At 40.1% G+C, this 72,089-nt stretch overlaps 5 protein-coding genes across 5 annotated transcripts; all 5 read right to left on the reverse strand.

The window, feature by feature from the left end:
- Positions 1-22,090: 22,090 nt before the first annotated feature.
- LOC111756918 (speckle-type POZ protein-like) lies at positions 22,091-23,215 on the reverse strand. The gene has a single exon (XM_063233673.1). The coding sequence runs from the start codon at positions 23,213-23,215 to the stop codon at positions 22,091-22,093; it is 1,125 nt and encodes a 374-aa protein (XP_063089743.1).
- Positions 23,216-30,904: 7,689 nt separating this feature from the next.
- On the reverse strand, positions 30,905-31,435 carry LOC134472341 (speckle-type POZ protein-like; the record flags this gene model as incomplete). The annotated part of the gene is made up of 1 exon (XM_063233674.1): positions 30,905-31,435. A coding segment is annotated over one exon (531 nt), but the record flags the coding sequence as incomplete, so codon positions are not given.
- An 8,138-nt stretch (positions 31,436-39,573) lies between these two features.
- Positions 39,574-40,698, reverse strand: LOC100734904 (speckle-type POZ protein-like). Its single transcript, XM_063233675.1, has one exon. The coding sequence runs from the start codon at positions 40,696-40,698 to the stop codon at positions 39,574-39,576; it is 1,125 nt and encodes a 374-aa protein (XP_063089745.1).
- A 7,629-nt stretch (positions 40,699-48,327) lies between these two features.
- On the reverse strand, positions 48,328-49,452 carry LOC134472342 (speckle-type POZ protein-like). The gene has a single exon (XM_063233676.1). The coding sequence runs from the start codon at positions 49,450-49,452 to the stop codon at positions 48,328-48,330; it is 1,125 nt and encodes a 374-aa protein (XP_063089746.1).
- A 13,879-nt stretch (positions 49,453-63,331) lies between these two features.
- On the reverse strand, positions 63,332-69,562 carry LOC100728838 (speckle-type POZ protein-like). The gene is made up of 3 exons (XM_063233554.1): positions 69,532-69,562; positions 65,813-66,472; positions 63,332-63,375 (listed from the first exon to the last, which is right to left on the reverse strand). The coding sequence occupies exons 1-3, from the start codon at positions 69,560-69,562 to the stop codon at positions 63,332-63,334; spliced, it is 735 nt and encodes a 244-aa protein (XP_063089624.1).
- Between the last annotated feature and the right edge of the window lie 2,527 nt (positions 69,563-72,089).

Consider the following 72,089-nt stretch of genomic DNA (forward strand, 5'->3'; position numbering starts at 1 on the left):
CCACCTATTGGGGGAAACTAATGCAGAAGACTAAATGAGATTTGAAAGAGAAAAATTGAAATCCAAACAAAAGCATACCCACAGGGAAGTTAGGAATCACAGTCACCCGCAGAAATTAAGAACAAAATAAAGGAGAAATTAAAAGCAGATGAATAAAACAAGAAAATACCAAACCAAAAAGAAAAATGAATGAAAAAAAAATCGTTCTCTTCCAGGATTCTCTCTGGATTCATTATTAGATGCCCTATGGATACAGTGTTCTGAGTTCCGCCATTCTTTCCCTTCAAACCAGGCACTGCCTTATGATGGAGTAGTAGACAGCATTAGCCAGCCTGCCTCAAGAGGAGGCTCATTTGAATAAGCTCATTCCAATCGATTTCCATGTGTCTGCACCCAACTAGTGTCTTCTAAAGGAAGCCAGCAGCTGTTCTGGTTAAGGTTCATCTGACTTCACTTCAACATGGCTCCTGCCAAACATTCCCTCCTGCTGAATGACAAAATCCTTCTCCATTCTGTGCCAGACAGTAAAGACCTCGATGTCTGCTGCTTACCTACACTGCTGAGCCTCTCAGCATTGTCCACTGGCCTCACTAGCTGTCACTGTTACCAGGAACAAGAGTCCCCAGGTCCAAACATCTCCCCTCACTAGTGTTGATGATTTCCTGATTCTGCAATAACTAGCATAACCAAAATAGGTTCAATGCCCCTATAAGTACAATACACAACAATCATTATTGCTGTGCTCTCTTAGTTAATTTTAGGTTCTGAATTTTATACAAAATATGTGCACTAGTTGTAATTCAGTTCTGTAGATTTTGATACTTCTACATTAAGAAGATACTTTCTTGTACAAAATGACAAGAAAAATAGAAATCATGGGTAATTTGTAATAAATTTTCTTCTCTATAGCTACTTTTACAAATATGAGCATAACACTCACTATTAGAGATACACACACACACACACACACACACACACAAACACACACACAAAATGTAGTAAAGCTAACGAAATGCAAGTACTTCAACTGCCTTTTATATAGGGTAAAATTTTTCCAAAATTAACCCTTCTTAGAATATTGTATAAGTTTCTTCCTTGGACACACTGTGGAATTCCATTTGCATGGAAAATGTCATCAGCCTTGTAGGAACATTTTGTACATTTTTTGACGAATTCTATTTGTGTAGCAATGCCTTTTAAACCTGGCTGATGAAAGGTCGGAAAATGCTGCTTTTGTTTCTAATCCAGCCCTAGAGCTGTGTTAGAACTGAAGGGGCAAAAATTTTTCCACATTCTTGTGTACAGATACAAGAGTATTGCCTGGCATATACCTTGTGATACATAGTAAGTTGCGGTTTATTGAGATTACAAGATGACAGTAGGATGAATTACAAGTGCAAAATGGAAAGTAAAGAGGAATAGAAACTTTAAAGATTCAGGGTTACAGTACCTAAGAATTTAGACCGAGATGTCTTCCACAGAGGTGTGATAAGGCTAATCCATGTGCCTGCTTTCAAGGTCAGGTACATTTGGCTCCTGTTGCTTCCCATTTTGGTTAGAAAACTCTAAATCTGTTCCATGTTTTCCTAGGGTTGTTGATTTGCTGACTGAGAGATCACTACATGCTAACTATACACATAAATAATCAGCCATATTGTGATTAGAGTTGAATGAAGGAAACGAAATGGTTCATGCAATTTTACTATTTGTCACTAGTCTCCTACCACTTTCATCATCCGGGACTCCTGGATAGATACTTTATTTATTAGTGTGTTGTTTGCACATAAGAGTTGGAAGTGTCACAAGATGCCTTCACTAGTAGCTCGAGAATGTGTGACACACAACTTTGGATGATACAGGTCAATTGGTGCCTCCGGGGACTTTGGCAGGCCTTTCAGTGCTTGCCAAATGCAGTTGGTGATTTCCTTGCTTCAGAATGCCTGTAAAGTTATGGCAAATTCTTGTTCATCTTCTGTCATATATTTTTCTTAGAATTAAGCAGTCAAACAAGTGGTTTCTTCAAAAAAGTCTTCTGCTAGTAATGTTGGATTAGCATTAACCCCCATCGAATCCCAACATCACAGAGGGATGATTGTTTTCTGGAAACGGGAGCACATCATCCTTCAAGAGTTCACAACTGTGACACCAACTGAGGGAATGAACAGGCATTCTCAGTCCTAAATCCTAATGCTTAACAGCTGGCATGTCATTCTCACAAGAGTGTTAATATAGCGCCATATCTCACTGGTTGCCCTTCAGCCACTTAAGCTGCAATTCTTGCCTGGTTCCTCTATAGAATTGCAAGAAAAACATTCTTTTGGTCAATTTGTACATTCAATATAACTTCTGTTTCTATGAAGCACTTGACAATAAGTCACTGTAACACATATTTGTACTCAGAGAAGCAGAGAAGTCCTGTGCTTGCCCTGAAAAATCTTCTGCCCTAATCCACTTTGCTCCATTCATTTCACTATGAGGAAATTACACTTTGTAAGTTATTTTCAATGTTTTTTGTTGTTCATTTGATGCAGTGATAGAAACTCATACTTTTTAATTTCCACATTTCATGTAAAAGATAATAATTATTTACATATTTGGAAAGAAAAAAATTAACATTTGAATGTTCTCCCTTGTAGGATGAACAGCGATTCCCAAGCAACTGGGATGACTCCTACATAATCAGCAAGTCAGGTATGGACAGCTGAGGAATCTGTGTTCTGAAAGTTTTCACACAAAAAATTAATAAAAAATTTCCTTTTTTCCTCCTTTAAAGCTTTTCCTGTTTTATTCTGTTTAATGAGGAGGAGAGAATGGACGTGAAATAAAACTTGAGGGTGATAATACCAAAACACATATTCCCACAACATCTAAGAACCATAGTTCTTTTCAAGAAATATGCACACAGAGTGAATTATTTTGTCTCATTTTCAACAATCTTAGCCGGCTTGAGGTGAGAAAGGGACACTTCTAGGAGTAAGGACACAAGAATATGACATGTGTATGCCAAATATCTGCAAAAGTCAGGCAGTAAACTGAGCCAAAGAAGCACTTGCCTGGCAATGACCAGGTTGTGAGTCGTGAGTTCAAGCCATGATAAAGACTGAGAGAGATAGAGATAGATAGACAGACAGACAGACAGACAGACAGACAGATAGACAGATATATATATATATATATATATATATATATATATATATATAGAGAGAGAGAGAGAGAGAGAGAGAGAGAGAGAGAGAGACAAAACTCTTAGTGATTTTAGTGCATAATTGTTATACAGGTTGTTATCCCATATTGACATTCATGAAGATTTACACAACCAGCACATAAAGGGTTACCAGCTGTAAGCCCTGATTAAACAAATGTTTTGAAATCTGTACCTGTTCAAGACAAGGGGATCCATTTCTTTATATATTTTTAGAAGCTCTGAGCCATTACAGATTCTAGGTGATTCCAGAGTAACACCACTAATGATTTTTACAAAAGCCCAAACTTTGAGATGAAACCCACTACGTTTTCATTTTTAATTTTAATTGTATTCTTCATAATACAATAGAAACAGGTTTTCTACACTTATGAATATTAAATGTTCACAGTGAGAAGCTCTTTTTGAGATTTATAGTGTGAATTTGCCAACAGCCATTTCTCAGTGCAGTTTTAAGTAATAAATTTTGCTTCCTCAACATGAATTCCTCTGGAATACATAAAACACTTCTACTTTTAATTCTCTTTTATGCCATTTTCATAAATCTGAGCATTTTCCTCTCTTTTTTCTCCAGGACCATGATTGGACTGCTCGCTCAGAGGCCTAGATTTTGCGGGAATGTGCTGTAGTGCTTGTGCTGCCTGTCTGTGTCACTGGGACAGGACAACATGAGCAAAGACTTGCATTGTGTGATTGTCCTTTGGCTTCAGCAGCCTGAGTTCTGGGTCATTTATTTCTGCCATCTACTATGTTAATTAGTGACATTGTACATCCACTGTGTTCATCCCGTGGATGGGCCTGAAATCATCAGCACACTGAAATTTTTCTTAGCTTCTGAATCTAACATACAGAAAAAGGATGAGGAGCCAAACAACTGTACAAAGTAAGATTCAGGTTTATTTACAGAGAAAAGTGAGGGACAGCAAAAAGCCCGTGTTACAAGTGGGGTGCCCAGGGATGCATGATGGTACAGAAAGCCAGGAAGGAGTCTTGCATTTACAGAGTGAAGTTCATGGTCCCTGCCTCTAAGGGTAGCCCCACCCCAGGTCTGCCTTCAACATTGACAGGAGTTTTGGTTTCAGTTTGGCATCGACATTGTAAAAACCCACTTTGCACAATATTATAAAACACAGATTTGAAAATGCATGATACACGACTTCTAAATTCTCAATATCGCATTTCCTTTTTCTGACCTTAAGAGGGTGGACCCGTCTCTCCCCTAGAGAGGCACAATTTAATATTTCCACATAGAAGAGTGAAGTTTCCACGGATTTCCCTAGCATATTATGGTTCAGGGGCAGCAAATGTGGCCAGGGTTTTGGGAAGATAAATGGACATGTGGGATCTCAGGACAGTCTCACACGCTTGCATGGGGGTACCATGAATGCACACTGCATGGAAACCAGAGAGTGATAGGCTTCGGCCACCAAGTGAGGGTGGGACACCACCATGGCCTTCCACTCAGAGGTCTCCAGGATGTCAGAAACATGAAAATTGATGAAATCCAGTGTCCCGGTTTTCAACTGATGTGCACTGTGGAGGTCAGCCAAGATGAGGATTTCCATGGCATTCTCCACAGAGAGGTTGCTGCACAGGTGGTTCTCACACATGAGCTTCAGGTGCTCCAGACCAAACCTGGTTGCAGCCTCCAGCAGTTCAGTTGCCATTATCCCTAGGTTTGGTGCCTTTCCAGTGTACATAAAGTATATCATTTCCTTAAAAACTTCAGGATCCATGTCACTGATTTCAACACAATTCTTTTTGCTTCCTTGCTTTTCATGTTCCAACAATGCCATTAAAACTGGAGAGCAAGCTGCTAAGATGGCTTTGTGAGCTTGGAATTCCTAGCCAGCCACACACAAGCAACAGTCTGAGAGCTGGGATCGCTCCCACAGTCCTCCTAGATCCTCTGCCAAGCAGCCCTCAGGAACCTTAACCAGCTTCCTAATATTCTGGCTGGAATGATTGGTGGGATCTTGTGCTACTTTCACTTCACAGAAGAAGGAAAGCTTGTCATTGGAGAGAAGCCCATTGTTTGGATCCAAAAGAAACTCTCTAAGGATGAAATTTTTGAATCCCCAGTCCTTTCCTCGCACAAATGTATAAGCTTGTGGACTTGAGAGCACCTTGGTTTTCTCTCCTTTGGCATTCAGAATGGAAAAGGTGAATTTTGCATGAGCTACCCTCCTTGGACAGCAAATCATTCCCAGGTATAAGCACACATAATCTTTGCTTTGTTCATCAAGACCATTTGGGTAGAGTCGTAAGCACCATTTCACTTGATCATTTCCTTCAGCTGAAAAGATTGAACTTTGAATGCAGTCATCTATTTCCTTTAGGCAAAATCTAATGTTATCAATGGTCCACAAAAAGGACACGTTCACTACTTTGATGTCTGTGGTGTACCTGCTGTCCACTGTTGGCCCCCGTGACATTTCTGCTGGGCCTGCGGTACTGGAAACCCTTAACATCAGCAGAGTGAAAGTGCAGCAAGCTTGTCAAGTCACACGAATCAAATTTCTTCTTCACCAGATGGCACAAATTTCACTGCAGTCAGCAGTTCCAAGACAGGCAGGGCAGTATGGCAATCACAAGTAGAGAGCCTAGTTTATAGATTAAAAGAAATACGTATTTAGAAATAAGCTGACTGAGATTTCCTAGTATATAAGTCAATTCTGAAATGTTTCTTGATCACTCAAAGAAATAGCTCACCAAAATGCACAGACCCTAAAATACGAAGCCTTGTTGAGTCCCGTCTGAGTTCCTTTCAGGAGGCTAATTCATCTGGGCTGGAAGCAAGGATATGAATTCCAAGTTTCAAGCAGGGAACCACCTCATCATGGAAACAGAAAGGATTCTTCCTTCTTGGTGTCCCTTTTATAACTCTTAGGACAGGATCCACCCTATGGTGGTTCTTCCCACCCTATTCTAATCCAATTGCCCTAGGTGTGTCTCACTCAAAATGTGAGACTCAGTCAATTTTCATCCTACCTGTCTTTTCTATATGTTTATGAAAACAGTCTGTTTTACTAGCCCACAGTTTCTTTTGTCTCATTCATATGGGGGAGTTCTCTGGTCTATCGTCTTCCTGCCATTTCCAGAAGATGAGAGGCTAGGGTGGAGGATAGTAACTCCAGCATGCCACTGTTCTCAGTAGGCCTTCTGTGTTTATTCCTTTCTGGTGGTAAGGAGCAAAGCAGGACTGAGAGGTCAATAAGGCACCTTTTCCCTTGGGATCACATGTGGGTGAAAGCCAGTTGCAGGGAAGTAATGTGAAGGGAGCAGATTCAAGGCTCCATGAGAAATAGGTGTGCTGGGAGTGAAGAGGTGGTTCTTCTGGGTAATCTGATACAGTGTCGGGAGCAAGGGACATGGATTTGGGACAGGCACAAACAGTGAATATTGGCAGAATGTCTCTAAACCTAAAGTCTAGTGTGGGACAACTGTAAATGCTACTTCCTCAGAGCTCTTAGATCTCCTACTAACCTAGTTCACTCCTTGGACCAATGTTTGGAAATAGTAATATTACTGAGTTCCACTGGCATTTCCTGGGACATGGGTCATGCTGGGAGTGCCAGGAGTCCAGGCAAACCCTCTCCCCACCATGAGCACCTGTGAGTCTGCCAGCCTGCAGGCTGAGAAACAAACATCACATCTTCTCCCCCTGTCCCATTAGCAAGTCGGAGCCAGTAATCTGGACGTCCCTTGAGAGGTTGACCCTAGGCAATGTAGTAAGGAGGGGATTTCCTTCTATCATCTCTTTGAAGCCCAATACTTTTATCCATGTTTTGGTTTGTTCTATATAATATGGTCTTTTTTTTTTAAGCTGGTTGTGTTTAACTGAGTTTCCACATACATGAAAGTATGCACAGGCATTTTGAAGCAAACAGCAGATTCTAGCACAGCCATTAGTGACTTCCTTTTTGTCTGATTTTAAAGACCTAAAACTCCTTTCTCAGACTGTTTGGATTAATTTTATACTAGGTTGCTCAGTATGAATTCTCTGTGTGGCAAGACATGGACAACTATTTGGAAGAAAACAAGAGACATGATAGATAGGGAAGATTTCAGATTATCCAGTTTTGAAATTTATATCTCTTACATTGAGTTATTATGTCCAATTTTGCTCTGTTTTGTTCTGTTTAATTTTATCTCCTTTCACACAAAATAACAATGCTGATTTGCAGGGTGTGGGCGAACACATCGTTAACCCCAGCACTCTCAAAGCTGAGGCAGGAATATCATTGCAGGTTCACGGACATGTGGGATTAAATACTAACTTGAATTAAAAACCAAAATAATGAAAGGACAGAGGGAATGAGGGATGGAAAGAAGCAAGGAAGGAAAGAAGGAAGCAAGGAAGGAAGGAAGGAAGGAAGGAAGGAAGGAAGGAAGAAAGGAAGGAAGGAAGGTAGACAGTAAGAAGGGCTACCACTTCAGGGATAGATATCACTGGCTTTCTTCCAAAGCTTCTCTTTTTTCTGTTTTACATACTCAGAGTGTGATCCAGTTTTCCTCCAGCCTCAGAAGTGTTACATACCCTCATGTACTTGGGGACCTTATAGGAAGGAGCACAACAGTCCTCATGCCTAACAGATATTTTTGTTTTCTCTTTTTCGTTTTTATTGTTACCAGGGATAGAACTCAGGACTACTGCTTGCCAGGAAGTTGCTTATGCTACTGAGAGAAATCCCCAGCCCATCCCTAACAGATTTTAATACTCTATTTTTATTTGAATGTCTGCAAACTTGTCTATTACACATGGGCAGGTAGAATTCTTTTAATCAGTGCTAACTGGAGAAATAATTGCCTCAATTATTGGTAGGTTAAATTCCTCTTCTGTACCAGGAAAGCTTTCTGTCATGATGTCTACAAAGTGCTTTTAATGTCATTTGTTGTCTCTCCTCGTCACTAAGTGAAAGCCTGTACTCAGTATGTGAAGTCCTTTCCTCAAACTGGCCTAAAGTGCTCTGAATTTTTAAACTGGATTTTTTTTCTCTTGCATATTGGCTTGAATCTATTTAATGGGTTCATTTATTTCTTAGGTTGTGCTTCAACAGTTCTTGTAAGTTCGCCTTTTTTTTTGACTGTGTCTGAACTAACATCACTAAGAATGTTGTGTATTTTGGTAATCTCTGTAGTTAGTTGTGGTTACTTGAGAGTTTACTTCTGATTTAATATATTCCACAGCCTCATTGAATTGCCTTGTTGCCACATTGAAGTAACCTACCATTGGGTTTTCAAATTTTGCAACCTCATTTCCCCCCAGGTTTGCTTTATTGGCCTGGGTGCCAGAGGATTAGTCTGATTTGTGTGTTCTCATGTCTTTTCTGTTTCAATTGAATTCCTGGAGTGATACTTGCTAGTTTCCTAACAGTATGAACTGAAATCGGGAAGATAAAACAGAATGCAAACAATCATAAACAATATATGAATTCATGATATGTCCAATCTGTCCTCAAGGGTTAAGATTCAAAATATATTTCAGAGGAAGAAGAGTAATGGCCAAAGGGAAAGAGATTACAATACAACGGAGATGGTAGATGGATCCCACCTACTGGGGGAAACTAATGCAGAAGACTAAATGAGATTTGAAAGAGAAAAATTGAAATCCAAACAAAAGCATACCCACAGGGAAGTTAGGAATCACAGTCACCCACAGAAATTAAGAACAAAATAAAGGAGAAATAAAAAGCAGATGAATAAAACAAGAAAATACCAAACCAAAGAGAAAAATGAATGAAAAAAAAATCGTTCTCTTCCAGGATTCTCTCTGGATTCATTATTAGATGCCCTATGGATACAGTGTTCTGAGTTCCGCCATTCTTTCCCTTCAAACCAGGCACTGCCTTATGATGGAGTAGTAGACAGCATTAGCCAGCCTGCCTCAAGAGGAGGCTCATTTGAATAAGCTCATTCCAATCAATTTCCATGTGTCTGCACCCAACTAGGGTCTTGTAAAGAAGCCAGCAGCTGTTCTGGTTAAGGTTCATCTGACTTCACTTCAACATGGCTCCCGCCAAACATTCCCTCCCGCTGAATGACAAAATCCTTCTCCATTCTGTGCCAGACAGTAAAGACCTCGATGTCTGCTGCTTACCTACACTGCTGAGTCTCTCAGCATTGTCCACTGGCCTCACTAGCTATCTCTGTTGCCAGGAACAAGAGTCCCCAGGTCCAAACATCTCCCCTCACTAGTGTTGATGATTTCCTGATTCTGCAATAACTAGCATAACCAAAATAGGTTCAATGCCCCTATCAGTACAATACCCAACAATCATCATTGCTGTGCTCTCTTAGTTAATTTTAGGTTCTGAATTTGATACAAAATATGTGCACTAGTTGTAATTCAGTTGTGTAGATTTTGATATTTCTACATTAAGAAGATACTTTCTTGTACAAAATGACAAGAAAAAGAGAAATAATGGGTAATTTGTAATAAATTTTCTTCTCTATAGCTACTTTTATAAATATGAGCATAACACTCACTATTAGAGATACAGACACACACACACACACACACACAAACACACACACAAAATGTAGTAAACCTAACGACATGCAAGTTCTTCAAGTGCCTTTTAAATAGGGTAAAATTTTTCCAAAATTAACCCTTCTTAGAATATTGTATAAGTTTCTTCCTTGGATACACTGTGGAATTCCATTTGCATGGAAAATGTCATCAGCCTTGTAGGAACATTTTTTACATTTTTTCACGATTTCACTTTCTGTAGCAATGCCTTTTAAACCAGGCTGATGAAAGGTGGGAAAATGCTGCTTTTGTTTCTAATCCAGCCCTAGAGCTGTGTTAGACATGAAGGGGCAAAAATTTTTCCACATTCTTCTGTACAGATACAAGAGTATTTCCTGGCATATACCTTGTGATACATAGTAAGTTGCGGTTTATTGAGATTACAAGATGACAGTAGGATGAATTACAAGTGCAAAATGGAAAGTAAAGAGTAATAGAAACTTTAAAGATTCAGGGTTACAGTACCTAAGAATTTAGACCGAGATGTCTTCCACAGAGGGGTGATAAGGCTAATCCATGTGCCTGCTTTCAAGGTCAGGTACATTTGGCTCCTGTTGCTTCCCATTTTGGTTAGAAAACTCTAAATCTGTTCCATGTTTTCCTAGGGTTGTTGATTTTCTGACTGAGAGATCACTACATGCTAACTATACACATAAATAATCAGTCATATTGTTATTAGAGTTGAATGAAGGAAATGAAATGGTTCATGCAATTTTACTATTTGTCACTAGTCTCCTACCACTTTCATCATCCGGTACTCCTGGATAGATACTTTATTTATTAGTGTGTTGTTTGCACATAAGAGTTGGAAGTGTCACAAGATGCCTTCACTAGTAGCTCGAGAATGTGTGACACACAACTTTGGTGATACAGGTAAATTGGTGCCTCCGGGGACTTTGGCATGCCTTTCAGTGCTTGCCAAATGCAGTTGGTGATTTCCTTGCTTCAGAATGCCTGTAAAGTTATGGCAAATTCTTGTTCATCTTCTGTCATATATTTTTTTTAGAATTAAGCAGTCAAACAAGTGGTTTCTTCAAAAAAGTCTTCTGCTAGTAATGTTGGATTAGCATTAACCCCCATCGAATCCCAACATCGCAGAGGGATGATTGTTTTCTGGAAACGGGAGCACATCAGCCTTCAAGAGTTCACAACTGTGACACCAACTGAGGGAATGAACAGGCATTCTCAGTCCTAACTCCTAATGCTTAACAGCTGGCATGTCATTCTCACAAGAGTGTTAATATAGCACCATATCTCACTGGTTGCCCTTCAGCCACTTAAGCTGCAATTCTTGCCTGGTTCCTCTTTAGAATTGCAAGGAAAACATTCTTTTGGTCAATTTGTACATTCAATATAACTTGTGTTTCTATGAAGCACTTGACAATAAGTCACTGTAACACATATTTGTACTCAGAGAAGCTGAGAAGACCTGTGCTTGCCCTGAAAAATCTTCTGCCCTAATCCACTTTGCTCCATTCATTTCACTATGAGGAAATTACACTTTGTAAGTTATTTTCAATGTTTTTTGTTGTTCATTTGATGCAGTGATAGAAACTCATACTTTTTAATTTCCACATTTCATGTAAAAGATAATAATTATTTACATATTTGGAAAGAAAAAAATTAACATTTGAATGTTCTCCCTTGTAGGATGATCAGGGATTCCCAAGCAACTGGGATGACTCCTACATAATCAGCAAGTCAGGTATGGACAGCTGAGGAATCTGTGTTCTGAAAGTTTTCACACAAAAAATTAATAAAAAATTTCCTTTCTTCCTCCTTTAAAGCTTTTCCTGTTTTATTCTCTTTAATGAGGAGGAGAGAATGGACGTGAAATAAAACTTGAGGGTGATAATACCAAAACACATATTCCTATAACATCTAAGAACCATAGTTCTTTTCAAGAAATATGCACACAGAGTGAATTATTTTGTCTCATTTTCAACAATCTCAGCCGGCTTGAGGTGAGAAAGGGACACTTCTAGGAGTAAGGACACAAGAATAGGACATGTGTATGCCAAATATCTGCAAAAGTCAGGCGGTAAACTGAGCCAAAGAAGCACTTGCCTGGCAATAACCAGGTTGTGAGTCGTGAGTTCAAGCCATGATAAAGACTGAGAGAGATAGAGATAGATAGAAAGACAGACAGACAGACAGACAGACAGATATATATATATATATATATATATATATATATAGAGAGAGAGAGAGAGAGAGACAGAGAGAGAGAGAGAGAGACAGAGAGAGAGAGAGAGAGAGAGAGAGAGAGAGAGAGAGAGAGAGAGAGAGAAAACTCTTAGTGATTTTACTGCATAATTGTTATACAGGTTGTTATCCCATATTGACATTCATGAAGATTTACACAACCAGCGCATAAAGGGTTACCAGCTGTAAGCCCTGATTAAACAAATGTTTTGAAATCTGTACCTGTTCAAGACAAGGGGATCCATTTCTTTATATATTTTTAGAAGCTCTGAGCCATTACAGATTCTAGGTGATTCCAGAGTAACACCAGTAATGATTTTTACAAAAGCCCAAACTTTGAGATGAAACCCACTACGTTTTCATTTTTAATTTTAATTGTATTCTTCATAATACAATAGAAACATGTTTTCTACTCTTATGAATATTAAATGTTCACAGTGAGAAGCTCTTTTTGAGATTTATAGTGTGAATTTGCCAACAGCCATTTCTCAGTGCAGTTTTAAGTAATAAATTTTGCTTCCTCAACATGAATTCCTCTGGAATACATAAAACACTTCTACTTTTAATTCTCTTTTATGCCATTTTCATAAATCTGAGCATTTTCCTCTCTTTTTTCTCCAGGACCATGATTGGACTGCTCGCTCAGAGGCCTAGATTTTGCGGGAATGTGCTGTAGTGCTTGTGCTGCCTGTCTGTGTCACTGGGACAGGACAACAGGAGCAAAGACTTGCATTGTGTGATTGTCCTTTGGCTTCAGCAGCCTGAGTTCTGGGTCATTTATTTCTCCCATCTACTATGTTAATTAGTGACATTGTACATCCACTGTGTTCATCCCGTGGATGGGCCTGAAATCATCAGCACACTGAAATTTTTCTTAGCTTCTGAATCTAACATACAGAAAAAGGATGAGGAGCCAAACAACTGTACAAAGTAAGATTCAGGTTTATTTACAGAGAAAAGTGAGGGACAGCAAAAAGCCCGTGTTACAAGTGGGGTGCCCAGGGATGCATGATGGTACAGAAAGCCAGGAAGGAGTCTTGCATTTACAGAGTGAAGTTCATGGTCCCTGCCTCTAAGGGTAGCCCCACCCCAGGTCTGCCTTCAACATTGACAGGAGTTTTGGTTTCAGTTTGGCATCGACATTGTAAAAACCCACTTTGCACAATATTATAAAACACAGATTTGAAAATGCATGATACACGACTTCTAAATTCTCAATATCGCATTTCCTTTTTCTGACCTTAAGAGGGTGGACCCGTCTCTCCCCTAGAGAGGCACAATTTAATATTTCCACATAGAAGAGTGAAGTTTCCACGGATTTCCCTAGCATATAATGGTTCAGGGGCAGCAAATGTGGCCAGGGTTTTGGGAAGATAAATGGAGATGTGGGATCTCAGGACAGTCTCACACGCTTGCATGGGTGTACCATGAATGCACACTGCATGGAAACCAGAGAGTGATAGGCTTCGGCCACCAAGTGAGGGTGGGACACCACCATGGCCTTCCACTCAGAGGTCTCCAGGATGTCAGAAACATGAAAATTGATGAAATCCAGTGTCCCGGTTTTCAACTGATGTGCACTGTGGAGGTCAGCCAAGATGAGGATTTCCACGGCATTCTCCACAGAGAGGTTGCTGCACAGGTGGTTCTCACACATGAGCTTCAGGCGCTCCAGACCAAACCTGGTTGCAGCCTCCAGCAGTTCAGTTGCCATTATCCCTAGGTTTGGTGCCTTTCCAGTGTACATAAAGTATATCATTTCCTTAAAAACTTCAGGATCCATGTCACTGATTTCAACACAATTCTTTTTGCTTCCCTGGTTTTCATGTTCCAACAATGCCATTAAAACTGGAGAGCAAGCTGCTAAGATGGCTTTGTGAGCTTGGAATTCCTAGCCAGCCACACACAAGCAACAGTCTGAGAGCTGGGATCGCTCCCACAGTCCTCCTAGATCCTCTGCCAAGCAGCCCTCAGGAACCTTAACCAGCTTCCTAATATTCTGGCTGGAATGATTGGTGGGATCTTGTGCTACTTTCACTTCACAGAAGAAGGAAAGCTTGTCATTGGAGAGAAGCCCATTGTTTGGATCCAAAAGAAACTCTCTAAGGATGAAATTTTTGAATCCCCAGTCCTTTCCTCGCACAAATGTATAAGCTTGTGGACTTGAGAGCACCTTGATTTTCTCTCCATTGGCATTCAGAATGGAAAAGGTGAATTTTGCATGAGCTACCCTCCTTGGACAGCAAATCATTCCCAGGTATAAGCACACATAATCTTTGCTGTGCTCATCAAGACCATTTGGGTAGAGTCGTAAGCACCATTTCACTTGATCATTTCCTTCAGCTGAAAAGATTGAACTTTGAATGCAGTCATCTATTTCCTTTAGGCAAAATCTAATGTTATCAATGGTCCACAAAAAGGACACCTTCACTACTTTGATATCTGTGGTGTCCACTGTGGGCCCCTGTGACATTTCTGCTGGGCCTGCGGTACTGGAAACCATTAACATCAGCAGAGTGAAAGTGCAGCAAGCTTGTCAAGTCACACGAATCGAATTTCTTCTTCACCAGATGGCACAAATTTCACTGCAGTCAGCAGTTCCAAGACAGGCAGGGCAGTATGGCAATCACAAGTAGAGAGCCTAGTTTATAGATTAAAAGAAATACGTATTTAGAAATAAGCTGACTGAGATTTCCTAGTATATAAGTCAATTCTGAAATGTTTCTTGATCACACAAAGAAATAGCTCACCAAAATGCACAGACCCTAAAATAAGAAGCCTTGTTGAGTCCCGTCTGAGTTCCTTTCAGGAGGCTAATTCATCTGGGCTGGAAGCAAGGATATGAATTCCAAGTTTCAAGCAGGGAACCACCTCATCATGGAAACAGAAAGGATTCTTCCTTCTTGGTGTCCCTTTTATAACTCTTAGGACAGGATCCACCCTATGGTGGTTCTTCCCACCCTATTCTAATCCAATTGCCCTAGGTGTGTCTCACTCAAAATGTGAGACTCAGTCAATTTTCATCCTACCTGTCTTTTCTATATGTTTATGAAAACAGTCTGTTTTACTAGCCCACAGTTTCTTTTGTCTCATTCATATGGGGGAGTTCTCTGGTCTATCGTCTTCCTGCCATTTCCAGAAGATGAGAGGCTAGGGTGGAGGATAGTAACTCCAGCATGCCACTGTTCTCAGTAGGCCCTCTGTGTTTATTCCTTTCTGGTGGTAAGGAGCAAAGCAGGACTGAGAGGTCAATAAGGCACCTTTTCCCTTGGGATCACATGTGGGTGAAAGCCAGTTGCAGGGAAGTAATGTGAAGGGAGCAGATTCAAGGCTCCATGAGAAATAGGTGTGCTGGGAGTGAAGAGGTGGTTCTTCTGGGTAATCTGATACAGTGTCGGGAGCAAGGGACATGGATTTGGGACAGGCACAAACAGTGAATATTGGCAGAATGTCTCTAAACCTAAAGTCTAGTGTGGGACAACTGTAAATGCTACTTCCTCAGAGCTCTTAGATCACCTACTAACCTAGTTCACTCCTTGGACCCAATGTTTGGAAATAGAAATATTACTGAGTTCCACTGGCATTTCCTGGGACATGGGTCATGCTGGGAGTGCCAGGAGTCCAGGCAAACCCTCTCCCCACCATGAGCAGCTGTGAGTCTGCCAGCCTGCAGGCTGAGAAACAAACATCACATCTTCTCCCCCTGTCCCATTAGCAAGTCGGAGCCAGTAATCTGGACGTCCCTTGAGAGGTTGACCCTAGGCAATGTAGTAAGGAGGGGATTTCCTTCTATCATCTCTTTGAAGCCCAATACTTTTATCCATGTTTTGGTTTGTTCTATATAATATGGTCTTTTTTTTTTAAGCTGGTTGTGTTTAACTGAGTTTCCACATACATGAAAGTATGCACAGGCATTTTGAAGCAAACAGCAGATTCTAGCACAGCCATTAGTGACTTCCTTTTTGTCTGATTTTAAAGACCTAAAACTCCTTTCTCAGACTGTTTGGATTAATTTTATACTAGGTTGCTCAGTATGAATTCTCTGTGTGGCAAGACATGGACAACTATTTGGAAGAAAACAAGAGACAATATGATAGATAGGGAAAATTTCAGATTATCTAGTTTTGAAATTTATAACTCTTACATTGAGTTATTATGTCCAATTTTGCTCTGTTTTGTTCTGTTTAATTTTATCTCCTTTCACACAAAATAACAATGCTGATTTGCAGGGTGTGGGCGAACACATCGTTAACCCCAGCACTCTCAAAGCTGAGGCAGGAATATCATTGCAGGTTCACGGACATGTGGGATTAAATACTAACTTGAATTAAAAACCAAAAGAATGAAAGGACAGAGGGAATGAGGGATGGAAAGAAGCAAGGAAGGAAAGAAGGAAGCAAGGAAGGAAGGAAGGAAGGAAGGAAGGAAGGAAGGAAGGAAGGAAGGTAGACAGTAAGAAGGGCTACCACTTCAGGGATAGATATCACTGGCTTTCTTCCAAAGTTTCTCTTTTTTCTGTTTTACATACTCAGAGTGTGATCCAGTTTTCCTCCAGCCTCACAAGTGTTACATACCCTCATGTACTTGGGGACCTTATAGGAAGGAGCACAACAGTTCTCATGCCTAACAGATATTTTTTTTCTCTTTTTCGTTTTTATTGTTACCAGGGATAGAACTCAGTACTACTGCTTGCCAGCAAGTAGCTTATGCTACTGAGAGAAATCCCCAGCCCATCCCTAACAGATTTTAATACTCTATTTTTATTTGAATGTCTGCAAACTTGTCTATTACACATGGGCAGGTAGAATTCTTTTAATCAGTGCTAACTGGAGAAATAATTGCCTCAATTATTGGTAGGTTAAATTCCTCTTCTGTACCAGGAAAGCTTTCTGTCATGATATCTACAAAGTGCTTTTAATGTCATTTGTTGTCTCTCCTCTTCACTAAGTGCCAGCCTGTACTCAGTATGTGAAGTCCTTTCCTCAAACTGGCCTAAAGTGCTCTGAATTTTTAAAATGGATTTTTTTTCTCTTGCATATCGGCTTGAATCTATTTAATGGGTTCATTTATTTCTTAGGTTGTGCTTCAACAGTTCTTGTAAGCTCGCCTTTTTTTTTGGGCTGTGTCTTAACTAACATCACTAAGAAGGTTGTGTATTTTGGTAATCTCTGTAGTTAGTTGTGGTTACTTGAGAGATTACTTGTGTTTTAATATATTCCACAGCCTCATTCAATTGCCTTGTTGCCACATTGAAGTAACCTACTATTGGGTTTATTGGGTTTTCAAATTTTGCAACCTCATTTCCCCCCAGGTTTCCTTTATTGGCCTGGGTGCCAGAGGATTAGTCTGATTTGTGTGTTCTCATGTCTTTTCTGTTTCAGTTGAATTCTTGGAGTGATACTTGCTAGTTTCCTAACAGTATGAACTGAATTCGGGAAGATAAAACAGAATGCAAACAATCATAAACAATATATGAATTCATGATATGTCCAATCTGTCCTCAAGGGTTAAGATTCAAAATATATTTCAGAGGAAGAAGAGTAATGGCCAAAGGGAAAGAGATTACAATACAACGGAGATGGTAGATGGATCCCACCTACTGGGGGAAACTAATGCAGAAGACTAAATGAGATTTGAAAGAGAAAAATTGAAATCCAAACAAAAGCATACCCACAGGGAAGTTAGGAATCACAGTCACCCGCAGAAATTAAGAACAAAATAAAGGAGAAATTAAAAGCAGATGAATAAAACAAGAAAATACCAAACCAAAAAGAAAAATGAATGAAAAAAAAATCGTTCTCTTCCAGGATTCTCTCTGGATTCATTATTAGATGCCCTATGGATACAGTGTTCTGAGTTCCGCCATTCTTTCCCTTCAAACCAGGCACTGCCTTATGATGGAGTAGTAGACAGCATTAGCCAGCCTGCCTCAAGAGGAGGCTCATTTGAATAAGCTCATTCCAATCAATTTCCATGTGTCTGCACCCAACTAGGGTCTTCTAAAGGAAGCCAGCAGCTGTTCTGGTTAAGGTTCATCTGACTTCACTTCAACATGGGTCCCGCCAAACATTCCCTCCCGCTGAATGACAAAATCCTTCTCCATTCTGTGCCAGACAGTAAAGACCTCGATGTCTGCTGCTTACCTACACTGCTGAGCCTCTCAGCATTGTCCACTGGCCTCACTAGCTGTCACTGTTACCAGGAACAAGAGTCCCCAGGTCCAAACATCTCCCCTCACTAGTGTTGATGATTTCCTGATTCTGCAATAACTAGCATAACCAAAATAGGTTCAATGCCCCTATCAGTGCAATACCCAACAATCATCATTGCTGTGCTCTCTTAGTTAATTTTAGGTTCTGAATTTTATACAAAATATGTGCACTAGTTGTAATTCAGTTGTGTAGATTTTGATACTTCTACATTAAGAAGATACTTTCTTGTACAAAATGACAAGAAAAATAGAAATCATGGGTAATTTGTAATAAATTTTCTTCTCTATAGCTACTTTTACAAATATGAGCATAACACTCACTATTAGAGATACACACACAAACACACACACGCACACAAACACACACACAAAATGTAGTAAAGCTAATGAAATGCAAGCTCTTGAATTTCCTTTTAAATAGGGTAAAATTTTTCCAAAGTTAACCCTTCTTAGAATATTGTATAAGTTTCTTCCTTGGATACACTGTGGAATTCCATTTGCATGGAAAATGTCATCAGCCTTGTAGGAACATTTTGTACATTTTTTCATGAATTCTCTTTGTGTAGCAATGCCTTTTAAACCAGGCTAATGAAAGGTGGGAAAATGCTGCTTTTGTTTCTAATCCAGCCCTAGAGCTATGTTAGAACTGAAGGGGCAAAAATTTTTCCACATTCTTGTGTACAGATACAAGAGTATTGCCTGGCATATACCTTGTGATACATAGTAAGTTGCGGTTTATTGAGATTACAAGATGACAGTAGGATGAATTACAAGTGCAAAATGGAAAGTAAAGAGGAATAGAAACTTTAAAGATTCAGGGTTACAGTACCTAAGAATTTAGACCGAGATGTCTTCCACAGAGGTGTGATAAGGCTAATCCATGTGCCTGCTTTCAAGGTCAGGTACATTTGGCTCCTGTTGCTTCCCATTTTGGTTAGAAAACTCTAAATCTGTTCCATGTTTTCCTAGGGTTGTTGATTTTCTGAGTGAGAGATCACTACATGCTAACTATACACATAAATAATCAGTCATATTGTGATTAGACTTGAATGAAGGAAACGAAATGGTTCATGCAAGTTTACTATTTGTCACTAGTCTCCTACCACTTTCATCATCCGGGACTCCTGGATAGATACTTTATTTATTAGTGTGTTGTTTGCACATAAGAGTTGGAAGTGTCACAAGATGCCTTCACTAGTAGCTCGAGAATGTGTGACACACAACTTTGGATGATACAGGTAAATTGGTGCCTCCGGGGACTTTGGCAGGCCTTTCAGTGCTTGCCAAATGCAGTTGGTGATTTCCTTGCTTCAGAATACCTGTAAAGTTATGGCAAATTCTTGTTCATCTTCTGTCATATATTTTTCTTAGAATTAAGCAGTCAAACAAGTGGTTTCTTCAAAAAAGTCTTCTGCTAGTAATGTTGGATTAGCATTAACCCCCATGGAATCCCAACATGGCAGAGGGATGATTGTTTTCTGGAAACGGGAGCCCTTCAGCCTTCAAGAGTTCCCAACTGTGACACCAACTGAGGGAATGAACAGGCATTCGCAGTCCTAACACCTAATGCTTAACAGCTGGCATGTCATTCTCACAAGAGTGTTAATATAGCGCCATATCTCACTGGTTGCCCTTCAGCCACTTAAGCTGCAATTCTTGCCTGGTTCCTCTGTAGAATTGCAAGGAAAACATTCTTTTGGTCAATTTGTACATTCAATATAACTTCTGTTTCTATGAAGCACTTGACAATAAGTCACTGTAACACATATTTGTACTCAGAGAAGCTGAGAAGACCTGTGCTTGCCCTGAAAAATCTTCTGCCCTAATCCACTTTGCTCCATTCATTTCACTATGAGGAAATTACACTTTGTAAGTTATTTTCAATGTTTTTTGTTGTTCATTTGATGCAGTGATAGAAACTCATACTTTTTAATTTCCACATTTCATGTAAAAGATAATAATTATTTACATATTTTGAAAGAAAAAAATTAACATTTGAATGTTCTCCCTTGTAGGATGAACAGCGATTCCCAAGCAACTGGGATGACTCCTACATAATCAGCAAGTCAGGTATGGACAGCTGAGGAATCTGTGTTCTGAAAGTTTTCACACAAAAAATTAATAAAAATTTTCCTTTTTTCCTCCTTTAAAGCTTTTCCTGTTTTATTCTCTTTAATGAGGAGGAGAGAATGGACGTGAAATAAAACTTGAGGGTGATAATACCAAAACACATATTCCCACAACATCTAAGAACCATAGTTCTTTTCAAGAAATATGCACACAGAGTGAATTATTTTGTCTCATTTTCAACAATCTCAGCCGGCTTGAGGTGAGAAAGGGACACTTCTAGGAGTAAGGACACAAGAATAGGACATATGTATGCCAAATATCTGCAAAAGTCAGGCAGTAAACTGAGCCAAAGAAGCACTTGCCTGGCAATAACCAGGTTGTGAGTTGTGAGTTCAAGCCATGATAAAGACTGAGAGAGATAGAGATAGATAGACAGACAGACATACAGACAGATAGACAGGTATATATATATATATATATATATATATATATATATATATAGAGAGAGAGAGAGAGAGAGAGAGAGAGATAGAGAGAGAGACATAAAGAGAGAGAGAGACAAAACTCTTAGTGATTTTACTGCATAATTGTTATACAGGTTGTTTCCCCATATTGACATTCATGAAGATTTACACAACCAGCACATAAAGGGTTACCAGCTGTAAGCCCTGATTAAACAAATGTTTTGAAATCTGTACCTGTTCAAGACAAGGGGATCCATTTCTTTATATATTTTTAGAAGCTCTGAGCCATTACAGATTCTAGGTGATTCCAGAGTAACACCACTAATGATTTTTACAAAAGCCCAAACTTTGAGATGAAACCCACTACGTTTTCATTTTTAATTTTAATTCTATTCTTCATAATACCATAGAAACATGTATTCTATTCTTATGAATATTAAATGTTCACAGTGAGAAAGCTCTTTTTGAGATTTATAGTGTGAATTTGCCAACAGCCATTTCTCAGTGCAGTTGTAAGTAATAAATTTTGCTTCCTCAACATGAATTCCTCTGAAATACATAAAACACTTCTACTTTTAATTCTCTTTCATGCCATTTTCGTAAATCTGAGCATTTTCCTCTCTTTTTTCTCCAGGACCATGATTGGACTGCTCGCTCAGAGGCCTAGATTTTGCGGGAATGTGCTGTAGTGCTTGTGCTGCCTGTCTGTGTCACTGGGACAGGACAACATGAGCAAAGACTTGCATTGTGTGATTGTCCTTTGGCTTCAGCAGCCTGAGTTCTGGGTCATTTATTTCTGCCATCTACTATGTTAATTAGTGACATTGTACATCCACTGTGTTCATCCCGTGGATGGGCCTGAAATCATCAGCACACTGAAATTTTTCTTAGCTTCTGAATCTAACATACAGAAAAAGGATGAGGAGCCAAACAACTGTACAAAGTAAGATTCAGGTTTATTTACAGAGAAAAGTGAGGGACAGCAAAAAGCCCGTGTTACAAGTGGGGTGCCCAGGGATGCATGATGGTGCAGAAAGCCAGGAAGGAGTCTTGCATTTACAGAGTTAAGTTCATGGTCCCTGCCTCTAAGGGTAGCCCCACCCCAGGTCTGCCTTCAACATTGACAGGAGTTTTGGTTTCCGTTTGGCATCGACACTGTAAAAACCCACTTTGCTCAATATTATAAAACACAGATTTGAAAATGCATGATACACGACTTCTAAATTCTCAGTATCGCATTTCCTTTTTCTGACCTTAAGACGGTGGTCCCTTCTCTCCCCTAGAGAGGCACAATTTAATATTTCCACATAGAAGAGTGAAGTTTCCACGGATTTCCCTAGCATATTATGGTTCAGGGGCAGCAAATGTGGCCAGGGTTTTGGGAAGATAAATGGAGATGTGGGATCTCAGGACAGTCTCACACGCTTGCATGGGGGTACCATGAATACACACTGCATGGAAACCAGAGAGTGATAGGCTTCGGCCACCAAGTGAGGGTGGGACACCACCATGGCCTTCCACTCAGAGGTCTCCAGGATGTCAGAAACATGAAAATTGATGAAATCCAGTGTCCGGGTTTTCAACTGAGGTGCACTGTGGAGGTCAGCCAAGATGAGGATTTCCATGGCATTCTCCACAGAGAGGTTGCTGCACAGGTGGTTCTCACACATGAGCTTCAGGCGCTCCAGACCAAACCTGCTTGCAGCCTCCAGCAGTTCAGTTGCCATGATCCCTAGGTTTGGTGCCTTTCCAGTGTACATAAAGTATATCATTTCCTTAAAAACTTCAGGATCCATGTCACTGATTTCAACACGATTCTTTTTGCTTCCTTGCTTTTCATGTTCCAACAACGCCATGAAAACTGGAGAGCGAGCTGCTAAGATGGCTTTGTGAGCCTGGAATTCCTGGCCAGCCACACACAAGCAACAGACTGAGAGCTGGGATCGCTCCCACAGTCCTCCTACATCCTCTGCCAAGCAGCCCTCAGGAACCTTAACCAGCTTCCTAATATTCTGGCTGGAATGATTGGTGGGATCTTGTGCTACTTTCACTTCACAGAAGAAGGAAAGCTTGTCATTGGAGAGAAGCCCATTGTTTGGATCCAAAAGAAACTCTCTAAGGATGAAATGTTTGAATCCCCAGTCCTTTCCTCGCACAAATGTATAAGCTTGTGGACTTGAGAGCACCTTGGTTTTCTCTCCTTTGGCATTCAGAATGGAAAAGGTGAATTTTGCATGAGCTACCCTCCTTGGACAGCAGATCATTCCCAGGTATAAGCACACATAATCTTTGCTTTGTTCATCAAGACCATTTGGGTAGAGTCGTAAGCACCATTTCACTTGATCATTTCCTTCAGCTGAAAAGATTGAACTTTGAATGCAGTCATCTATTTCCTTTAGGCAAAATCTAATGTTATCAATGGTCCACAAAAAGGACACGTTCACTACTTTGATGTCTGTGGTGTACCTGCTGTCCACTGTGGGCCCGTGTGACATTTCTGCTGGGCCTGCGGTACTGGAAACCCTTAACATCAGCAGAGTGAAAGTGCAGCAAGCTTGTCAAGTCACAGGAATCAAATTTCTTCTTCACCAGATGGCACAAATTTCACTGCAGTCAGCACTTCCAAGACAGGCAGGGCAGTATGGCAATCACAAGTAGAGAGCCTAGTTTATAGATTAAAAGAAATACTTATTTAGAAATAAGCTGACTGAAATTTCCTAGTATATAAGTCAATTCTGAAAAGTTTCTTGATCACTCAAAGAAATAGCTCACCAAAATGCACAGACCTTAAAATACGAAGCCTTGTTGAGTCCCGTCTGAGTTCCTTTCAGGAGGCTAATTCATCTGGGCTGGAAGCAAGGATATGAATTCCAAGTTTCAAGCAGGGAACCACCTCATCATGGAAACAGAAAGGATTCTTCCTTCTTGGTGTCCCTTTTATAACTCTTAGGACAGGATCCACCCTATGGTGGTTCTTCCCACCCTATTCTAATCCAATTGCCCTAGGTGTGTCTCACTCAAAATGTGAGAGTCAGTCAATTTTCATCCTACCTGTCTTTTCTATATGTTTATGAAAACAGTCTGTTTGACTAGCCCACAATTTCTTTTGTCTCATTCATATGGGGGAGTTCTCTGGTCTATTGTCTTCCTGCCATTTCCAGAAGATGAGAGGCTAGGGTGGAGGATAGTAACTCCAGCATGCCACTGTTCTCAGTAGGCCCTCTGTGTTTATTCCTTTCTGGTGGTAAGGAGCAAAGCAGGACAGATCGGTCAATAAGGCACCTTTTCCCTTGGGATCACATGTGGGTGAAAGCCAGTTGCAGGGAAGTAATGTGAAGGGAGCAGATTCAAGGCTCCATGAGAAATAGGTGTGCTGGGAGTGAAGAGGTGGTTCTTCTGGGTAATCTGATACAGTGTCGGGAGCAAGGGACATGGATTTGGGACAGGCACAAACAGTGAATATTGGCAGAATGTCTCTAAACCTAAAGTCTAGTGTGGGACAACTGTAAATGCTACTTCCTCAGAGCTTTTAGATCTCCTACTAACCTAGTTCACTCCTTGGACCCAATGTTTGGAAACAGTGATATTACTGAGTTCCACTGGCATTTCCTGGGACATGGGTCATGCTGGGAGTGCCAGGAGTCCAGGCAAACCCTCTCCCCACCATGAGCAGCTGTGAGTCTGCCAGCCTGCAGGCTGAGAAACAAACATCACATCTTCTCCCCCTATCCCATTAGCATGTCGGAGCCAGTAATCTGGACGTCCCTTGAGAGGTTGACCCTAGGCAATGTAGTAAGGAGGGGATTTCCTTCTATCATCTCTTTGAAGCCCAATACTTTTATCCATGTTTTGGTTTGTTCTATAAAATATGGTCTTTTTTTTTAAAGCTGGTTGTGTTTAACTGAGTTTCCACATACATGAAAGTATGCATAGGCATTTTGAAGCAAACAACCGATTCTAGCACAGCCATTAGTGACTTCCTTTTTGTCTGATTTTAAAGACCTAAAACTCCTTTCTCAGACTGTTTGGATTAATTTTATACTAGGTTGCTCAGTATGAATTCTCTGTGTGGCAAGACATGGACAACTATTTGGAAGAAAACAAGAGACAACATGATAGATAGGGAAGATTTCAGATTATCTAGTTTTGAAATTTATATCTCTTACATTGAGTTATTATGTCCAATTTTGCTCTGTTTTGTTGTGTTTAATTTTATCTCCTTTCACAAAAAATAACAATGCTGATTTGCAGGGTGTGGGCGAACACATCATTAATCCCAGCACTCTCAAAGCTGAGGCAGGAATATCATTGCAGTTTCATGGACATGTGGGATTAAATACTAACTTGAATTAAAAACCAAAAGAATGAAAGGACAGAGGGAATGAGGGATGGAAGGAAGCAAGGAACGAAAGAAGGAAGCAAGGAAGGAAGGAAGAAAGGAAGGAAGGAAGGAAGAAAACAAGGAAGGAAGGAAGGAAGGAAGGTAGACAGTAAGAAGGGCTACCACTTCAGGGATAGATATCACTGGCTTTCTTCCAAAGCTTCTCTTTTTTCTGTTTTACATACTCAGAGTGTGATCCAGTTTTCCTCCAGCCTCACAAGTGTTACATACCCTCATGTACTTGGGGACCTTATTGGAAGGAGCACAACAGTCCTCATCCCTAACAGATATTTTTTTTTTCTCTTTTTCATTTTTATTGTTACCAGGGATAGAACTCAGGACTACAGCTTGCCAGGAAATTGCTTATGCTACTGAGAGAAATCCCCAGCCCATCCCTAACAGATTTTAATACTCTATTTTTATTTGAATGTCTGCAAACTTGTCTATTACACATGGGCAGGTAGAATTCTTTTAATCAGTGCTAACTGGAGAAATAATTGCCTCAATTATTGGTAGGCTAAATTCCTCTTCTGTACCAGGAAAGCTTTCTGCCATGATGTCTACAAAGTGCTTTTAATGTCATTTGTTGTCTCTCCTCATCACTAAGTGCCAGCCTGTACTCAGTATGTGAAGTCCTTTCCTCAAACTGGCCTAAAGTGCTCTGAATTTTTAAAATGGATTTTTTTCTCTTGCATATCGGCTTGAATCTATTTAATGGGTTCATTTATTTCTTAGGTTGTGCTTCAACAGTTCTTGAAAGCTCGCCTTTTTTTTGGGCTGTGTCTTAACTAACATCACTAAGAAGGTTGTGTATTTTGGTAATCTCTGTAGTTAGTTGTGGTTACTTGAGAGATTACTTGTGTTTTAATATATTCCACAGCCTCATTGAATTGCCTTGTTGCCACATTGAAGTAACCTACCATTGGGTTTTCAAATTTTGCAACCTCATTTCCCCCCAGGTTTGCTTTATTGGCCTGGGTGCCAGAGGATTAGTCTGATTTGTGTGTTCTCATGTCTTTTCTGTTTCAGTTGAATTCTTGGAGTGATACTTGCTAGTTTCCTAACAGTATGAACTGAATTCGGGAAGATAAAACAGAATGCAAACAATCATAAACAATATATGAATTCATGATATGTCCAATCTGTCCTCAAGTGTTAGATTCAAAATATATTTCAGAGGAAGAAGAGTAATGGCCAAAGGGAAAGAGATTACAATACAATGGAGATGGTAGATGGATCCCACCTACTGGGGGAAACTAATGCAGAAGACTAAATGAGATTTGAAAGAGAAAAATTGAAATCCAAACAAAAGCATACCCACAGGGAAGTTAGGAATCACAGTCACCCGCAGAAATTAAGAACAAAATAAAGGAGAAATTAAAAGCAGATGAATAAAACAAGAAAATACCAAACCAAAAAGAAAAATGAATGAAAAAAAAATCGTTCTCTTCCAGGATTCTCTCTGGATTCATTATTAGATGCCCTATGGATACAGTGTTCTGAGTTCCGCCATTCTTTCCCTTCAAACCAGGCACTGCCTTATGATGGAGTAGTAGACAGCATTAGCCAGCCTGCCTCAAGAGGAGGCTCATTTGAATAAGCTCATTCCAATCAATTTCCATGTGTCTGCACCCAACTAGGGTCTTCTAAAGGAAGCCAGCAGCTGTTCTGGTTAAGGTTCATCTGACTTCACTTCAACATGGGTCCCGCCAAACATTCCCTCCCGCTGAATGACAAAATCCTTCTCCATTCTGTGCCAGACAGTAAAGACCTCGATGTCTGCTGCTTACCTACACTGCTGAGCCTCTCAGCATTGTCCACTGGCCTCACTAGCTGTCACTGTTACCAGGAACAAGAGTCCTCAGGTCCAAACATCTCCCCTCACTAGTGTTGATGATTTCCTGATTCTGCAATAACTAGCATAACCAAAATAGGTTCAATGCCCCTATCAGTGCAATACCCAACAATCATCATTGCTGTGCTCTCTTAGTTAATTTTAGGTTCTGAATTTTATACAAAATATGTGCACTAGTTGTAATTCAGTTGTGTAGATTTTGATACTTCTACATTAAGAAGATACTTTCTTGTACAAAATGACAAGAAAAATAGAAATCATGGGTAATTTGTAATAAATTTTCTTCTCTATAGCTACTTTTACAAATATGAGCATAACACTCACTATTAGAGATACACACACAAACACACACACGCACACAAACACACACACAAAATGTAGTAAAGCTAATGAAATGCAAGCTCTTGAATTTCCTTTTAAATAGGGTAAAATTTTTCCAAAGTTAACCCTTCTTAGAATATTGTATAAGTTTCTTCCTTGGATACACTGTGGAATTCCATTTGCATGGAAAATGTCATCAGCCTTGTAGGAACATTTTGTACATTTTTTCATGAATTCTCTTTGTGTAGCAATGCCTTTTAAACCAGGCTAATGAAAGGTGGGAAAATGCTGCTTTTGTTTCTAATCCAGCCCTAGAGCTATGTTAGAACTGAAGGGGCAAAAATTTTTCCACATTCTTGTGTACAGATACAAGAGTATTGCCTGGCATATACCTTGTGATACATAGTAAGTTGCGGTTTATTGAGATTACAAGATGACAGTAGGATGAATTACAAGTGCAAAATGGAAAGTAAAGAGGAATAGAAACTTTAAAGATTCAGGGTTACAGTACCTAAGAATTTAGACCGAGATGTCTTCCACAGAGGTGTGATAAGGCTAATCCATGTGCCTGCTTTCAAGGTCAGGTACATTTGGCTCCTGTTGCTTCCCATTTTGGTTAGAAAACTCTAAATCTGTTCCATGTTTTCCTAGGGTTGTTGATTTTCTGAGTGAGAGATCACTACATGCTAACTATACACATAAATAATCAGTCATATTGTGATTAGACTTGAATGAAGGAAACGAAATGGTTCATGCAAGTTTACTATTTGTCACTAGTCTCCTACCACTTTCATCATCCGGGACTCCTGGATAGATACTTTATTTATTAGTGTGTTGTTTGCACATAAGAGTTGGAAGTGTCACAAGATGCCTTCACTAGTAGCTCGAGAATGTGTGACACACAACTTTGGATGATACAGGTAAATTGGTGCCTCCGGGGACTTTGGCAGGCCTTTCAGTGCTTGCCAAATGCAGTTGGTGATTTCCTTGCTTCAGAATACCTGTAAAGTTATGGCAAATTCTTGTTCATCTTCTGTCATATATTTTTCTTAGAATTAAGCAGTCAAACAAGTGGTTTCTTCAAAAAAGTCTTCTGCTAGTAATGTTGGATTAGCATTAACCCCCATGGAATCCCAACATGGCAGAGGGATGATTGTTTTCTGGAAACGGGAGCACTTCAGCCTTCAAGAGTTCCCAACTGTGACACCAACTGAGGGAATGAACAGGCATTCGCAGTCCTAACACCTAATGCTTAACAGCTGGCATGTCATTCTCACAAGAGTGTTAATATAGCGCCATATCTCACTGGTTGCCCTTCAGCCACTTAAGCTGCAATTCTTGCCTGGTTCCTCTGTAGAATTGCAAGGAAAACATTCTTTTGGTCAATTTGTACATTCAATATAACTTCTGTTTCTATGAAGCACTTGACAATAAGTCACTGTAACACATATTTGTACTCAGAGAAGCTGAGAAGACCTGTGCTTGCCCTGAAAAATCTTCTGCCCTAATCCACTTTGCTCCATTCATTTCACTATGAGGAAATTACACTTTGTAAGTTATTTTCAATGTTTTTTGTTGTTCATTTGATGCAGTGATAGAAACTCATACTTTTTAATTTCCACATTTCATGTAAAAGATAATAATTATTTACATATTTTGAAAGAAAAAAATTAACATTTGAATGTTCTCCCTTGTAGGATGAACAGCGATTCCCAAGCAACTGGGATGACTCCTACATAATCAGCAAGTCAGGTATGGACAGCTGAGGAATCTGTGTTCTGAAAGTTTTCACACAAAAAATTAATAAAAATTTTCCTTTTTCCTCCTTTAAAGCTTTTCCTGTTTTATTCTCTTTAATGAGGAGGAGAGAATGGACGTGAAATAAAACTTGAGGGTGATAATACCAAAACACATATTCCCACAACATCTAAGAACCATAGTTCTTTTCAAGAAATATGCACACAGAGTGAATTATTTTGTCTCATTTTCAACAATCTCAGCCGGCTTGAGGTGAGAAAGGGACACTTCTAGGAGTAAGGACACAAGAATAGGACATATGTATGCCAAATATCTGCAAAAGTCAGGCAGTAAACTGAGCCAAAGAAGCACTTGCCTGGCAATAACCAGGTTGTGAGTTGTGAGTTCAAGCCATGATAAAGACTGAGAGAGATAGAGATAGATAGACAGAGATACAGACAGACAGATAGACATATATATATATATATATATATATATATATATATATATATATAGAGAGAGAGAGAGAGAGAGAGAGAGAGAGAGAGAGAGAGAAAGAGAGAGAGACCAAACTCTTAGTGATTTTACTGCATAGTTGTTATACAGGTTGTCATCCCATATTGACATTCATGAAGATTTAAACAACCAGCACATAAAGGGTTACCAGCTGTAAGCCCTGATTAAACAAATGTTTTGAAATCTGTACCTGTTCAAGACAAGGGGATCCATTTCTTTATATATTTTTAGAAGCTCTGAGCCATTACAGATTCTAGGTGATTCCAGAGTAACACCACTAATGATTTTTACAAAAGCCCAAACTTTGAGATGAAACCCACTACGTTTTCATTTTTAATTTTAATTCTATTCTTCATAATACCATAGAAACATGTATTCTATTCTTATGAATATTAAATGTTCACAGTGAGAAAGCTCTTTTTGAGATTTATAGTGTGAATTTGCCAACAGCCATTTCTCAGTGCAGTTGTAAGTAATAAATTTTGCTTCCTCAACATGAATTCCTCTGAAATACATAAAACACTTCTACTTTTAATTCTCTTTCATGCCATTTTCGTAAATCTGAGCATTTTCCTCTCTTTTTTCTCCAGGACCATGATTGGACTGCTCGCTCAGAGGCCTAGATTTTGCGGGAATGTGCTGTAGTGCTTGTGCTGCCTGTCTGTGTCACTGGGACAGGACAACATGAGCAAAGACTTGCATTGTGTGATTGTCCTTTGGCTTCAGCAGCCTGAGTTCTGGGTCATTTATTTCTGCCATCTACTATGTTAATTAGTGACATTGTACATCCACTGTGTTCATCCCATGGATGGGCCTGAAATCATCAGCACACTGAAATTTTTCTTAGCTTCTGAATCTAACATACAGAAAAAGGATGAGGAGCCAAACAACTGTACAAAGTAAGATTCAGGTTTATTTACAGAGAAAAGTGAGGGACAGCAAAAAGCCCGTGTTACAAGTGGGGTGCCCAGGGATGCATGATGGTGCAGAAAGCCAGGAAGGAGTCTTGCATTTACAGAGTGAAGTTCATGGACCCTGCCTCTAAGGGTAGCCCCACCCCAGGTCTGCCTTCAACATTGACAGGAGTTTTGGTTTCCGTTTGGCATCGACACTGTAAAAACCCACTTTGCTCAATATTATAAAACACAGATTTGAAAATGCATGATACACGACTTCTAAATTCTCAGTATCGCATTTCCTTTTTCTGACCTTAAGACGGTGGTCCCTTCTCTCCTCTAGAGAGGCACAATTTAATATTTCCACATAGAAGAGTGAAGTTTCCACGGATTTCCCTAGCATATTATGGTTCAGGGGCAGCAAATGTGGCCAGGGTTTTGGGAAGATAAATGGAGATGTGGGATCTCAGGACAGTCTCACACGCTTGCATGGGGGTACCATGAATGCACACTGCATGGAAACCAGAGAGTGATAGGCTTCGGCCACCAAGTGAGGGTGGGACACCACCATGGCCTTCCACTCAGAGGTCTCCAGGATGTCAGAAACATGAAAATTGATGAAATCCAGTGTCCGGGTTTTCAACTGAGGTGCACTGTGGAGGTCAGCCAAGATGAGGATTTCCACGGCATTCTCCACAGAGAGGTTGCTGCACAGGTGGTTCTCACACATGAGCTTCAGGCGCTCCAGACCAAACCTGCTTGCAGCCTCCAGCAGTTCAGTTGCCATGATCCCTAGGTTTGGTGCCTTTCCAGTGTACATAAAGTATATCATTTCCTTAAAAACTTCAGGATCCATGTCACTGATTTCAACACGATTCTTTTTGCTTCCTTGCTTTTCATGTTCCAACAACGCCATGAAAACTGGAGAGCGAGCTGCTAAGATGGCTTTGTGAGCCTGGAATTCCTGGCCAGCCACACACAAGCAACAGTCTGAGAGCTGGGATCGCTCCCACAGTCCTCCTAGATCCTCTGCCAAGCAGCCCTCAGGAACATTAACCAGCTTCCTAATATTCTGGCTGGAATGATTGGTGGGATCTTGTGCTACTTTCACTTCACAGAAGAAGGAAAGCTTGTCATTGGAGAGAAGCCCATTGTTTGGATCCAAAAGAAACTCTCTAAGGATGAAATGTTTGAATCCCCAGTCCTTTCCTCGCACAAATGTATAAGCTTGTGGACTTGAGAGCACCTTGGTTTTCTCTCCTTTGGCATTCAGAATGGAAAAGGTGAATTTTGCATGAGCTACCCTCCTTGGACAGCAGATCATTCCCAGGTATAAGCACACATAATCTTTGCTTTGTTCATCAAGACCATTTGGGTAGAGTCGTAAGCACCATTTCACTTGATCATTTCCTTCAGCTGAAAAGATTGAACTTTGAATGCAGTCATCTATTTCCTTTAGGCAAAATCTAATGTTATCAATGGTCCACAAAAAGGACACGTTCACTACTTTGATGTCTGTGGTATACCTGCTGTCCACTGTGGGCCCCTGTGACATTTCTGCTGGGCCTGCGGTACTGGAAACCCTTAACATCAGCAGAGTGAAAGTGCAGCAAGCTTGTCAAGTCACAGGAATCAAATTTCTTCTTCACCAGATGGCACAAATTTCACTGCAGTCAGCACTTCCAAGACAGGCAGGGCAGTATGGCAATCACAAGTAGAGAGCCTAGTTTATAGATTAAAAGAAATACGTATTTAGAAATAAGCTGACTGAGATTTCCTAGTATATAAGTCAATTCTGAAAAGTTTCTTGATCACTCAAAGAAATAGCTCACCAAAATGCACAGACCTTAAAATACGAAGCCTTGTTGAGTCCCGTCTGAGTTCCTTTCAGGAGGCTAATTCATCTGGGCTGGAAGCAAGGATATGAATTCCAAGTTTCAAGCAGGGAACCACCTCATCATGGAAACAGAAAGGATTCTTCCTTCTTGGTGTCCCTTTTATAACTCTTAGGACAGGATCCACCCTATGGTGGTTCTTCCCACCCTATTCTAATCCAATTGCCCTAGGTGTGTCTCACTCAAAATGTGAGAGTCAGTCAATTTTCATCCTACCTGTCTTTTCTATATGTTTATGAAAACAGTCTGTTTGACTAGCCCACAATTTCTTTTGTCTCATTCATATGGGGGAGTTCTCTGGTCTATCGTCTTCCTGCCATTTCCAGAAGATGAGAGGCTAGGGTGGAGGATAGTAACTCCAGCATGCCACTGTTCTCAGTAGGCCCTCTGTGTTTATTCCTTTCTGGTGGTAAGGAGCAAAGCAGGACAGATCGGTCAATAAGGCACCTTTTCCCTTGGGATCACATGTGGGTGAAAGCCAGTTGCAGGGAAGAAATGTGAAGGGAGCAGATTCAAGGCTCCATGAGAAATAGGTGTGCTGGGAGTGAAGAGGTGGTTCTTCTGGGTAATCTGATACAGTGTCGGGAGCAAGGGACATGGATTTGGGACAGGCACAAACAGTGAATATTGGCAGAATGTCTCTAAACCTAAAGTCTAGTGTGGGACAACTGTAAATGCTACTTCCTCAGAGCTTTTAGATCTCCTACTAACCTAGTTCACTCCTTGGACCCAATGTTTGGAAACAGTGATATTACTGAGTTCCACTGGCATTTCCTGGGACATGGGTCATGCTGGGAGTGCCAGGAGTCCAGGCAAACCCTCTCCCCACCATGAGCAGCTGTGAGTCTGCCAGCCTGCAGGCTGAGAAACAAACATCACATCTTGTCCCCCTATCCCATTAGCATGTCGGAGCCAGTAATCTGGACGTCCCTTGAGAGGTTGACCCTAGGCAATGTAGTAAGGAGGGGATTTCCTTCTATCATCTCTTTGAAGTCCAATACTTTTATCCATGTTTTGGTTTGTTCTATAAAATATGGTCTTTTTTTTTAAAAGCTGGTTGTGTTTAACTGAGTTTCCACATACATGAAAGTATGCATAGGCATTTTGAAGCAAACAACCGATTCTAGCACAGCCATTAGTGACTTCTTTTTGTCTGATTTTAAAGACCTAAAACTCCTTTCTCAGACTGTTTGGATTAATTTTATACTAGGTTTCTCAGTATGAATTCTGTGTGGCAAGACATGGACAACTATTTGGAAGAAAAAAATAGACAACATGATAGATAGGGAAGATTTCAGATTATCTAGTTTTGAAATTTATATCTCTTACATTGAGTTATTATGTCCAATTTTGCTCTGTTTTGTTGTGTTTAATTTTATCTCCTTTCACAAAAAATAACAATGCTGATTTGCAGGGTGTGGGCGAACACATCATTAATCCCAGCACTCTCAAAGCTGAGGCAGGAATATCATTGCAGTTTCAAGGACATGTGGGATTAAATACTAACTTGAATTAAAAACCAAAAGAATGAAAGGGCAGAGGGAATGAGGGATGGAAGGAAGCAAGGAACGAAAGAAGAAAGCAAGAAAGGAAGGAAGAAAGGAAGGAAGAAAAGAAGGAAGGAAGGAAGGAAGGTAGGTAGACAGTAAGAAGGGCTACCACTTCAGGGATAGATATCACTGGCTTTCTTCCAAAGCTTCTCTTTTTTCTGTTTTACATACTCAGAGTGTGCTCCAGTTTTCCTCCAGCCTCACAAGTGTTACATACCCTCATGTACTTGGGGACCTTATTGGAAGGAGCACAACAGTCCTCATCCCTAACAGATATTTTTTTTTCTCTTTTTCATTTTTATTGTTACCAGGGATAGAACTCAGGACTACAGCTTGCCAGGAAATTGCTTATGCTACTGAGAGAAATCCCCAGCCCATCCCTAACAGATTTTAATACTCTATTTTTATTTGAATGTCTGCAAACTTGTCTATTACACATGGGCAGGTAGAATTCTTTTAATCAGTGCTAACTGGAGAAATAATTGCCTCAATTATTGGTAGGCTAAATTCCTCTTCTGTACTAGGAAAGCTTTCTGCCATGATGTCTACAAAGTGCTTTTAATGTCATTTGTTGTCTCTCCTCATCACTAAGTGCCAGCCTGTACTCAGTATGTGAAGTCCTTTCCTCAAACTGGCCTAAAGTGCTCTGAATTTTTAAAATGGATTTTTTTCTCTTGCATATCGGCTTGAATCTATTTAATGGGTTCATTTATTTCTTAGGTTGTGCTTCAACAGTTCTTGAAAGCTCGCCTTTTTTTTGGGCTGTGTCTTAACTAACATCACTAAGAAGGTTGTGTATTTTGGTAATCTCTGTAGTTAGTTGTGGTTACTTGAGAGATTACTTGTGTTTTAATATATTCCACAGCCTCATTCAATTGCCTTGTTGCCACATTGAAGTAACCTACCATTGGGTTTTCAAATTTTGCAACCTCATTTCCCCCCAGGTTTGCTTTATTGGCCTGGGTGCCAGAGGATTAGTCTGATTTGTGTGTTCTCATGTCTTTTCTGTTTCAGTTGAATTCTTGGAGTGATACTTGCTAGTTTCCTAACAGTATGAACTGAATTCGGGAAGATAAAACAGAATGCAAACAATCATAAACAATATATGAATTCATGATATGTCCAATCTGTCCTCAAGGGTTAAGATTCAAAATATATTTCAGAGGAAGAAGAGTAATGGCCAAAGGGAAAGAGATTACAATACAACGGAGATGGTAGATGGATCCCACCTACTGGGGGAAACTAATGCAGAAGACTAAATGAGATTTGAAAGAGAAAAATTGAAATCCAAACAAAAGCATACCCACAGGGAAGTTAGGAATCACAGTCACCCGCAGAAATTAAGAACAAAATAAAGGAGAAATTAAAAGCAGATGAATAAAACAAGAAAATACCAAACCAAAAAGAAAAATGAATGAAAAAAAAATCGTTCTCTTCCAGGATTCTCTCTGGATTCATTATTAGATGCCCTATGGATACAGTGTTCTGAGTTCCGCCATTCTTTCCCTTCAAACCAGGCACTGCCTTATGATGGAGTAGTAGACAGCATTAGCCAGCCTGCCTCAAGAGGAGGCTCATTTGAATAAGCTCATTCCAATCAATTTCCATGTGTCTTCACCCAACTAGGGTCTTCTAAAGGAAGCCAGCAGCTGTTCTGGTTAAGGTTCATCTGACTTCACTTCAACATGGGTCCCGCCAAACATTCCCTCCCGCTGAATGACAAAATCCTTCTCCATTCTGTGCCAGACAGTAAAGACCTCGATGTCTGCTGCTTACCTACACTGCTGAGCCTCTCAGCATTGTCCACTGGCCTCACTAGCTGTCACTGTTACCAGGAACAAGAGTCCCCAGGTCCAAACATCTCCCCTCACTAGTGTTGATGATTTCCTGATTCTGCAATAACTAGCATAACCAAAATAGGTTCAATGCCCCTATCAGTGCAATACCCAACAATCATCATTGCTGTGCTCTCTTAGTTAATTTTAGGTTCTGAATTTTATACAAAATATGTGCACTAGTTGTAATTCAGTTGTGTAGATTTTGATACTTCTACATTAAGAAGATACTTTCTTGTACAAAATGACAAGAAAAATAGAAATCATGGGTAATTTGTAATAAATTTTCTTCTCTATAGCTACTTTTACAAATATGAGCATAACACTCACTATTAGAGATACACACACAAACACACACACGCACACAAACACACACACAAAATGTAGTAAAGCTAATGAAATGCAAGCTCTTGAATTTCCTTTTAAATAGGGTAAAATTTTTCCAAAGTTAACCCTTCTTAGAATATTGTATAAGTTTCTTCCTTGGATACACTGTGGAATTCCATTTGCATGGAAAATGTCATCAGCCTTGTAGGAACATTTTGTACATTTTTTCATGAATTCTCTTTGTGTAGCAATGCCTTTTAAACCAGGCTAATGAAAGGTGGGAAAATGCTGCTTTTGTTTCTAATCCAGCCCTAGAGCTATGTTAGAACTGAAGGGGCAAAAATTTTTCCACATTCTTGTGTACAGATACAAGAGTATTGCCTGGCATATACCTTGTGATACATAGTAAGTTGCGGTTTATTGAGATTACAAGATGACAGTAGGATGAATTACAAGTGCAAAATGGAAAGTAAAGAGGAATAGAAACTTTAAAGATTCAGGGTTACAGTACCTAAGAATTTAGACCGAGATGTCTTCCACAGAGGTGTGATAAGGCTAATCCATGTGCCTGCTTTCAAGGTCAGGTACATTTGGCTCCTGTTGCTTCCCATTTTGGTTAGAAAACTCTAAATCTGTTCCATGTTTTCCTAGGGTTGTTGATTTTCTGAGTGAGAGATCACTACATGCTAACTATACACATAAATAATCAGTCATATTGTGATTAGACTTGAATGAAGGAAACGAAATGGTTCATGCAAGTTTACTATTTGTCACTAGTCTCCTACCACTTTCATCATCCGGGACTCCTGGATAGATACTTTATTTATTAGTGTGTTGTTTGCACATAAGAGTTGGAAGTGTCACAAGATGCCTTCACTAGTAGCTCGAGAATGTGTGACACACAACTTTGGATGATACAGGTAAATTGGTGCCTCCGGGGACTTTGGCAGGCCTTTCAGTGCTTGCCAAATGCAGTTGGTGATTTCCTTGCTTCAGAATACCTGTAAAGTTATGGCAAATTCTTGTTCATCTTCTGTCATATATTTTTCTTAGAATTAAGCAGTCAAACAAGTGGTTTCTTCAAAAAAGTCTTCTGCTAGTAATGTTGGATTAGCATTAACCCCCATGGAATCCCAACATGGCAGAGGGATGATTGTTTTCTGGAAACGGGAGCACTTCAGCCTTCAAGAGTTCCCAACTGTGACACCAACTGAGGGAATGAACAGGCATTCGCAGTCCTAACACCTAATGCTTAACAGCTGGCATGTCATTCTCACAAGAGTGTTAATATAGCGCCATATCTCACTGGTTGCCCTTCAGCCACTTAAGCTGCAATTCTTGCCTGGTTCCTCTGTAGAATTGCAAGGAAAACATTCTTTTGGTCAATTTGTACATTCAATATAACTTCTGTTTCTATGAAGCACTTGACAATAAGTCACTGTAACACATATTTGTACTCAGAGAAGCTGAGAAGACCTGTGCTTGCCCTGAAAAATCTTCTGCCCTAATCCACTTTGCTCCATTCATTTCACTATGAGGAAATTACACTTTGTAAGTTATTTTCAATGTTTTTTGTTGTTCATTTGATGCAGTGATAGAAACTCATACTTTTTAATTTCCACATTTCATGTAAAAGATAATAATTATTTACATATTTTGAAAGAAAAAAATTAACATTTGAATGTTCTCCCTTGTAGGATGAACAGCGATTCCCAAGCAACTGGGATGACTCCTACATAATCAGCAAGTCAGGTATGGACAGCTGAGGAATCTGTGTTCTGAAAGTTTTCACACAAAAAATTAATAAAAATTTTCCTTTTTTCCTCCTTTAAAGCTTTTCCTGTTTTATTCTCTTTAATGAGGAGGAGAGAATGGACGTGAAATAAAACTTGAGGGTGATAATACCAAAACACATATTCCCACAACATCTAAGAACCATAGTTCTTTTCAAGAAATATGCACACAGAGTGAATTATTTTGTCTCATTTTCAACAATCTCAGCCGGCTTGAGGTGAGAAAGGGACACTTCTAGGAGTAAGGACACAAGAATAGGACATATGTATGCCAAATATCTGCAAAAGTCAGGCAGTAAACTGAGCCAAAGAAGCACTTGCCTGGCAATAACCAGGTTGTGAGTTGTGAGTTCAAGCCATGATAAAGACTGAGAGAGATAGAGATAGATAGACAGAGATACAGACAGACAGATAGACATATATATATATATATATATAGAGAGAGAGAGAGAGAGAGAGAAAGAGAGAGAGACAAAACTCTTAGTGATTTTACTGCATAGTTGTTATACAGGTTGTTATCCCATATTGACATTCATGAAGATTTAAACAACCAGCACATAAAGGGTTACCAGCTGTAAGCCCTGATTAAACAAATGTTTTGAAATCTGTACCTGTTCAAGACAAGGGGATCCATTTCTTTATATATTTTTAGAAGCTCTGAGCCATTACAGATTCTAGGTGATTCCAGAGTAACACCACTAATGATTTTTACAAAAGCCCAAACTTTGAGATGAAACCCACTACGTTTTCATTTTTAATTTTAATTCTATTCTTCATAATACCATAGAAACATGTATTCTATTCTTATGAATATTAAATGTTCACAGTGAGAAAGCTCTTTTTGAGATTTATAGTGTGAATTTGCCAACAGCCATTTCTCAGTGCAGTTGTAAGTAATAAATTTTGCTTCCTCAACATGAATTCCTCTGAAATACATAAAACACTTCTACTTTTAATTCTCTTTCATGCCATTTTCATAAATCTGAGCATTTTCCTCTCTTTTTTCTCCAGGACCATGATTGGACTGCTCGCTCAGAGGCCTAGATTTTGCGGGAATGTGCTGTAGTGCTTGTGCTGCCTGTCTGTGTCACTGGGACAGGACAACATGAGCAAAGACTTGCATTGTGTGATTGTCCTTTGGCTTCAGCAGCCTGAGTTCTGGGTCATTTATTTCTGCCATCTACTATGTTAATTAGTGACATTGTACATCCACTGTGTTCATCCCGTGGATGGGCCTGAAATCATCAGCACACTGAAATTTTTCTTAGCTTCTGAATCTAACATACAGAAAAAGGATGAGGAGCCAAACAACTGTACAAAGTAAGATTCAGGTTTATTTACAGAGAAAAGTGAGGGACAGCAAAAAGCCCGTGTTACAAGTGGGGTGCCCAGGGATGCATGATGGTGCAGAAAGCCAGGAAGGAGTCTTGCATTTACAGAGTGAAGTTCATGGACCCTGCCTCTAAGGGTAGCCCCACCCCAGGTCTGCCTTCAACATTGACAGGAGTTTTGGTTTCCGTTTGGCATCGACACTGTAAAAACCCACTTTGCTCAATATTATAAAACACAGATTTGAAAATGCATGATACACGACTTCTAAATTCTCAGTATCGCATTTCCTTTTTCTGACCTTAAGACGGTGGTCCCTTCTCTCCCCTAGAGAGGCACAATTTAATATTTCCACATAGAAGAGTGAAGTTTCCACGGATTTCCCTAGCATATTATGGTTCAGGGGCAGCAAATGTGGCCAGGGTTTTGGGAAGATAAATGGACATGTGGGATCTCAGGACAGTCTCACACGCTTGCATGGGGGTACCATGAATGCACACTGCATGGAAACCAGAGAGTGATAGGCTTCGGCCACCAAGTGAGGGTGGGACACCACCATGGCCTTCCACTCAGAGGTCTCCAGGATGTCAGAAACATGAAAATTGATGAAATCCAGTGTCCGGGTTTTCAACTGAGGTGCACTGTGGAGGTCAGCCAAGATGAGGATTTCCACGGCATTCTCCACAGAGAGGTTGCTGCACAGGTGGTTCTCACACATGAGCTTCAGGCGCTCCAGACCAAACCTGCTTGCAGCCTCCAGCAGTTCAGTTGCCATGATCCCTAGGTTTGGTGCCTTTCCAGTGTACATAAAGTATATCATTTCCTTAAAAACTTCAGGATCCATGTCACTGATTTCAACACGATTCTTTTTGCTTCCTTGCTTTTCATGTTCCAACAACGCCATGAAAACTGGAGAGCGAGCTGCTAAGATGGCTTTGTGAGCCTGGAATTCCTGGCCAGCCACACACAAGCAACAGTCTGAGAGCTGGGATCGCTCCCACAGTCCTCCTAGATCCTCTGCCAAGCAGCCCTCAGGAACCTTAACCAGCTTCCTAATATTCTGGCTGGAATGATTGGTGGGATCTTGTGCTACTTTCACTTCACAGAAGAAGGAAAGCTTGTCATTGGAGAGAAGCCCATTGTTTGGATCCAAAAGAAACTCTCTAAGGATGAAATGTTTGAATCCCCAGTCCTTTCCTCGCACAAATGTATAAGCTTGTGGACTTGAGAGCACCTTGGTTTTCTCTCCTTTGGCATTCAGAATGGAAAAGGTGAATTTTGCATGAGCTACCCTCCTTGGACAGCAGATCATTCCCAGGTATAAGCACACATAATCTTTGCTTTGTTCATCAAGACCATTTGGGTAGAGTCGTAAGCACCATTTCACTTGATCATTTCCTTCAGCTGAAAAGATGGAACTTTGAATGCAGTCATCTATTTCCTTTAGGCAAAATCTAATGTTATCAATGGTCCACAAAAAGGACACGTTCACTACTTTGATGTCTGTGGTGTACCTGCTGTCCACTGTGGGCCCGTGTGACATTTCTGCTGGGCCTGCGGTACTGGAAACCCTTAACATCAGCAGAGTGAAAGTGCAGCAAGCTTGTCAAGTCACAGGAATCAAATTTCTTCTTCACCAGATGGCACAAATTTCACTGCAGTCAGCACTTCCAAGACAGGCAGGGCAGTATGGCAATCACAAGTAGAGAGCCTAGTTTATAGATTAAAAGAAATACTTATTTAGAAATAAGCTGACTGAGATTTCCTAGAATATAAGTCAATTCTGAAAAGTTTCTTGATCACTCAAAGAAATAGCTCACCAAAATGCACAGACCTTAAAATACGAAGCCTTGTTGAGTCCCGTCTGAGTTCCTTTCAGGAGGCTAATTCATCTGGGCTGGAAGCAAGGATATGAATTCCAAGTTTCAAGCAGGGAACCACCTCATCATGGAAACAGAAAGGATTCTTCCTTCTTGGTGTCCCTTTTATAACTCTTAGGACAGGATCCACCCTATGGTGGTTCTTCCCACCCTATTCTAATCCAATTGCCCTAGGTGTGTCTCACTCAAAATGTGAGAGTCAGTCAATTTTCATCCTACCTGTCTTTTCTATATGTTTATGAAAACAGTCTGTTTGACTAGCCCAGAATTTCTTTTGTCTCATTCATATGGGGGAGTTCTCTGGTCTATCATCTTCCTGCCATTTCCAGAAGATGAGAGGCTAGGGTGGAGGATAGTAACTCCAGCATGCCACTGTTCTCAGTAGGCCCTCTGTGTTTATTCCTTTCTGGTGGTAAGGAGCAAAGCAGGACAGATCGGTCAATAAGGCACCTTTTCCCTTGGGATCACATGTGGGTGAAAGCCAGTTGCAGGGAAGTAATGTGAAGGGAGCAGATTCAAGGCTCCATGAGAAATAGGTGTGCTGGGAGTGAAGAGGTGGTTCTTCTGGGTAATCTGATACAGTGTCGGGAGCAAGGGACATGGATTTGGGACAGGCACAAACAGTGAATATTGGCAGAATGTCTCTAAACCTAAAGTCTAGTGTGGGACAACTGTAAATGCTACTTCCTCAGAGCTTTTAGATCTCCTACTAACCTAGTTCACTCCTTGGACCCAATGTTTGGAAACAGTAATATTACTGAGTTCCACTGGCATTTCCTGGGACATGGGTCATGCTGGGAGTGCCAGGAGTCCAGGCAAACCCTCTCCCCACCATGAGCAGCTGTGAGTCTGCCAGCCTGCAGGCTGAGAAACAAACATCACATCTTCTCCCCCTATCCCATTAGCATGTCGGAGCCAGTAATCTGGACGTCCCTTGAGAGGTTGACCCTAGGCAATGTAGTAAGGAGGGGATTTCCTTCTATCATCTCTTTGAAGCCCAATACTTTTATCCATGTTTTGGTTTGTTCTATAAAATATGGTCTTTTTTTTTAAAGCTGGTTGTGTTTAACTGAGTTTCCACATACATGAAAGTATGCATAGGCATTTTGAAGCAAACAACCGATTCTAGCACAGCCATTAGTGACTTCCTTTTTGTCTGATTTTAAAGACCTAAAACTCCTTTCTCAGACTGTTTGGATTAATTTTATACTAGGTTTCTCAGTATGAATTCTGTGTTTCAAGACATGGACAACTATTTGGAAGAAAAAAATAGACAACATGATAGATAGGGAAGATTTCAGATTATCTAGTTTTGAAATTTATATCTCTTACATTGCGTTATTATGTCCAATTTTGCTCTGTTTTGTTGTGTTTAATTTTATCTCCTTTCACAAAAAATAACAATGCTGATTTGCAGGGTGTGGGCGAACACATCATTAATCCCAGCACTCTCAAAGCTGAGGCAGGAATATCATTTCAGTTTCAAGGACATGTGGGATTAAATACTAACTTGAATTAAAAACCAAAAGAATGAAAGGACAGAGGGAATGAGGGATGGAAGGAAGCAAGGAACGAAAGAAGGAAGCAAGAAAGGAAGGAAGAAAGGAAGGAAGGAAGGAAGAAAACAAGGAAGGAAGGAAGGAAGGAAGGTAGACAGTAAGAAGGGCTACCACTTCAGGGATAGATATCACTGGCTTTCTTCCAAAGCTTCTCTTTTTTCTGTTTTACATACTCAGAGTGTGATCCAGTTTTCCTCCAGCCTCACAAGTGTTACATACCCTCATGTACTTGGGGACCTTCTTGGAAGGAGCACAACAGTCCTCATCCCTAACAGATATTTTTTTTTCTCTTTTTCATTTTTATTGTTACCAGGGATAGAACTCAGGACTACAGCTTGCCAGGAAATTGCTTATGCTACTGAGAGAAATCCCCAGCCCATCCCTAACAGATTTTGATACTCTATTTTTATTTGAATGTCTGCAAACTTGTCTATTACACATGGGCAGGTAGAATTCTTTTAATCAGTGCTAACTGGAGAAATAATTGCCTCAATTATTGGTAGGTTAAATTCCTCTTCTGTACCAGGAAAGCTTTCTGTCATGATGTCTACAAAGTGCTTTTAATGTCATTTGTTGTCTCTCCTCGTCACTAAGTGCCAGCCTGTACTCAGTATGTGAAGTCCTTTCCTCAAACTGGCCTAAAGTGCTCTGAATTTTTAAAATGGATTTTTTTCTCTTGCATATCGGCTTGAATCTATTTAATGGGTTCATTTATTTCTTAGGTTGTGCTTCAACAGTTCTTGTAAGCTCGCCTTTTTTTGGGGCTGTGTCTGAACTAACATCACTAAGAAGGTTGTGTATTTTGGTAATCTCTGTAGTTAGTTGTGGTTACTTGAGAGATTACTTCTGTTTTAATATATTCCACAGCCTCATTGAATTGCCTTGTTGCCACATTGAAGTAACCTACTATTGGGTTTATTGGGTTTTCAAATTTTGCAACCTCATTTCCCCCCAGGTTTGCTTTATTGGCCTGGGTGCCAGAGGATTAGTCTGATTTGTGTGTTCTCATGTCTTTTCTGTTTCAGTTGAATTCTTGGAGTGATACTTGCTAGTTTCCTAACAGTATGAACTGAATTCGGGAAGATAAAACAGAATGCAAACAATCATAAACAATATATGAATTCATGATATGTCCAATCTGTCCTCAAGGGTTAAGATTCAAAATATATTTCAGAGGAAGAAGAGTAATGGCCAAAGGGAAAGAGATTACAATACAACGGAGATGGTAGATGGATCCCACCTACTGGGGGAAACTAATGCAGAAGACTAAATGAGATTTGAAAGAGAAAAATTGAAATCCAAACAAAAGCATACCCACAGGGAAGTTAGGAATCACAGTCACCCGCAGAAATTAAGAACAAAATAAAGGAGAAATTAAAAGCAGATGAATAAAACAAGAAAATACCAAACCAAAAAGAAAAATGAATGAAAAAAAAATCGTTCTCTTCCAGGATTCTCTCTGGATTCATTATTAGATGCCCTATGGATACAGTGTTCTGAGTTCCGCCATTCTTTCCCTTCAAACCAGGCACTGCCTTATGATGGAGTAGTAGACAGCATTAGCCAGCCTGCCTCAAGAGGAGGCTCATTTGAATAAGCTCATTCCAATCAATTTCCATGTGTCTGCACCCAACTAGGGTCTTCTAAAGGAAGCCAGCAGCTGTTCTGGTTAAGGTTCATCTGACTTCACTTCAACATGGGTCCCGCCAAACATTCCCTCCCGCTGAATGACAAAATCCTTCTCCATTCTGTGCCAGACAGTAAAGACCTCGATGTCTGCTGCTTACCTACACTGCTGAGCCTCTCAGCATTGTCCACTGGCCTCACTAGCTGTCACTGTTACCAGGAACAAGAGTCCCCAGGTCCAAACATCTCCCCTCACTAGTGTTGATGATTTCCTGATTCTGCAATAACTAGCATAACCAAAATAGGTTCAATGCCCCTATCAGTGCAATACCCAACAATCATCATTGCTGTGCTCTCTTAGTTAATTTTAGGTTCTGAATTTTATACAAAATATGTGCACTAGTTGTAATTCAGTTGTGTAGATTTTGATACTTCTACATTAAGAAGATACTTTCTTGTACAAAATGACAAGAAAAATAGAAATCATGGGTAATTTGTAATAAATTTTCTTCTCTATAGCTACTTTTACAAATATGAGCATAACACTCACTATTAGAGATACACACACAAACACACACACGCACACAAACACACACACAAAATGTAGTAAAGCTAATGAAATGCAAGCTCTTGAATTTCCTTTTAAATAGGGTAAAATTTTTCCAAAGTTAACCCTTCTTAGAATATTGTATAAGTTTCTTCCTTGGATACACTGTGGAATTCCATTTGCATGGAAAATGTCATCAGCCTTGTAGGAACATTTTGTACATTTTTTCATGAATTCTCTTTGTGTAGCAATGCCTTTTAAACCAGGCTAATGAAAGGTGGGAAAATGCTGCTTTTGTTTCTAATCCAGCCCTAGAGCTATGTTAGAACTGAAGGGGCAAAAATTTTTCCACATTCTTGTGTACAGATACAAGAGTATTGCCTGGCATATACCTTGTGATACATAGTAAGTTGCGGTTTATTGAGATTACAAGATGACAGTAGGATGAATTACAAGTGCAAAATGGAAAGTAAAGAGGAATAGAAACTTTAAAGATTCAGGGTTACAGTACCTAAGAATTTAGACCGAGATGTCTTCCACAGAGGTGTGATAAGGCTAATCCATGTGCCTGCTTTCAAGGTCAGGTACATTTGGCTCCTGTTGCTTCCCATTTTGGTTAGAAAACTCTAAATCTGTTCCATGTTTTCCTAGGGTTGTTGATTTTCTGAGTGAGAGATCACTACATGCTAACTATACACATAAATAATCAGTCATATTGTGATTAGACTTGAATGAAGGAAACGAAATGGTTCATGCAAGTTTACTATTTGTCACTAGTCTCCTACCACTTTCGTCATCCGAGACTCCTGGATAGATACTTTATTTATTAGTGTGTTGTTTGCACATAAGAGTTGGAAGTGTCACAAGATGCCTTCACTAGTAGCTCGAGAATGTGTGACACACAACTTTGGATGATACAGGTAAATTGGTGCCTCCGGGGACTTTGGCAGGCCTTTCAGTGCTTGCCAAATGCAGTTGGTGATTTCCATGCTTCAGAATGCCTGTAAAGTTATGGCAAATTCTTGTTCATCTTCTGTCATATATTTTTCTTAGAATTAAGCAGTCAAACAAGTGGTTTCTTCAAAAAAGTCTTCTGCTAGTAATGTTGGATTAGCATTAACCCCCATGGAATCCCAACATGGCAGAGGGATGATTGTTTTCTGGAAACGGGAGCACTTCAGCCTTCAAGAGTTCCCAACTGTGACACCAACTGAGGGAATGAACAGGCATTCGCAGTCCTAACACCTAATGCTTAACAGCTGGCATGTCATTCTCACAAGAGTGTTAATATAGCACCATATCTCACTGGTTGCCCTTCAGCCACTTAAGCTGCAATTCTTGCCTGGTTCCTCTGTAGAATTGCAAGGAAAACATTCTTTTGGTCAATTTGTACATTCAATATAACTTCTGTTTCTATGAAGCACTTGACAATAAGTCACTGTAACACATATTTGTACTCAGAGAAGCTGAGAAGACCTGTGCTTGCCCTGAAAAATCTTCTGCCCTAATCCACTTTGCTCCGTTCATTTCACTATGAGGAAATTACACTTTGTAAGTTATTTTCAATGTTTTTTGTTGTTCATTTGATGCAGTGATAGAAACTCATACTTTTTAATTTCCACATTTCATGTAAAAGATAATAATTATTTACATATTTTGAAAGAAAAAAATTAACATTTGAATGTTCTCCCTTGTAGGATGAATAGCGATTCCCAAGCAACTGGGATGACTCCTACATAATCAGCAAGTCAGGTATGGACAGCTGAGGAATCTGTGTTCTGAAAGTTTTCACACAAAAAATTAATAAAAATTTTCCTTTTTTCCTCCTTTAAAGCTTTTCCTGTTTTATTCTCTTTAATGAGGAGGAGAGAATGGACGTGAAATAAAACTTGAGGGTGATAATACCAAAACACATATTCCCACAACATCTAAGAACCATAGTTCTTTTCAAGAAATATGCACACAGAGTGAATTATTTTGTCTCATTTTCAACAATCTCAGCCGGCTTGAGGTGAGAAAGGGACACTTCTAGGAGTAAGGACACAAGAATAGGACATATGTATGCCAAATATCTGCAAAAGTCAGGCAGTAAACTGAGCCAAAGAAGCACTTGCCTGGCAATAACCAGGTTGTGAGTTGTGAGTTCAAGCCATGATAAAGACTGAGAGAGATAGAGATAGATAGACAGAGATACAGACAGACAGATAGACATATATATATATATATATATATATATATATATAGAGAGAGAGAGAGAGAGAGAGAGAGAGAGAAAGAGAGAGAGACAAAACTCTTAGTGATTTTACTGCATAGTTGTTATACAGGTTGTTATCCCATATTGACATTCATGAAGATTTACACAACCAGCACATAAAGGGTTACCAGCTGTAAGCCCTGATTAAACAAATGTTTTGAAATCTGTACCTGTTCAAGACAAGGGGATCCATTTCTTTATATATTTTTAGAAGCTCTGAGCCATTACAGATTCTAGGTGATTCCAGAGTAACACCACTAATGATTTTTACAAAAGCCCAAACTTTGAGATGAAACCCACTACGTTTTCATTTTTAATTTTAATTCTATTCTTCATAATACCATAGAAACATGTATTCTATTCTTATGAATATTAAATGTTCACAGTGAGAAAGCTCTTTTTGAGATTTATAGTGTGAATTTGCCAACAGCCATTTCTCAGTGCAGTTGTAAGTAATAAATTTTGCTTCCTCAACATGAATTCCTCTGAAATACATAAAACACTTCTACTTTTAATTCTCTTTCATGCCATTTTCGTAAATCTGAGCATTTTCCTCTCTTTTTTCTCCAGGACCATGATTGGACTGCTCGCTCAGAGGCCTAGATTTTGCGGGAATGTGCTGTAGTGCTTGTGCTGCCTGTCTGTGTCACTGGGACAGGACAACATGAGCAAAGACTTGCATTGTGTGATTGTCCTTTGGCTTCAGCAGCCTGAGTTCTGGGTCATTTATTTCTGCCATCTACTATGTTAATTAGTGACATTGTACATCCACTGTGTTCATCCCGTGGATGGGCCTGAAATCATCAGCACACTGAAATTTTTCTTAGCTTCTGAATCTAACATACAGAAAAAGGATGAGGAGCCAAACAACTGTACAAAGTACGATTCAGGTTTATTTACAGAGAAAAGTGAGGGACAGCAAAAAGCCCGTGTTACAAGTGGGGTGCCCAGGGATGCATGATGGTGCAGAAAGCCAGGAAGGAGTCTTGCATTTACAGAGTGAAGTTCATGGTCCCTGCCTCTAAGGGTAGCCCCACCCCAGGTCTGCCTTCAACATTGACAGGAGTTTTGGTTTCCGTTTGGCATCGACACTGTAAAAACCCACTTTGCTCAATATTATAAAACACAGATTTGAAAATGCATGATACACGACTTCTAAATTCTCAGTATCGCATTTCCTTTTTCTGACCTTAAGACGGTGGTCCCTTCTCTCCCCTAGAGAGGCACAATTTAATATTTCCACATAGAAGAGTGAAGTTTCCACGGATTTCCCTAGCATATTATGGTTCAGGGGCAGCAAATGTGGCCAGGGTTTTGGGAAGATAAATGGAGATGTGGGATCTCAGGACAGTCTCACACGCTTGCATGGGGGTACCATGAATGCACACTGCATGGAAACCAGAGAGTGATAGGCTTCGGCCACCAAGTGAGGGTGGGACACCACCATGGCCTTCCACTCAGAGGTCTCCAGGATGTCAGAAACATGAAAATTGATGAAATCCAGTGTCCGGGTTTTCAACTGAGGTGCACTGTGGAGGTCAGCCAAGATGAGGATTTCCACGGCATTCTCCACAGAGAGGTTGCTGCACAGGTGGTTCTCACACATGAGCTTCAGGCGCTCCAGACCAAACCTGCTTGCAGCCTCCAGCAGTTCAGTTGCCATGATCCCTAGGTTTGGTGCCTTTCCAGTGTACATAAAGTATATCATTTCCTTAAAAACTTCAGGATCCATGTCACTGATTTCAACACGATTCTTTTTGCTTCCTTGCTTTTCATGTTCCAACAACGCCATGAAAACTGGAGAGCGAGCTGCTAAGATGGCTTTGTGAGCCTGGAATTCCTGGCCAGCCACACACAAGCAACAGTCTGAGAGCTGGGATCGCTCCCACAGTCCTCCTAGATCCTCTGCCAAGCAGCCCTCAGGAACCTTAACCAGCTTCCTAATATTCTGGCTGGAATGATTGGTGGGATCTTGTGCTACTTTCACTTCACAGAAGAAGGAAAGCTTGTCATTGGAGAGAAGCCCATTGTTTGGATCCAAAAGAAACTCTCTAAGGATGAAATGTTTGAATCCCCAGTCCTTTCCTCGCACAAATGTATAAGCTTGTGGACTTGAGAGCACCTTGGTTTTCTCTCCTTTGGCATTCAGAATGGAAAAGGTGAATTTTGCATGAGCTACCCTCCTTGGACAGCAGATCATTCCCAGGTATAAGCACACATAATCTTTGCTTTGTTCATCAAGACCATTTGGGTAGAGTCGTAAGCACCATTTCACTTGATCATTTCCTTCAGCTGAAAAGATTGAACTTTGAATGCAGTCATCTATTTCCTTTAGGCAAAATCTAATGTTATCAATGGTCCACAAAAAGGACACGTTCACTACTTTGATGTCTGTGGTGTACCTGCTGTCCACTGTGGGCCCCTGTGACATTTCTGCTGGGCCTGCGGTACTGGAAACCCTTAACATCAGCAGAGTGAAAGTGCAGCAAGCTTGTCAAGTCACAGGAATCAAATTTCTTCTTCACCAGATGGCACAAATTTCACTGCAGTCAGCACTTCCAAGACAGGCAGGGCAGTATGGCAATCACAAGTAGAGAGCCTAGTTTATAGATTAAAAGAAATACTTATTTAGAAATAAGCTGACTGAGATTTCCTAGTATATAAGTCAATTCTGAAAAGTTTCTTGATCACTCAAAGAAATAGCTCACCAAAATGCACAGACCTTAAAATACGAAGCCTTGTTGAGTCCCGTCTGAGTTCCTTTCAGGAGGCTAATTCATCTGGGCTGGAAGCAAGGATATGAATTCCAAGTTTCAAGCAGGGAACCACCTCATCATGGAAACAGAAAGGATTCTTCCTTCTTGGTGTCCCTTTTATAACTCTTAGGACAGGATCCACCCTATGGTGGTTCTTCCCACCCTATTCTAATCCAATTGCCCTAGGTGTGTCTCACTCAAAATGTGAGAGTCAGTCAATTTTCATCCTACCTGTCTTTTCTATATGTTTATGAAAACAGTCTGTTTGACTAGCCCAGAATTTCTTTTGTCTCATTCATATGGGGGAGTTCTCTGGTCTATCGTCTTCCTGCCATTTCCAGAAGATGAGAGGCTAGGGTGGAGGATAGTAACTCCAGCATGCCACTGTTCTCAGTAGGCCCTCTGTGTTTATTCCTTTCTGGTGGTAAGGAGCAAAGCAGGACAGATCGGTCAATAAGGCACCTTTTCCCTTGGGATCACATGTGGGTGAAAGCCAGTTGCAGGGAAGTAATGTGAAGGGAGCAGATTCAAGGCTCCATGAGAAATAGGTGTGCTGGGAGTGAAGAGGTGGTTCTTCTGGGTAATCTGATACAGTGTCGGGAGCAAGGGACATGGATTTGGGACAGGCACAAACAGTGAATATTGGCAGAATGTCTCTAAACCTAAAGTCTAGTGTGGGACAACTGTAAATGCTACTTCCTCAGAGCTTTTAGATCTCCTACTAACCTAGTTCACTCCTTGGACCCAATGTTTGGAAACAGTAATATTACTGAGTTCCACTGGCATTTCCTGGGACATGGGTCATGCTGGGAGTGCCAGGAGTCCAGGCAAACCCTCTCCCCACCATGAGCAGCTGTGAGTCTGCCAGCCTGCAGGCTGAGAAACAAACATCACATCTTCTCCCCCTATCCCATTAGCATGTCGGAGCCAGTAATCTGGACGTCCCTTGAGAGGTTGACCCTAGGCAATGTAGTAAGGAGGGGATTTCCTTCTATCATCTCTTTGAAGCCCAATACTTTTATCCATGTTTTGGTTTGTTCTATAAAATATGGTCTTTTTTTTAAAGCTGGTTGTGTTTAACTGAGTTTCCACATACATGAAAGTATGCATAGGCATTTTGAAGCAAACAACCGATTCTAGCACAGCCATTAGTGACTTCCTTTTTGTCTGATTTTAAAGACCTAAAACTCCTTTCTCAGACTGTTTGGATTAATTTTATACTAGGTTTCTCAGTATGAATTCTGTGTTTCAAGACATGGACAACTATTTGGAAGAAAAAAATAGACAACATGATAGATAGGGAAGATTTCAGATTATCTAGTTTTGAAATTTATATCTCTTACATTGCGTTATTATGTCCAATTTTGCTCTGTTTTGTTGTGTTTAATTTTATCTCCTTTCACAAAAAATAACAATGCTGATTTGCAGGGTGTGGGCGAACACATCATTAATCCCAGCACTCTCAAAGCTGAGGCAGGAATATCATTGCAGTTTCAAGGACATGTGGGATTAAATACTAACTTGAATTAAAAACCAAAAGAATGAAAGGACAGAGGGAATGAGGGATGGAAGGAAGCAAGGAACGAAAGAAGGAAGCAAGGAAGGAAGGAAGAAAGGAAGGAAGGAAGGAAGAAAACAAGGAAGGAAGGAAGGAAGGAAGGTAGACAGTAAGAAGGGCTACCACTTCAGGGATAGATATCACTGGCTTTCTTCCAAAGCTTCTCTTTTTTCTGTTTTACATACTCAGAGTGTGATCCAGTTTTCCTCCAGCCTCACAAGTGTTACATACCCTCATGTACTTGGGGACCTTCTTGGAAGGAGCACAACAGTCCTCATCCCTAACAGATATTTTTTTTCTCTTTTTCATTTTTATTGTTACCAGGGATAGAACTCAGGACTACAGCTTGCCAGGAAATTGCTTATGCTACTGAGAGAAATCCCCAGCCCATCCCTAACAGATTTTGATACTCTATTTTTATTTGAATGTCTGTAAACTTGTCTATTACACATGGGCAGGTAGAATTCTTTTAATCAGTGCTAACTGGAGAAATAATTGCCTCAATTATTGGTAGGTTAAATTCCTCTTCTGTACCAGGAAAGCTTTCTGTCATGATGTCTACAAAGTGCTTTTAATGTCATTTGTTGTCTCTCCTCGTCACTAAGTGCCAGCCTGTACTCAGTATGTGAAGTCCTTTCCTCAAACTGGCCTAAAGTGCTCTGAATTTTTAAAATGGATTTTTTTCTCTTGCATATCGGCTTGAATCTATTTAATGGGTTCATTTATTTCTTAGGTTGTGCTTCAACAGTTCTTGTAAGCTCGCCTTTTTTTGGGGCTGTGTCTGAACTAACATCACTAAGAAGGTTGTGTATTTTGGTAATCTCTGTAGTTAGTTGTGGTTACTTGAGAGATTACTTCTGTTTTAATATATTCCACAGCCTCATTGAATTGCCTTGTTGCCACATTGAAGTAACCTACTATTGGGTTTATTGGGTTTTCAAATTTTGCAACCTCATTTCCCCCCAGGTTTGCTTTATTGGCCTGGGTGCCAGAGGATTAGTCTGATTTGTGTGTTCTCATGTCTTTTCTGTTTCAGTTGAATTCTTGGAGTGATACTTGCTAGTTTCCTAACAGTATGAACTGAATTCGGGAAGATAAAACAGAATGCAAACAATCATAAACAATATATGAATTCATGATATGTCCAATCTGTCCTCAAGGGTTAAGATTCAAAATATATTTCAGAGGAAGAAGAGTAATGGCCAAAGGGAAAGAGATTACAATACAACGGAGATGGTAGATGGATCCCACCTACTGGGGGAAACTAATGCAGAAGACTAAATGAGATTTGAAAGAGAAAAATTGAAATCCAAACAAAAGCATACCCACAGGGAAGTTAGGAATCACAGTCACCCGCAGAAATTAAGAACAAAATAAAGGAGAAATTAAAAGCAGATGAATAAAACAAGAAAATACCAAACCAAAAAGAAAAATGAATGAAAAAAAAATCGTTCTCTTCCAGGATTCTCTCTGGATTCATTATTAGATGCCCTATGGATACAGTGTTCTGAGTTCCGCCATTCTTTCCCTTCAAACCAGGCACTGCCTTATGATGGAGTAGTAGACAGCATTAGCCAGCCTGCCTCAAGAGGAGGCTCATTTGAATAAGCTCATTCCAATCAATTTCCATGTGTCTTCACCCAACTAGGGTCTTCTAAAGGAAGCCAGCAGCTGTTCTGGTTAAGGTTCATCTGACTTCACTTCAACATGGGTCCCGCCAAACATTCCCTCCCGCTGAATGACAAAATCCTTCTCCATTCTGTGCCAGACAGTAAAGACCTCGATGTCTGCTGCTTACCTACACTGCTGAGCCTCTCAGCATTGTCCACTGGCCTCACTAGCTGTCACTGTTACCAGGAACAAGAGTCCCCAGGTCCAAACATCTCCCCTCACTAGTGTTGATGATTTCCTGATTCTGCAATAACTAGCATAACCAAAATAGGTTCAATGCCCCTATCAGTGCAATACCCAACAATCATCATTGCTGTGCTCTCTTAGTTAATTTTAGGTTCTGAATTTTATACAAAATATGTGCACTAGTTGTAATTCAGTTGTGTAGATTTTGATACTTCTACATTAAGAAGATACTTTCTTGTACAAAATGACAAGAAAAATAGAAATCATGGGTAATTTGTAATAAATTTTCTTCTCTATAGCTACTTTTACAAATATGAGCATAACACTCACTATTAGAGATACACACACAAACACACACACGCACACAAACACACACACAAAATGTAGTAAAGCTAATGAAATGCAAGCTCTTGAATTTCCTTTTAAATAGGGTAAAATTTTTCCAAAGTTAACCCTTCTTAGAATATTGTATAAGTTTCTTCCTTGGATACACTGTGGAATTCCATTTGCATGGAAAATGTCATCAGCCTTGTAGGAACATTTTGTACATTTTTTCATGAATTCTCTTTGTGTAGCAATGCCTTTTAAACCAGGCTAATGAAAGGTGGGAAAATGCTGCTTTTGTTTCTAATCCAGCCCTAGAGCTATGTTAGAACTGAAGGGGCAAAAATTTTTCCACATTCTTGTGTACAGATACAAGAGTATTGCCTGGCATATACCTTGTGATACATAGTAAGTTGCGGTTTATTGAGATTACAAGATGACAGTAGGATGAATTACAAGTGCAAAATGGAAAGTAAAGAGGAATAGAAACTTTAAAGATTCAGGGTTACAGTACCTAAGAATTTAGACCGAGATGTCTTCCACAGAGGTGTGATAAGGCTAATCCATGTGCCTGCTTTCAAGGTCAGGTACATTTGGCTCCTGTTGCTTCCCATTTTGGTTAGAAAACTCTAAATCTGTTCCATGTTTTCCTAGGGTTGTTGATTTTCTGAGTGAGAGATCACTACATGCTAACTATACACATAAATAATCAGTCATATTGTGATTAGACTTGAATGAAGGAAACGAAATGGTTCATGCAAGTTTACTATTTGTCACTAGTCTCCTACCACTTTCATCATCCGGGACTCCTGGATAGATACTTTATTTATTAGTGTGTTGTTTGCACATAAGAGTTGGAAGTGTCACAAGATGCCTTCACTAGTAGCTCGAGAATGTGTGACACACAACTTTGGATGATACAGGTAAATTGGTGCCTCCGGGGACTTTGGCAGGCCTTTCAGTGCTTGCCAAATGCAGTTGGTGATTTCCTTGCTTCAGAATACCTGTAAAGTTATGGCAAATTCTTGTTCATCTTCTGTCATATATTTTTCTTAGAATTAAGCAGTCAAACAAGTGGTTTCTTCAAAAAAGTCTTCTGCTAGTAATGTTGGATTAGCATTAACCCCCATGGAATCCCAACATGGCAGAGGGATGATTGTTTTCTGGAAACGGGAGCACTTCAGCCTTCAAGAGTTCCCAACTGTGACACCAACTGAGGGAATGAACAGGCATTCGCAGTCCTAACACCTAATGCTTAACAGCTGGCATGTCATTCTCACAAGAGTGTTAATATAGCGCCATATCTCACTGGTTGCCCTTCAGCCACTTAAGCTGCAATTCTTGCCTGGTTCCTCTGTAGAATTGCAAGGAAAACATTCTTTTGGTCAATTTGTACATTCAATATAACTTCTGTTTCTATGAAGCACTTGACAATAAGTCACTGTAACACATATTTGTACTCAGAGAAGCTGAGAAGACCTGTGCTTGCCCTGAAAAATCTTCTGCCCTAATCCACTTTGCTCCATTCATTTCACTATGAGGAAATTACACTTTGTAAGTTATTTTCAATGTTTTTTGTTGTTCATTTGATGCAGTGATAGAAACTCATACTTTTTAATTTCCACATTTCATGTAAAAGATAATAATTATTTACATATTTTGAAAGAAAAAAATTAACATTTGAATGTTCTCCCTTGTAGGATGAACAGCGATTCCCAAGCAACTGGGATGACTCCTACATAATCAGCAAGTCAGGTATGGACAGCTGAGGAATCTGTGTTCTGAAAGTTTTCACACAAAAAATTAATAAAAATTTTCCTTTTTCCTCCTTTAAAGCTTTTCCTGTTTTATTCTCTTTAATGAGGAGGAGAGAATGGACGTGAAATAAAACTTGAGGGTGATAATACCAAAACACATATTCCCACAACATCTAAGAACCATAGTTCTTTTCAAGAAATATGCACACAGAGTGAATTATTTTGTCTCATTTTCAACAATCTCAGCCGGCTTGAGGTGAGAAAGGGACACTTCTAGGAGTAAGGACACAAGAATAGGACATATGTATGCCAAATATCTGCAAAAGTCAGGCAGTAAACTGAGCCAAAGAAGCACTTGCCTGGCAATAACCAGGTTGTGAGTTGTGAGTTCAAGCCATGATAAAGACTGAGAGAGATAGAGATAGATAGACAGAGATACAGACAGACAGATAGACATATATATATATATATATATATATATATATATAGAGAGAGAGAGAGAGAGAGAGAGAGAAAGAGAGAGAGACCAAACTCTTAGTGATTTTACTGCATAGTTGTTATACAGGTTGTCATCCCATATTGACATTCATGAAGATTTAAACAACCAGCACATAAAGGGTTACCAGCTGTAAGCCCTGATTAAACAAATGTTTTGAAATCTGTACCTGTTCAAGACAAGGGGATCCATTTCTTTATATATTTTTAGAAGCTCTGAGCCATTACAGATTCTAGGTGATTCCAGAGTAACACCACTAATGATTTTTACAAAAGCCCAAACTTTGAGATGAAACCCACTACGTTTTCATTTTTAATTTTAATTCTATTCTTCATAATACCATAGAAACATGTATTCTATTCTTATGAATATTAAATGTTCACAGTGAGAAAGCTCTTTTTGAGATTTATAGTGTGAATTTGCCAACAGCCATTTCTCAGTGCAGTTGTAAGTAATAAATTTTGCTTCCTCAACATGAATTCCTCTGAAATACATAAAACACTTCTACTTTTAATTCTCTTTCATGCCATTTTCGTAAATCTGAGCATTTTCCTCTCTTTTTTCTCCAGGACCATGATTGGACTGCTCGCTCAGAGGCCTAGATTTTGCGGGAATGTGCTGTAGTGCTTGTGCTGCCTGTCTGTGTCACTGGGACAGGACAACATGAGCAAAGACTTGCATTGTGTGATTGTCCTTTGGCTTCAGCAGCCTGAGTTCTGGGTCATTTATTTCTGCCATCTACTATGTTAATTAGTGACATTGTACATCCACTGTGTTCATCCCGTGGATGGGCCTGAAATCATCAGCACACTGAAATTTTTCTTAGCTTCTGAATCTAACATACAGAAAAAGGATGAGGAGCCAAACAACTGTACAAAGTAAGATTCAGGTTTATTTACAGAGAAAAGTGAGGGACAGCAAAAAGCCCGTGTTACAAGTGGGGTGCCCAGGGATGCATGATGGTGCAGAAAGCCAGGAAGGAGTCTTGCATTTACAGAGTGAAGTTCATGGACCCTGCCTCTAAGGGTAGCCCCACCCCAGGTCTGCCTTCAACATTGACAGGAGTTTTGGTTTCCGTTTGGCATCGACACTGTAAAAACCCACTTTGCTCAATATTATAAAACACAGATTTGAAAATGCATGATACACGACTTCTAAATTCTCAGTATCGCATTTCCTTTTTCTGACCTTAAGACGGTGGTCCCTTCTCTCCTCTAGAGAGGCACAATTTAATATTTCCACATAGAAGAGTGAAGTTTCCACGGATTTCCCTAGCATATTATGGTTCAGGGGCAGCAAATGTGGCCAGGGTTTTGGGAAGATAAATGGAGATGTGGGATCTCAGGACAGTCTCACACGCTTGCATGGGGGTACCATGAATGCACACTGCATGGAAACCAGAGAGTGATAGGCTTCGGCCACCAAGTGAGGGTGGGACACCACCATGGCCTTCCACTCAGAGGTCTCCAGGATGTCAGAAACATGAAAATTGATGAAATCCAGTGTCCGGGTTTTCAACTGAGGTGCACTGTGGAGGTCAGCCAAGATGAGGATTTCCACGGCATTCTCCACAGAGAGGTTGCTGCACAGGTGGTTCTCACACATGAGCTTCAGGTGCTCCAGACCAAACCTGCTTGCAGCCTCCAGCAGTTCAGTTGCCATGATCCCTAGGTTTGGTGCCTTTCCAGTGTACATAAAGTATATCATTTCCTTAAAAACTTCAGGATCCATGTCACTGATTTCAACACGATTCTTTTTGCTTCCTTGCTTTTCATGTTCCAACAACGCCATGAAAACTGGAGAGCGAGCTGCTAAGATGGCTTTGTGAGCCTGGAATTCCTGGCCAGCCACACACAAGCAACAGTCTGAGAGCTGGGATCGCTCCCACAGTCCTCCTAGATCCTCTGCCAAGCAGCCCTCAGGAACATTAACCAGCTTCCTAATATTCTGGCTGGAATGATTGGTGGGATCTTGTGCTACTTTCACTTCACAGAAGAAGGAAAGCTTGTCATTGGAGAGAAGCCCATTGTTTGGATCCAAAAGAAACTCTCTAAGGATGAAATGTTTGAATCCCCAGTCCTTTCCTCGCACAAATGTATAAGCTTGTGGACTTGAGAGCACCTTGGTTTTCTCTCCTTTGGCATTCAGAATGGAAAAGGTGAATTTTGCATGAGCTACCCTCCTTGGACAGCAGATCATTCCCAGGTATAAGCACACATAATCTTTGCTTTGTTCATCAAGACCATTTGGGTAGAGTCGTAAGCACCATTTCACTTGATCATTTCCTTCAGCTGAAAAGATTGAACTTTGAATGCAGTCATCTATTTCCTTTAGGCAAAATCTAATGTTATCAATGGTCCACAAAAAGGACACGTTCACTACTTTGATGTCTGTGGTGTACCTGCTGTCCACTGTGGGCCCCTGTGACATTTCTGCTGGGCCTGCGGTACTGGAAACCCTTAACATCAGCAGAGTGAAAGTGCAGCAAGCTTGTCAAGTCACAGGAATCAAATTTCTTCTTCACCAGATGGCACAAATTTCACTGCAGTCAGCACTTCCAAGACAGGCAGGGCAGTATGGCAATCACAAGTAGAGAGCCTAGTTTATAGATTAAAAGAAATACGTATTTAGAAATAAGCTGACTGAGATTTCCTAGTATATAAGTCAATTCTGAAAAGTTTCTTGATCACTCAAAGAAATAGCTCACCAAAATGCACAGACCTTAAAATACGAAGCCTTGTTGAGTCCCGTCTGAGTTCCTTTCAGGAGGCTAATTCATCTGGGCTGGAAGCAAGGATATGAATTCCAAGTTTAAAGCAGGGAACCACCTCATCATGGAAACAGAAAGGATTCTTCCTTCTTGGTGTCCCTTTTATAACTCTTAGGACAGGATCCACCCTATGGTGGTTCTTCCCACCCTATTCTAATCCAATTGCCCTAGGTGTGTCTCACTCAAAATGTGAGAGTCAGTCAATTTTCATCCTACCTGTCTTTTCTATATGTTTATGAAAACAGTCTGTTTGACTAGCCCACAATTTCTTTTGTCTCATTCATATGGGGGAGTTCTCTGGTCTATCGTCTTCCTGCCATTTCCAGAAGATGAGAGGCTAGGGTGGAGGATAGTAACTCCAGCATGCCACTGTTCTCAGTAGGCCCTCTGTGTTTATTCCTTTCTGGTGGTAAGGAGCAAAGCAGGACAGATCGGTCAATAAGGCACCTTTTCCCTTGGGATCACATGTGGGTGAAAGCCAGTTGCAGGGAAGAAATGTGAAGGGAGCAGATTCAAGGCTCCATGAGAAATAGGTGTGCTGGGAGTGAAGAGGTGGTTCTTCTGGGTAATCTGATACAGTGTCGGGAGCAAGGGACATGGATTTGGGACAGGCACAAACAGTGAATATTGGCAGAATGTCTCTAAACCTAAAGTCTAGTGTGGGACAACTGTAAATGCTACTTCCTCAGAGCTTTTAGATCTCCTACTAACCTAGTTCACTCCTTGGACCCAATGTTTGGAAACAGTGATATTACTGAGTTCCACTGGCATTTCCTGGGACATGGGTCATGCTGGGAGTGCCAGGAGTCCAGGCAAACCCTCTCCCCACCATGAGCAGCTGTGAGTCTGCCAGCCTGCAGGCTGAGAAACAAACATCACATCTTGTCCCCCTATCCCATTAGCATGTCGGAGCCAGTAATCTGGACGTCCCTTGAGAGGTTGACCCTAGGCAATGTAGTAAGGAGGGGATTTCCTTCTATCATCTCTTTGAAGTCCAATACTTTTATCCATGTTTTGGTTTGTTCTATAAAATATGGTCTTTTTTTTTAAAGCTGGTTGTGTTTAACTGAGTTTCCACATACATGAAAGTATGCATAGGCATTTTGAAGCAAACAACCGATTCTAGCACAGCCATTAGTGACTTCTTTTTGTCTGATTTTAAAGACCTAAAACTCCTTTCTCAGACTGTTTGGATTAATTTTATACTAGGTTTCTCAGTATGAATTCTGTGTGGCAAGACATGGACAACTATTTGGAAGAAAAAAATAGACAACATGATAGATAGGGAAGATTTCAGATTATCTAGTTTTGAAATTTATATCTCTTACATTGAGTTATTATGTCCAATTTTGCTCTGTTTTGTTGTGTTTAATTTTATCTCCTTTCACAAAAAAATAACAATGCTGATTTGCAGGGTGTGGGCGAACACATCATTAATCCCAGCACTCTCAAAGCTGAGGCAGGAATATCATTGCAGTTTCAAGGACATGTGGGATTAAATACTAACTTGAATTAAAAACCAAAAGAATGAAAGGGCAGAGGGAATGAGGGATGGAAGGAAGCAAGGAACGAAAGAAGAAAGCAAGAAAGGAAGGAAGAAAGGAAGGAAGAAAAGAAGGAAGGAAGGAAGGAAGGTAGGTAGACAGTAAGAAGGGCTACCACTTCAGGGATAGATATCACTGGCTTTCTTCCAAAGCTTCTCTTTTTTCTGTTTTACATACTCAGAGTGTGCTCCAGTTTTCCTCCAGCCTCACAAGTGTTACATACCCTCATGTACTTGGGGACCTTATTGGAAGGAGCACAACAGTCCTCATCCCTAACAGATATTTTTTTTTCTCTTTTTCATTTTTATTGTTACCAGGGATAGAACTCAGGACTACAGCTTGCCAGGAAATTGCTTATGCTACTGAGAGAAATCCCCAGCCCATCCCTAACAGATTTTAATACTCTATTTTTATTTGAATGTCTGCAAACTTGTCTATTACACATGGGCAGGTAGAATTCTTTTAATCAGTGCTAACTGGAGAAATAATTGCCTCAATTATTGGTAGGCTAAATTCCTCTTCTGTACTAGGAAAGCTTTCTGCCATGATGTCTACAAAGTGCTTTTAATGTCATTTGTTGTCTCTCCTCATCACTAAGTGCCAGCCTGTACTCAGTATGTGAAGTCCTTTCCTCAAACTGGCCTAAAGTGCTCTGAATTTTTAAAATGGATTTTTTTCTCTTGCATATCGGCTTGAATCTATTTAATGGGTTCATTTATTTCTTAGGTTGTGCTTCAACAGTTCTTGAAAGCTCGCCTTTTTTTTGGGCTGTGTCTTAACTAACATCACTAAGAAGGTTGTGTATTTTGGTAATCTCTGTAGTTAGTTGTGGTTACTTGAGAGATTACTTGTGTTTTAATATATTCCACAGCCTCATTCAATTGCCTTGTTGCCACATTGAAGTAACCTACCATTGGGTTTTCAAATTTTGCAACCTCATTTCCCCCCAGGTTTGCTTTATTGGCCTGGGTGCCAGAGGATTAGTCTGATTTGTGTGTTCTCATGTCTTTTCTGTTTCAGTTGAATTCTTGGAGTGATACTTGCTAGTTTCCTAACAGTATGAACTGAATTCGGGAAGATAAAACAGAATGCAAACAATCATAAACAATATATGAATTCATGATATGTCCAATCTGTCCTCAAGGGTTAAGATTCAAAATATATTTCAGAGGAAGAAGAGTAATGGCCAAAGGGAAAGAGATTACAATACAACGGAGATGGTAGATGGATCCCACCTACTGGGGGAAACTAATGCAGAAGACTAAATGAGATTTGAAAGAGAAAAATTGAAATCCAAACAAAAGCATACCCACAGGGAAGTTAGGAATCACAGTCACCCGCAGAAATTAAGAACAAAATAAAGGAGAAATTAAAAGCAGATGAATAAAACAAGAAAATACCAAACCAAAAAGAAAAATGAATGAAAAAAAAATCGTTCTCTTCCAGGATTCTCTCTGGATTCATTATTAGATGCCCTATGGATACAGTGTTCTGAGTTCCGCCATTCTTTCCCTTCAAACCAGGCACTGCCTTATGATGGAGTAGTAGACAGCATTAGCCAGCCTGCCTCAAGAGGAGGCTCATTTGAATAAGCTCATTCCAATCAATTTCCATGTGTCTTCACCCAACTAGGGTCTTCTAAAGGAAGCCAGCAGCTGTTCTGGTTAAGGTTCATCTGACTTCACTTCAACATGGGTCCCGCCAAACATTCCCTCCCGCTGAATGACAAAATCCTTCTCCATTCTGTGCCAGACAGTAAAGACCTCGATGTCTGCTGCTTACCTACACTGCTGAGCCTCTCAGCATTGTCCACTGGCCTCACTAGCTGTCACTGTTACCAGGAACAAGAGTCCCCAGGTCCAAACATCTCCCCTCACTAGTGTTGATGATTTCCTGATTCTGCAATAACTAGCATAACCAAAATAGGTTCAATGCCCCTATCAGTGCAATACCCAACAATCATCATTGCTGTGCTCTCTTAGTTAATTTTAGGTTCTGAATTTTATACAAAATATGTGCACTAGTTGTAATTCAGTTGTGTAGATTTTGATACTTCTACATTAAGAAGATACTTTCTTGTACAAAATGACAAGAAAAATAGAAATCATGGGTAATTTGTAATAAATTTTCTTCTCTATAGCTACTTTTACAAATATGAGCATAACACTCACTATTAGAGATACACACACAAACACACACACGCACACAAACACACACACAAAATGTAGTAAAGCTAATGAAATGCAAGCTCTTGAATTTCCTTTTAAATAGGGTAAAATTTTTCCAAAGTTAACCCTTCTTAGAATATTGTATAAGTTTCTTCCTTGGATACACTGTGGAATTCCATTTGCATGGAAAATGTCATCAGCCTTGTAGGAACATTTTGTACATTTTTTCATGAATTCTCTTTGTGTAGCAATGCCTTTTAAACCAGGCTAATGAAAGGTGGGAAAATGCTGCTTTTGTTTCTAATCCAGCCCTAGAGCTATGTTAGAACTGAAGGGGCAAAAATTTTTCCACATTCTTGTGTACAGATACAAGAGTATTGCCTGGCATATACCTTGTGATACATAGTAAGTTGCGGTTTATTGAGATTACAAGATGACAGTAGGATGAATTACAAGTGCAAAATGGAAAGTAAAGAGGAATAGAAACTTTAAAGATTCAGGGTTACAGTACCTAAGAATTTAGACCGAGATGTCTTCCACAGAGGTGTGATAAGGCTAATCCATGTGCCTGCTTTCAAGGTCAGGTACATTTGGCTCCTGTTGCTTCCCATTTTGGTTAGAAAACTCTAAATCTGTTCCATGTTTTCCTAGGGTTGTTGATTTTCTGAGTGAGAGATCACTACATGCTAACTATACACATAAATAATCAGTCATATTGTGATTAGACTTGAATGAAGGAAACGAAATGGTTCATGCAAGTTTACTATTTGTCACTAGTCTCCTACCACTTTCATCATCCGGGACTCCTGGATAGATACTTTATTTATTAGTGTGTTGTTTGCACATAAGAGTTGGAAGTGTCACAAGATGCCTTCACTAGTAGCTCGAGAATGTGTGACACACAACTTTGGATGATACAGGTAAATTGGTGCCTCCGGGGACTTTGGCAGGCCTTTCAGTGCTTGCCAAATGCAGTTGGTGATTTCCTTGCTTCAGAATACCTGTAAAGTTATGGCAAATTCTTGTTCATCTTCTGTCATATATTTTTCTTAGAATTAAGCAGTCAAACAAGTGGTTTCTTCAAAAAAGTCTTCTGCTAGTAATGTTGGATTAGCATTAACCCCCATGGAATCCCAACATGGCAGAGGGATGATTGTTTTCTGGAAACGGGAGCACTTCAGCCTTCAAGAGTTCCCAACTGTGACACCAACTGAGGGAATGAACAGGCATTCGCAGTCCTAACACCTAATGCTTAACAGCTGGCATGTCATTCTCACAAGAGTGTTAATATAGCGCCATATCTCACTGGTTGCCCTTCAGCCACTTAAGCTGCAATTCTTGCCTGGTTCCTGTGTAGAATTGCAAGGAAAACATTCTTTTGGTCAATTTGTACATTCAATATAACTTCTGTTTCTATGAAGCACTTGACAATAAGTCACTGTAACACATATTTGTACTCAGAGAAGCTGAGAAGACCTGTGCTTGCCCTGAAAAATCTTCTGCCCTAATCCACTTTGCTCCATTCATTTCACTATGAGGAAATTACACTTTGTAAGTTATTTTCAATGTTTTTTGTTGTTCATTTGATGCAGTGATAGAAACTCATACTTTTTAATTTCCACATTTCATGTAAAAGATAATAATTATTTACATATTTTGAAAGAAAAAAATTAACATTTGAATGTTCTCCCTTGTAGGATGAACAGCGATTCCCAAGCAACTGGGATGACTCCTACATAATCAGCAAGTCAGGTATGGACAGCTGAGGAATCTGTGTTCTGAAAGTTTTCACACAAAAAATTAATAAAAATTTTCCTTTTTTCCTCCTTTAAAGCTTTTCCTGTTTTATTCTCTTTAATGAGGAGGAGAGAATGGACGTGAAATAAAACTTGAGGGTGATAATACCAAAACACATATTCCCACAACATCTAAGAACCATAGTTCTTTTCAAGAAATATGCACACAGAGTGAATTATTTTGTCTCATTTTCAACAATCTCAGCCGGCTTGAGGTGAGAAAGGGACACTTCTAGGAGTAAGGACACAAGAATAGGACATATGTATGCCAAATATCTGCAAAAGTCAGGCAGTAAACTGAGCCAAAGAAGCACTTGCCTGGCAATAACCAGGTTGTGAGTTGTGAGTTCAAGCCATGATAAAGACTGAGAGAGATAGAGATAGATAGACAGAGATACAGACAGACAGATAGACATATATATATATATATATATATAGAGAGAGAGAGAGAGAGAGAGAGAAAGAGAGAGAGACAAAACTCTTAGTGATTTTACTGCATAGTTGTTATACAGGTTGTTATCCCATATTGACATTCATGAAGATTTAAACAACCAGCACATAAAGGGTTACCAGCTGTAAGCCCTGATTAAACAAATGTTTTGAAATCTGTACCTGTTCAAGACAAGGGGATCCATTTCTTTATATATTTTTAGAAGCTCTGAGCCATTACAGATTCTAGGTGATTCCAGAGTAACACCACTAATGATTTTTACAAAAGCCCAAACTTTGAGATGAAACCCACTACGTTTTCATTTTTAATTTTAATTCCATTCTTCATAATACCATAGAAACATGTATTCTATTCTTATGAATATTAAATGTTCACAGTGAGAAAGCTCTTTTTGAGATTTATAGTGTGAATTTGCCAACAGCCATTTCTCAGTGCAGTTGTAAGTAATAAATTTTGCTTCCTCAACATGAATTCCTCTGAAATACATAAAACACTTCTACTTTTAATTCTCTTTCATGCCATTTTCATAAATCTGAGCATTTTCCTCTCTTTTTTCTCCAGGACCATGATTGGACTGCTCGCTCAGAGGCCTAGATTTTGCGGGAATGTGCTGTAGTGCTTGTGCTGCCTGTCTGTGTCACTGGGACAGGACAACATGAGCAAAGACTTGCATTGTGTGATTGTCCTTTGGCTTCAGCAGCCTGAGTTCTGGGTCATTTATTTCTGCCATCTACTATGTTAATTAGTGACATTGTACATCCACTGTGTTCATCCCGTGGATGGGCCTGAAATCATCAGCACACTGAAATTTTTCTTAGCTTCTGAATCTAACATACAGAAAAAGGATGAGGAGCCAAACAACTGTACAAAGTAAGATTCAGGTTTATTTACAGAGAAAAGTGAGGGACAGCAAAAAGCCCGTGTTACAAGTGGGGTGCCCAGGGATGCATGATGGTGCAGAAAGCCAGGAAGGAGTCTTGCATTTACAGAGTGAAGTTCATGGTCCCTGCCTCTAAGGGTAGCCCCACCCCAGGTCTGCCTTCAACATTGACAGGAGTTTTGGTTTCCGTTTGGCATCGACACTGTAAAAACCCACTTTGCTCAATATTATAAAACACAGATTTGAAAATGCATGATACACGACTTCTAAATTCTCAGTATCGCATTTCCTTTTTCTGACCTTAAGACTGTGGTCCCTTCTCTCCCCTAGAGAGGCACAATTTAATATTTCCACATAGAAGAGTGAAGTTTCCACGGATTTCCCTAGCATATTATGGTTCAGGGGCAGCAAATGTGGCCAGGGTTTTGGGAAGATAAATGGACATGTGGGATCTCTGGACAGTCTCACACGCTTGCATGGGGGTACCATGAATGCACACTGCATGGAAACCAGAGAGTGATAGGCTTCGGCCACCAAGTGAGGGTGGGACACCACCATGGCCTTCCACTCAGAGGTCTCCAGGATGTCAGAAACATGAAAATTGATGAAATCCAGTGTCCGGGTTTTCAACTGAGGTGCACTGTGGAGGTCAGCCAAGATGAGGATTTCCACGGCATTCTCCACAGAGAGGTTGCTGCACAGGTGGTTCTCACACATGAGCTTCAGGCGCTCCAGACCAAACCTGCTTGCAGCCTCCAGCAGTTCAGTTGCCATGATCCCTAGGTTTGGTGCCTTTCCAGTGTACATAAAGTATATCATTTCCTTAAAAACTTCAGGATCCATGTCACTGATTTCAACACGATTCTTTTTGCTTCCTTGCTTTTCATGTTCCAACAACGCCATGAAAACTGGAGAGCGAGCTGCTAAGATGGCTTTGTGAGCCTGGAATTCCTGGCCAGCCACACACAAGCAACAGTCTGAGAGCTGGGATCGCTCCCACAGTCCTCCTAGATCCTCTGCCAAGCAGCCCTCAGGAACCTTAACCAGCTTCCTAATATTCTGGCTGGAATGATTGGTGGGATCTTGTGCTACTTTCACTTCACAGAAGAAGGAAAGCTTGTCATTGGAGAGAAGCCCATTGTTTGGATCCAAAAGAAACTCTCTAAGGATGAAATGTTTGAATCCCCAGTCCTTTCCTCGCACAAATGTATAAGCTTGTGGACTTGAGAGCACCTTGGTTTTCTCTCCTTTGGCATTCAGAATGGAAAAGGTGAATTTTGCATGAGCTACCCTCCTTGGACAGCAGATCATTCCCAGGTATAAGCACACATAATCTTTGCTTTGTTCATCAAGACCATTTGGGTAGAGTCGTAAGCACCATTTCACTTGATCATTTCCTTCAGCTGAAAAGATTGAACTTTGAATGCAGTCATCTATTTCCTTTAGGCAAAATCTAATGTTATCAATGGACCACAAAAAGGACACGTTCACTACTTTGATGTCTGTGGTGTACCTGCTGTCCACTGTGGGCCCCTGTGACATTTCTGCTGGGCCTGCGGTACTGGAAACCCTTAACATCAGGAGAGTGAAAGTGCAGCAAGCTTGTCAAGTCACAGGAATCAAATTTCTTCTTCACCAGATGGCACAAATTTCACTGCAGTCAGCAGTTCCAAGACAGGCAGGGCAGTATGGCAATCACAAGTAGAGAGCCTAGTTTATAGATTAAAAGAAATACTTATTTATAAATAAGCTGACTGAGATTTCCTAGTATGTAAGTCAATTCTGAAAAGTTTCTTGATCACTCAAAGAAATAGCTCACCAAAATGCACAGACCTTAAAATACGAAGCCTTGTTGAGTCCCGTCTGAGTTCCTTTCAGGAGGCTAATTCATCTGGGCTGGAAGCAAGGATATGAATTCCAAGTTTCAAGCAGGGAACCACCTCATCATGGAAACAGAAAGGATTCTTCCTTCTTGGTGTCCCTTTTATAACTCTTAGGACAGGATCCACCCTATGGTGTTTCTTCCCACCCTATTCTAATCCAATTGCCCTAGGTGTGTCTCACTCAAAATGTGAGAGTCAGTCAATTTTCATCCTACCTGTCTTTTCTATATGTTTATGAAAACAGTCTGTTTGACTAGCCCAGAATTTCTTTTGTCTCATTCATATGGGGGAGTTCTCTGGTCTATCGTCTTCCTGCCATTTCCAGAAGATGAGAGGCTAGGGTGGAGGATAGTAACTCCAGCATGCCACTGTTCTCAGTAGGCCCTCTGTGTTTATTCCTTTCTGGTGGTAAGGAGCAAAGCAGGACAGATCGGTCAATAAGGCACCTTTTCCCTTGGGATCACATGTGGGTGAAAGCCAGTTGCAGGGAAGTAATGTGAAGGGAGCAGATTCAAGGCTCCATGAGAAATAGGTGTGCTGGGAGTGAAGAGGTGGTTCTTCTGGGTAATCTGATACAGTGTCGGGAGCAAGGGACATGGATTTGGGACAGGCACAAACAGTGAATATTGGCAGAATGTCTCTAAACCTAAAGTCTAGTGTGGGACAACTGTAAATGCTACTTCCTCAGAGCTTTTAGATCTCCTACTAACCTAGTTCACTCCTTGGACCCAATGTTTGGAAACAGTAATATTACTGAGTTCCACTGGCATTTCCTGGGACATGGGTCATGCTGGGAGTGCCAGGAGTCCAGGCAAACCCTCTCCCCACCATGAGCAGCTGTGAGTCTGCCAGCCTGCAGGCTGAGAAACAAACATCACATCTTCTCCCCCTATCCCATTAGCATGTCGGAGCCAGTAATCTGGACGTCCCTTGAGAGGTTGACCCTAGGCAATGTAGTAAGGAGGGGATTTCCTTGTATCATCTCTTTGAAGCCCAATACTTTTATCCATGTTTTGGTTTGTTCTCTAAAATATGGTCTTTTTTTAAAAAGCTGGTTGTGTTTAACTGAGTTTCCACATACATGAAAGTATGCATAGGCATTTTGAAGCAAACAACCGATTCTAGCACAGCCATTAGTGACTTCCTTATTGTCTGATTTTAAAGACCTAAAACTCCTTTCTCAGACTGTTTGGATTAATTTTATACTAGGTTTCTCAGTATGAATTCTGTGTTTCAAGACATGGACAACTATTTGGAAGAAAAAAATAGACAACATGATAGATAGGGAAGATTTCAGATTATCTAGTTTTGAAATTTATATCTCTTACATTGCGTTATTATGTCCAATTTTGCTCTGTTTTGTTGTGTTTAATTTTATCTCCTTTCACAAAAAATAACAATGCTGATTTGCAGGGTGTGGGCGAACACATCATTAATCCCAGCACTCTCAAAGCTGAGGCAGGAATATCATTGCAGTTTCAAGGACATGTGGGATTAAATACTAACTTGAATTAAAAACCAAAAGAATGAAAGGACAGAGGGAATGAGGGATGGAAGGAAGCAAGGAACGAAAGAAGGAAGCAAGAAAGGAAGGAAGAAAGGAAGGAAGGAAGGAAGAAAACAAGGAAGGAAGAAAGGAAGGAAGGTAGACAGTAAGAAGGGCTACCACTTCAGGGATAGATATCACTGGCTTTCTTCCAAAGCTTCTCTTTTTTCTGTTTTACATACTCAGAGTGTGATCCAGTTTTCCTCCAGCATCAGAAGTGTTACATACCCTCATGTACTTGGGGACCTTATTGGAAGGAGCACAACAGTCCTAATCCCTAACAGATTTTTTTTTTCTCTTTTTCATTTTTATTGTTACCAGGGATAGAACTCAGGACTACAGCTTGCCAGGAAATTGCTTATGCTACTGAGAGAAATCCCCAGCCCATCCCTAACAGATTTTGATACTCTATTTTTATTTGAATGTCTGCAAACTTGTCTATTACACATGGGCAGGTAGAATTCTTTTAATCAGTGCTAACTGGAGAAATAATTGCCTCAATTATTGGTAGGTTAAATTCCTCTTCTGTACCAGGAAAGCTTTCTGTCATGATGTCTACAAAGTGCTTTTAATGTCATTTGTTGTCTCTCCTCGTCACTAAGTGCCAGCCTGTACTCAGTATGTGAAGTCCTTTCCTCAAACTGGCCTAAAGTGCTCTGAATTTTTAAAATGGATTTTTTTCTCTTGCATATCGGCTTGAATCTATTTAATGGGTTCATTTATTTCTTAGGTTGTGCTTCAACAGTTCTTGTAAGCTCGCCTTTTTTTTGGGGCTGTGTCTGAACTAACATCACTAAGAAGGTTGTGTATTTTGGTAATCTCTGTAGTTAGTTGTGGTTACTTGAGAGATTACTTGTGTTTTAATATATTCCACAGCCTCATTCAATTGCCTTGTTGCCACATTGAAGTAACCTACCATTGGGTTTATTGGGTTTTCAAATTTTGCAACCTCATTTCCCCCCAGGTTTGCTTTATTGGCCTGGGTGCCAGAGGATTAGTCTGATTTGTGTGTTCTCATGTCTTTTCTGTTTCAGTTGAATTCTTGGAGTGATACTTGCTAGTTTCCTAACAGTGTGAACTGAATTCGGGAAGATAAAACAGAATGCAAACAATCATAAACAATATATGAATTCATGATATGTCCAATCTGTCCTCAAGGGTTAAGATTCAAAATATATTTCAGAGGAAGAAGAGTAATGGCCAAAGGGAAAGAGATTACAATACAACGGAGATGGTAGATGGATCCCACCTACTGGGGGAAACTAATGCAGAAGACTAAATGAGATTTGAAAGAGAAAAATTGAAATCCAAATAAAAGCATACCCACAGGGAAGTTAGGAATCACAGTCACCCGCAGAAATTAAGAACAAAATAAAGGAGAAATTAAAAGCAGATTAATAAAACAAGAAAATACCAAACCAAAAAGAAAAATGAATGAAAAAAAAATCGTTCTCTTCCAGGATTCTCTCTGGATTCATTATTAGATGCCCTATGGATACAGTGTTCTGAGTTCCGCCATTCTTTCCCTTCAAACCAGGCACTGCCTTATGATGGAGTAGTAGACAGCATTAGCCAGCCTGCCTCAAGAGGAGGCTCATTTGAATAAGCTCATTCCAATCAATTTCCATGTGTCTGCACCCAACTAGGGTCTTCTAAAGGAAGCCAGCAGCTGTTCTGGTTAAGGTTCATCTGGCTTCACTTCAACATGGCTCCCGCCAAACATTCCCTCCCGCTGAATGACAAAATCCTTCTCCATTCTGTGCCAGACAGTAAAGACCTCGATGTCTGCTGCTTACCTACACTGCTGAGCCTCTCAGCATTGTCCACTGGCCTCACTAGCTATCACTGTTACCAGGAACAAGAGTCCCCAGGTCCAAACATCTCCCCTCACTAGTGTTGATGATTTCCTGATTCTGCAATAACTAGCATAACCAAAATAGGTTCAATGCCCCTATCAGTGCAATACCCAACAATCATCATTGCTGTGCTCTCTTAGTTAATTTTAGGTTCGGAATTTTATACAAAATATGTGCACTAGTTGTAATTCAGTTGTGTAGATTTTGATACTTCTACATTAAGAAGATACTTTCTTGTACAAAATGACAAGAAAAATAGAAATCATGGGTAATTTGTAATAAATTTTCTTCTCTATAGCTACTTTTACAAATATGAGCATAACACTCACTATTAGAGATACACACACACACACACACGCACACAAACACACACACAAAATGTAGTAAAGCTAATGAAATGCAAGCTCTTGAATTTCCTTTTAAATAGGGTAAAATTTTTCCAAAGTTAACCCTTCTTAGAATATTGTATAAGTTTCTTCCTTGGATACACTGTGGAATTCCATTTGCATGGAAAATGTCATCAGCCTTGTAGGAACATTTTGTACATTTTTTCATGAAATCTCTTTGTGTAGTAATGCCTTTTAAACCAGGCTAATGAAAGGTTGGAAAATGCTGCTTTTGTTTCTAATCCAGCCCTAGAGCTATGTTAGAACTGACGGGGCAAAAATTTTTCCACATTCTTGTGTACAGATACAAGAGTATTGCCTGGCATATACCTTGTGATACATAGTAAGTTGCGGTTTATTGAGATTACAAGATGACAGTAGGATGAACTACAAGTGCAAAATGGAAAGTAAAGAGGAATAGAAACTTTAAAGATTCAGGGTTACAGTACCTAAGAATTTAGACCGAGATGTCTTCCACAGAGGTGTGATAAGGCTAATCCATGTGCCTGCTTTCAAGGTCAGGTACATTTGGCTCCTGTTGCTTCCCATTTTGGTTAGAAAACTCTAAATCTGTTCCATGTTTTCCTAGGGTTGTTGATTTTCTGACTGACAGATCACTACATGCTAACTATACACATAAATAATCAGTCATATTGTGATTAGACTTGAATGAAGGAAAAGAAATGGTTCATACAAGTTTACTATTTGTCACTAGTCTCCTACCACTTTCATCATCCGGGACTCCTGGATAGATACTTTATTTATTAGTGTGTTGTTTGCACATAAGAGTTGGAAGTGTCACAAGATGCCTTCACTAGTAGCTCGAGAATGTGTGACACACAACTTTGGATGATACAGGTAAATTGGTGCCTCCGGGGACTTTGGCAGGCCTTTCAGTGCTTGCCAAATGCAGTTGGTGATTTCCTTGCTTCAGAATGCCTGTAAAGTTATGGCAAATTCTTGTTCATCTTCTGTCATATATTTTTCTTAGAATTAAGCAGTCAAACAAGTGGTTTCTTCAAAAAAGTCTTCTGCTAGTAATGTTGGATTAGCATTAACCCCCATGGAATCCCAAC

This window comes from Cavia porcellus, unplaced genomic scaffold, assembly GCF_034190915.1.
Source record: "Cavia porcellus strain 051 isolate PalLab524CR breed Dunkin Hartley unplaced genomic scaffold, mCavPor4.1 scaffold_23, whole genome shotgun sequence".
NCBI lineage: Eukaryota > Metazoa > Chordata > Mammalia > Rodentia > Caviidae > Cavia > Cavia porcellus.

Coding starts and splice junctions, on each gene's coding strand:
- LOC111756918 (XM_063233673.1), bottom strand. CDS start 23,215: ATGTTAAGGGTTTCCAGTACCGCAGGCCCAGCAGAAATGTCACACGGG.
- LOC100734904 (XM_063233675.1), bottom strand. CDS start 40,698: ATGTTAAGGGTTTCCAGTACCGCAGGCCCAGCAGAAATGTCACACGGG.
- LOC100728838 (XM_063233554.1), bottom strand. CDS start 69,562: ATGTTAGTTCAGACACAGCCCCAAAAAAAAG. Junction 66,473..69,531: donor GACACAGCCCCAAAAAAAAG/GCGAGCTTACAA, acceptor ACAATGGGCTTC/TCTCCAATGACAAGCTTTCC. Junction 63,376..65,812: donor CATGGTACCCCCATGCAAGC/GTGTGAGACTGT, acceptor TCCCGTTTCCAG/AAAACAATCATCCCTCTGCC.
- LOC134472342 (XM_063233676.1), bottom strand. CDS start 49,452: ATGTTAAGGGTTTCCAGTACCGCAGGCCCAGCAGAAATGTCACAGGGG.